The sequence below is a fragment of the Glandiceps talaboti genome, chromosome 8, assembly GCF_964340395.1.
Source record: "Glandiceps talaboti chromosome 8, keGlaTala1.1, whole genome shotgun sequence".
NCBI classification, from domain to species: Eukaryota; Metazoa; Hemichordata; class Enteropneusta; family Spengelidae; genus Glandiceps; species Glandiceps talaboti.
Window position 1 is genome coordinate 21,085,010 of NC_135556.1, and position 72,089 is coordinate 21,157,098.

General features: G+C 36.9%; 6 protein-coding genes across 6 annotated transcripts in view; 5 read left to right on the forward strand and 1 right to left on the reverse strand.

Moving 5' to 3' along the window:
• LOC144439050 (uncharacterized) overlaps window positions 1-293 on the reverse strand; it is a 6,707-nt gene extending 6,414 nt beyond the window's left edge. Inside the window, exon 1 of the mRNA XM_078128299.1 lies at window positions 1-293. This exon is cut by the window's left edge and continues 121 nt beyond it. Coding sequence (XP_077984425.1) covers window positions 1-135 — 135 coding nt within the window. The 5' untranslated portion in view covers window positions 136-293.
• A 19,153-nt stretch (window positions 294-19,446) lies between these two features.
• Window positions 19,447-27,546, forward strand: LOC144439356 (polyunsaturated fatty acid 5-lipoxygenase-like). The gene is made up of 10 exons (XM_078128640.1): window positions 19,447-19,959; window positions 20,601-20,645; window positions 21,485-21,610; window positions 21,940-22,037; window positions 22,981-23,113; window positions 23,554-23,607; window positions 24,159-24,257; window positions 25,297-25,511; window positions 26,767-27,026; window positions 27,542-27,546. Exons 1-10 carry the CDS (start codon window positions 19,447-19,449, stop codon window positions 27,544-27,546), a joined length of 1,548 nt encoding a protein of 515 aa, XP_077984766.1.
• Window positions 27,547-34,301: 6,755 nt separating this feature from the next.
• On the forward strand, window positions 34,302-39,228 carry LOC144439357 (polyunsaturated fatty acid 5-lipoxygenase-like). The gene is made up of 7 exons (XM_078128641.1): window positions 34,302-34,814; window positions 35,193-35,237; window positions 36,146-36,271; window positions 36,723-36,820; window positions 37,201-37,333; window positions 38,166-38,264; window positions 39,010-39,228. The coding sequence occupies exons 1-7, from the start codon at window positions 34,302-34,304 to the stop codon at window positions 39,226-39,228; spliced, it is 1,233 nt and encodes a 410-aa protein (XP_077984767.1).
• A 1,132-nt stretch (window positions 39,229-40,360) lies between these two features.
• On the forward strand, window positions 40,361-43,142 carry LOC144439510 (allene oxide synthase-lipoxygenase protein-like). The gene is made up of 5 exons (XM_078128806.1): window positions 40,361-40,587; window positions 41,281-41,369; window positions 41,795-41,968; window positions 42,133-42,296; window positions 42,821-43,142. The coding sequence occupies exons 1-5, from the start codon at window positions 40,383-40,385 to the stop codon at window positions 42,933-42,935; spliced, it is 747 nt and encodes a 248-aa protein (XP_077984932.1). The 5' UTR covers window positions 40,361-40,382; the 3' UTR covers window positions 42,936-43,142.
• Window positions 43,143-46,536: 3,394 nt separating this feature from the next.
• Window positions 46,537-56,520, forward strand: LOC144439358 (polyunsaturated fatty acid 5-lipoxygenase-like). Its single transcript, XM_078128642.1, has 12 exons — window positions 46,537-46,777; window positions 48,038-48,574; window positions 49,242-49,286; window positions 49,727-49,852; window positions 50,659-50,756; window positions 50,894-51,026; window positions 51,847-52,061; window positions 52,969-53,228; window positions 53,931-54,019; window positions 54,595-54,768; window positions 55,546-55,709; window positions 56,264-56,520. The coding sequence occupies exons 2-12, from the start codon at window positions 48,074-48,076 to the stop codon at window positions 56,376-56,378; spliced, it is 1,920 nt and encodes a 639-aa protein (XP_077984768.1). The 5' UTR covers window positions 46,537-46,777; window positions 48,038-48,073; the 3' UTR covers window positions 56,379-56,520.
• A 9,918-nt stretch (window positions 56,521-66,438) lies between these two features.
• LOC144439458 (protein-arginine deiminase type-1-like) overlaps window positions 66,439-72,089 on the forward strand; it is a 7,822-nt gene continuing 2,171 nt past the window's right edge. Inside the window, exons 1-9 of the mRNA XM_078128745.1 lie at window positions 66,439-66,495; window positions 67,149-67,469; window positions 67,887-68,069; window positions 68,609-68,878; window positions 69,472-69,714; window positions 70,275-70,496; window positions 70,878-70,979; window positions 71,224-71,360; window positions 71,838-72,000. Of these exons, the coding sequence (XP_077984871.1) occupies window positions 66,439-66,495; window positions 67,149-67,469; window positions 67,887-68,069; window positions 68,609-68,878; window positions 69,472-69,714; window positions 70,275-70,496; window positions 70,878-70,979; window positions 71,224-71,360; window positions 71,838-72,000 (1,698 nt within the window). The remainder of the gene's footprint in view (window positions 66,496-67,148; window positions 67,470-67,886; window positions 68,070-68,608; window positions 68,879-69,471; window positions 69,715-70,274; window positions 70,497-70,877; window positions 70,980-71,223; window positions 71,361-71,837; window positions 72,001-72,089) is intronic.

Here is a 72,089-nt window from a genome sequence, read left to right on the forward strand (position 1 = left end):
CACAGGGATATTGGCAGGAGTACTCTTGCGATTGATGGTTGTACTTTCAGATTTGGTAATGGTTGTATTTTCAAGCCTGGTGGTAGTTGCACTTTCGGGACTGGTTGTACTTTCAGGAGTAGTGACGGTTGTCATTTTTGGCCTAATGGTGGAAAAATTTTCAGAACTGCTGGTACTTTTGGGACTGGTAATTATACTTTCGTGAGTGGTAGTGAATGTGCTTTCAGGAGTGGTAGTGGTTGTACTTTCGGGAGTGGTACTGGTTGTACTTTCAGGAATGATAGTGACTGTACTTTCAGCAGAGGTAGTGGTTGTACTTTGAGGAGTAGTCGTAGTTTTACTTTCAGGACTGGTAGTGGTTGTACTTTCAGGACTAGTAGTGGTTGATCTTTCAAGACTGGTAGTGGTTGTACTTTCAGAACTGCTAGTGGTTGTACTTTCAGGACTGCTAGTGGTTGTACTTTCATGACTTGTAGTGGTTGTACTTTCAGAAGTTGTAGTGGTTGTACTTTCAGGAGTAGTAGTGGTTGTACCTTCAGGGGTGGTAATGGTTGTGCTTTCAGGACTGCTAGTGGTTGTACTTTCAGGACTGGTAATGGTTGTACTTTCAGGACTGGTACTGGTTGTACTTTCAGGACTAGTAGTGGTTGATCTTTCAAGACTGGTAGTGGTTGTTCTTTCAGGGGTGGTAGTGGTTGTTCTTTCAGGGGTGGTAGTGGTTGTTCTTTCAGGGGTGGTAGTGGTTGTACTTTCAGGACTGGTAGTGGTTGTTCTTTCCGGGCTAGTACTGGTTGTACTTTCAGGGGTGGTAATGGTTGTACTTTCAGGACTGCTAGTGGTTGTACTTTCAGGACTGGTAGTGGTTGTTCTTTCAGGGCTAGTACTGGTTGTACTTTCAGGAGTGGTAGTGGTTGTACTTTCAGGAGTGGTAGTGGTTGTACTTTCAGGAGTGGTAGTGGTTGTACTTTCAGGAGTGGTAGTGGTTATACTTTCAGGAGTGGTAGTGGTTGTACTTTCAGGAGTGGTAGTGGTTGTACTTTCAGGAGTGGTAGTGGTTGTACTTTCAGGAGTGGTAGTGGTTGTACTTTCAGGACGAGTAGTGGTTGTACTTTCAGGAGTGGTAGTGGTTATACTTTCAGGACTGGTACTGGTTGTACTTTCAGGAGTGGTAGTGGTTATACTTTCAGGAGTGGTAGTGGTTGTACTTTCAGGAGTGGTAGTGGTTGTACTTTCAGGACGAGTAGTGGTTGTACTTTCAGGACTGGTAGTGGTTGTACTTTCAGGAGTGGTAGTGGTTGTACTTTCAGGAGTGGTAGTGGTTGTACTTTCAGGACTGGAACTGGTTGTACTTTCAGGACTGGTAGTGGTTGTACTTTCAGGAGTGGTAATGGTTGTACTTTCAGGAGTAGTAGGGATTGTACTTTCAGGACTGGTACTGGTTGTACCTTCAGGAGTGGTAATGGTTGTACTTTCAGGACTGGTAGTGGTTGTACTTTCAGGAGTGGTAGTGGTTGTACTTTCTGGACGAGTAGTGGTTGTACTTTCAGGAGTGGTAGTGGTTGTACTTTCAGGACTGGTAGTGGTTGTACTTTCAGGACTGGTACTGGTTGTACTTTCAGGAGTGGTAGTGGTTGTACTTTCAGGACTGGTACTGGTTGTACTTTCAGAAGTTGTAGTGGTTGTACTTTCAGGACTGGTAATGGTTGTACTTTCAGGACTGGTAGTGGTTGTACTTTCAGGAGTGGTAGTGGTTGTACTTTCGGGAGTGGTAGTGGTTGTACTTTCAGGACTGGAACTGGTTGTACTTTCAGGACTGGTAGTGGTTGTACTTTCAGGAGTGGTAATGGTTGTACTTTCAGGAGTAGTAGGGATTGTACTTTCAGGACTGGTACTGGTTGTACCTTCAGGAGTGGTAATGGTTGTACTTTCAGGACTGGTAGTGGTTGTACTTTCAGGAGTGGTAGTGGTTGTACTTTCAGGACGAGTAGTGGTTGTACTTTCAGGAGTGGTAGTGGTTGTACTTTCAGGACTGGTACTGGTTGTACTTTCAGAAGTTGTAGTGGTTGTACTTTCAGGACTGGTACTGGTTGTACTTTCAGAAGTTGTAGTGGTTGTACTTTCAGGACTGGTAATGGTTGTACTTTCAGGACTGGTAGTGGTTGTACTTTCAGGACTGGTACTGGTTGTACTTTCAGAAGTTGTAGAGATTGTTCTTTCAGGACTGGTAGTGGTTGTACTTTCAGAAGTTGTAGTGGTTGTACTTTCAGGAGTAGTAGTGGTTGTACCTTCAGGGGTGGTATTGGTTGTACTTTCAGGACTGGCAGTGGTTGTACTTTCAGGAGTGGTAGTGGTTGTACTTTCAGTAGTGGTAGTGATTCTCCGTTCAGGACTGGTACTGGTTGTACTTCCAAGACCGGTAGTGGTTGTACTTTCAGGAGTGGTAGTGGTTGTACTTTCAGGAGTGGTAGTGGCTGGTATTTCAGGACCGGTAGTGGTCATACTTTCAGGACTGGTAGTGGTTGTACTTTCAGAAGTGGTAGAGGTTGTACTTTCAGGACTTGTAGTGATTATCCTTTCAGGACTGGTACTGGTTGTACTTTCAAGACCGGTGGTGGTTGTAATTTCAGGAGTGGTATTGGTTGTACTTTCAGGAGTGGTAGTGGTTGTCCTTTCAGGAATGGTAGTGGTTGTACTTTCAGGACCGGTAGTGGTTGTACTTGCTGGACTGGTAATGGTTGTACTTTCAGGAGTGCTAGTGGTTCTACTTTCAGGACTTGTAGTGATTATCCTTTCAGGACTGGTACTGGTTGTACTTTCAAGACTGGTAGTGGTTGTACTTTCAAGACTGGTAGTGGTTGTACTTTCAGGAGTGGTAGAGGTTGTCCTTTCAGGAATGGTATTGGTTGTACTTTCAGGACTGGTACTGGTTGTACTTTCAGGAGTGGTAGTGGTTGTATGTTCAGGACCAATACGGGTTGTTATTTCAGGACTGGTAGTGGTTACACTTTCAGGACTGGTACTGGTTGTACTTTCAGGGCTGGCAGTGGTTGTACTTTCAGGAGTGGTAGAGATTGTTCTTTCAGGACTGGTAATGGTTGTACTTTCAGGACTGGTAGTGGTTGTACTTTCAGGAGTGGTAGTGGTTGTACTTTCAGGACTGGTAGTGGTTGTTCTTTCAAGACGGGTAGTGATTGTACTTTCAGGACTGGTAGTGGTTGTACTTTCAGGACTGGTGGTAGTTGTGGTTGCAGGTGTGGTAGGCGTTTTACTTTCAGGAATGATAATTGTTGTACTCTCTTTGGTGACAGTCAGTAGTAGCTTTATATCTGGTGACAAAATATACATGAATTAGTAAAATTACCACTGTTTACATTCATTATATTTTGACAAATTTAAAATTATTATAGATGTTAGTGTTCTTATAACAATTTTGTAATCTCAGACGAAATGAATACCAAAGCGTTTGTATTTCTAAAATACTGCTCATTAAACGTCCTCCAGTGTACTATCGAGACGACATTCCATTTTAATCTGTGCTCAAACACATACAAAGTTCCGGAGGAAGGTCATTAACATTTTATTGACCTTCCCCCAGCTATTGAACGTGTTGTTGTTGTTGTTGTTGTTGTTGTTGTTGTTGTTGTTGTTGCTGTTGTTGTTGTTGTTGTTGTTGTTGTTGTTGTTGTTCTTGTTGTTGTTACATAGTTATATGAGTGTTAGATAACTAAATAACATACTCTGAATTGAAATACGCATTCAGTTGATTTACTATATCTCCATCCATACACAAAAATAGTATTTCTGCAAATCAAAGTTTTACTGCACCATGGTGAACAGCCGGAATCTACTTACCAGTAATCGGAACAGGTCCAGAGTCGTCCACAATGATATCTCCTTTAATCTGACTTTCAGTTATGGCTGTCCATCCCAACAAATCGCCACACCAACTATCGTAGTCGAGTTTGACTTGTTCAATTTCATCGTCATCTAAAACTGATGACCACATGTTAAGGTGCATAATATCACCATAAAAGTGTTGAGGTTCCATGAACATAGCAAAACCTTCAAAAGTACGTCCGATTGACATTTGTACACCATAATTTCCTCTCAGCATCGTGCCTTTCTTTATATTTACAACATCGTTAAACAGATTGCCGTCGTCATACATTCTTACATTTCCATTCAAACTTTCCCAGGTCACACAAATGTGATGCCATGCCAAATCTTTGAGAGCCTGTCTTAACGTTGATACAGTGGCACTATGGATGGTGACAGCTATCATTACATTTCCGTTTTGTATTCCTAAAGCGATGACAATTTCATTCATGTCAAAAGCAGTGGCGATGTGAAATACAATTCCTAATGTTGAAGTGTCATGGTCCAGAAGTCTTGTCCAAAAACAAATTGTGAATTCGGTAATATCAGGAGGAAACCTTTCGTTGATCGTCACACCACCTGTGCTATTAAAACCCAAATATTTTGACTTCAAGTAGCCGGATGGACACTCCTGTAACAATTCAGATGAATAAGTGTTGGTACTCATGGTTTTCATTTCCAGTTGGCTGACACTGGTTGTCTTTAGACGACTGGTGATAGTTGTACTTGGTACACGGCTAGTGGTAGTTTTAACTGGTTGGCCGATAATAGCTGTTCTGATAGGACTGGTGATGGTTGTACTTGGTACACGTCTAATGGTAGTCCTCCCCGGTTGGCTGATAACAGGAGTTATCAAATGACTGGTGATAGATGTACTCGGTAGACTTGTTGCCATTCTACTCTCGGTGTCAGTGACAGCTGACGAAATAAGAAACATACGTATAGATAACCTCTTACTAGCATTTCAGTAGAATGAAGGCCTTCCCCAATATGTAAGTCCACTGTTGTGTCAATACTTATTGCCATTCATAAATCTATTAACATTGTAAAGAAACTATCCACATAACTATAATGTCTTGAAAGCATTTAGATTGAAGCCAAACTGTAATGCGGTTATATTATCACTTTAAACGTTTGATCAATCGCGGTGAGTATTTATTGAAAACATGTACCATGATTGATATGGTGATGGTGGTTTACGTGCACAGTCAGAACCTGTGTGTGGGCTCCATAGCCCTCTACAGGAATGTATCGATTCAGAAGTTTACTTTGCAGAGATACATTTAGACGTTAAAATGATATCTTGTGAACTGGATTCAAATAAACCTAACGTTGCATGATACTTATTATATTACTGGAAGTTAGCACTCTGAAACATATACTCCTACTTTGGCAGTTTATCAACTGCGGGTAAAGTGTCACGAGACTTTATGTGTTGCCATGGAATCATAAGTAGAGTACACTGACCAGGCCATTTGTAGAAATATTTGAGGAAAGAAACAATCATGAACTTTTGGTTGGTCCTGCCAATCATTGCACGTCTATATGTAAAATAGTATCGAGATGAACCTATCACATTCTTTGCTTCGAGATCAACATATTTTGATTGAGTATGAATATAACTATACTTAGTATATACCTTACATATGTACTTACATTTATTAGAAATTATTGAATAATTCTCCTCCTTTTCAGGACGAGTGGTTATTGGACTGGTCGTGGTTGTACTTTCAAGACGGGTAGTACTTGTACTTCCTGGTCTAGTGTTGGTTTTTCTTCCAGAAGTTGCACTGGTTGTTCCTTCAATACTGGTGCTGATTGTACTGGTGGTGGTTTTACTTTTGTGACTGGATGTGACTGTACTCACAGGACTGTTGGAAAATGTACTTTCAGGACCAGTGATGATTTTGATTTCAGGATTGATGGAGGTTGTACTTTCAGAACTAGAGGTGATTTTGCTTTCAAAACTGTTGATGGTTGTACTTTCAGGACTAGTGAAAGTTGTACTTTCAGTATTGATGGTAGTTGTAATTTCAGCAGTGGTGGTCGTCGTACTTTCAGGATTAGTGTTTGTTCTTTCAGGACTAGTGGTGGTTGTTATAACTTCAGGACTAGTGGTTGTTGTACTTTCAGGACTAGTGGTGGTTGTACTTTCAGGACTAGTGGTGGTTGTACTTCCAGGACTAGTGGTGGTTGTAATTTCAGGACTAGTGGTGGTTGTACTTTCAGGACTAGTGGTGGTTGTACTTTCAGGACTAGTGGTGGTTGTAATTTCAGGACTAGTGGTGGTTGTACTTTCAGGACTAGTGGTGGTTGTACTTTCAGGACTAGTGGTGGTTGTAATTTCAGGACTAGTGGTGGTTGTACTTTCAGAACTAGTGGTGGTTGTACTTTCAGGACTAGTGGTTGTTGTACTTTCTGGACTGGTTGTTGTGGTTACTGGTCTGTTAGGTGTTACACTGTCAGGAATAATTACGGTTTTACTTTCTGGACTGATAATTGCTGTACTCTCCCTGATGATAGTTGTCAGTAACTTTATATCTAATGAGAATGGGTGATGAAATATACGAGAATTTACATTAGCGAGCATCAATCTGCCAGCTTTTATGTTTCATAAAGTCAAGCGATGAATTGCAGCGTTCGGATTGCAATTGTATTAACATAGAGGAAAAGAAAGCCAAATCGTGTTTATGTTTGGATAATTGCATGGTGCATTTAATATCCTCCGGTGTAACGACAAGCACATTTCATGATCGCTAAGAGAACATATACAAAGTTAGAAATGTCTTATAGTTTAGAGCGACGGAAAAAAACATGTAAATAACCCCTTATTTCAATAGAATGAAAACCCTCCCCTCTAAAACTGCATTTTTATACTTACATGGTTCTTCTCATTCTTGTAAAATGTCTCAAACTGTAGAAGGTGTTTATGTGCCTTTTATGTACAGATATTCTAGGAAATGCCTACACATTGTAATGCCTGGTTTTTATACATAACCATTACGACTAAATTCAAACTGACACGCACTTGTCTTTATAACTATGAAACGTTTAGGTAACTCTCGGTGAGTATTTATCGAAAACATGTACACGTGGCATGATCGGCGTGGGAAGGTGATTTACGTACATCCCGAAACTTGTGTATTTGTTAGGGTTTCATAGCCTTGATTTTGTAAAATATCGCCGATTTCGAAATTTACATTGCAAACAAATAGGTCACAATAATATAAGTGGAAATGCATATTAAATATTGAAACAACATTCACGTTTGTCTGAAGCGTGCTGTGTGTTAAGTCACTACACATGTATGTGTTACTATGGATTCCATCCACAGAATACACTAAGTACGCGAACGTATATATATTTGAGGAAAAGAACGGTCATAAAATTTTGGTTTGTCCTAAGACGCCAACATGTAAGATTATACCAACATACCCCTATCACATTATTTATAATGTTACGAGGTTAAAGGTTTTAGATTGAGTATGAATATGACACTACTTAGTATAGTGAGGCCTTATTTGTTTACGTATCAACTGGTGAATAATATACTCCTCAACGTCTCTAACCTGACTCCCTGTAGACGTCGACGTTCATGGCTTGTTGAAATTACGCTTTCAGAGTTGGTTATGGTTACACTCTCATAGCTTGTCATGGTTGTTGTTTTAGGATTGTTTGTGATCATACATGTACTAACACAAGTTGTGGTGACTTTACTTTCAGAATTGATAATGGTTGTATTTTCAGAGCTGATGGTTATTACAAGTGTTACGGATGAGAGAATACAACTTTTTAATATTCGCTAAGTTCTGATGTTTTGCAAGGTCACCGTGAACCCTCTGCTGTCATGAATTAATACTTGGAACAAATGTTTGCATATCGCGAATAGTATTCTCTAAGATGACAACACTGAAAGTTAATATAAGATCAACAGTGTCAAATAATGACTAATTACAGACAGTTGGAAGAACAATGACGTGTTCACATTGTTTGGCTAGTTTTCATATTTGTCAATATCATTTGCATTGAATTAAGACGACGGCAATACTTCCGTTTTAGTCATTTATTGTGCTGATTATTTTATTAACCAATCATTTCAGTATTGTATATTTTGTGTTTATAAGAATTTAATGAAATAAAATTATGAATTCAGTCTTTTGGAAGAGACGGTCCGAGGTCAGGAGCTTCGATCTGCTCCGTGGCCACCTCCAAATGATCCAGATTAACCATGAACATTGTGTGTAGTCTGAGCTAATTCCCTAAAAGTCCAAGTCGATCCCGTGTACAGAGTGGAGAGCGAGGGAGAGAGTAACATTGAAGGAGGGTTACCTTAACAATATAGGCCCCCATCAATTTATAATCTGGTTATGACCTATCTCTCGTGCGTAGTACTTGTTATATATAAGTTGAATTGGTTAGTTATTCAAACACTAAAGTTTAAGTAACTTTAACCACCTCCAACACAGTACTTATAACTTAGTTAAATGCGTAAAACGGGGTAAAGTGCAATACCATTAATTTGTTTAAAATTACATCAATCTGCATCATAATATTTACCTGTGGCAAATTTAACTGAAAGAATGTTCCACAGAACTCTCATTCATTTGACGTTTTGCCTATCGTGTAATATTAACTTGAAAGATGCAAGTACAAAGTTGTAATTCGGAACAACTATTGTTTAGCATTCCATCGATTGTGAAGTCAATACATGTCGTATCTTCAGACTACTGATTTATTCAGTAGATACCATTTTAGTAATAGCCTGCCATTCAAAATCTAACACTGACATATTTTCACCAAACAAACTCTGCCATAAGTATGATTTAGTTGTCTACTCACCTCGAGTTGGAATGATTGAATAGTCCTCAACAATATCTCCTTGAATCTGACTTTCAGTTATGGTTGTCCATCCCAACAAATCGCCACACCAACTATCGTAGTCGAGTTTGACTCGTTCAAGTTCATCGTCATCTAAAACTGATGACCACATGTTAAGGTGCATAATATCACCATAAAAGTGTTGAGGTTCCATGAACATAGCAAAACCTTCAAAAGTACGTCCGATTGACATTTGTACACCATAGTTTCCTCTCAGCATCGTGCCTTTCTTTATATCTACAATATCGTTAAACATATTACCGTCGTCATACATTCTTATATTTCCATTCAAACTTTCCCAGGTCACACAAATGTGATGCCATGCCAAATCTTTGAGAGCCTGTCTTAGCGTTGATACAGTGACACTATGGATGGTGACAGCTATCATTGCATTTCCGTTTTGTATTCCTAAAGCGATGACAATTTCCTTCATGTCAAAAACAGTGGCTATGTGAAATACAATTCCTAATGCTGAGGTGTCATGGTCCAGAAGTCTTGTCCAAAAACAAATTGTGAATTCGGGATTATCAGGTGGAAACCTTTTGTTGATCGTCACACCACCTGTGCCATTAAATCCCAAATATTTTGACTCCAAATGTCCAGATTGGCATTCGTGAAGTGTATCTGAAATGTAAGGTAAAGGTTTACTGTTGATTATTCGTGTTTATCCCTCGGTGTCAGTCTCTGTCATCGTTAAGGTTTGATCTTTAAGCTTCGTGCTTTGTTAGTGTTACAGCCTTATGTGTTACACAAACAATCTAGTCTTATTGCAATTCGTGCAGTATTTTTGATTGGATGAGTACAATTGAAATATATTGCAGTCATGATCTTTACACCATTGGCGTTATTGTCTATATTTACTCAGTTCGACACTAATGAGCTGCTATAAAGATACGCCATGATCAATTTAGCTGTTTGATGTATTAAAGACGCGTTCAGTGCCTAAGTATATGTACAATCATGTACATGTGCATGTAAATTTTGTTGGCGAAGTTCATTCTTTTTATCTTCATCCTTTTACTTGGTTTATGATTATGTATACACATCCATCTCATTACTTCAAGCAAAATATGATAATATAAACCCAACGTGTATTAATTTGTTTAGACCTCTAATGGATTAGCAATTTGTTAAACGTTTAATTTTTATCTGGCACTGTGTTACATACTATGCTATCGTCATGTAGATGTATGTGTGTTAGACGATTCACGACTTACAAAACCGTGCCCAAACAAATGAAGGTGTTATCAAGAAAAAGATGTTTTGGATTCACTTGCCTTGACTGGAAATCCACGGAAAGCATATAGCCACGATTACTACAGTAAGTATCTCCATGGTAACAGGGTGTACCATCCTGTACACATCAACGCTGTTTATATAACCGTTGAAAGATACGTGAAAAAGCTTACGAAGTGTCTCGGCTGCATCAAAATTTCAAACCCCAAATAACAGTTTTACTTTTTAAGAATGCAAGTCAGGGAGTGGTGGCGAAAATATTTCCCTGTATTTTACGTACGCACACGTACACAACATATTTATTTCGCCCATTATCGTAAACAGGTTCATTTGATCCGCGAGTTTAGTGAGGAAAGATACTGTGTGTATGTGTTGGCATGTTATGTATTGGGTAACGCATTGCTCCAATAATGATGCGTGTAAAGAGTCAAACAGAACGATGTCCAGACAGTAATATGTAATGATAGAACACACTGGTACACTCATCAACATATAAATCACATGTTTACGAGCGAGACATTAGAAGTAATTGGATATGAGATCCTTATCAATACTGATCAGTCATCCCCACCGTGAGTGACACAATAGCTGCAAAAACACAGTCAGGTACTATATGTAAGACATACACCGAGCAACTGAAGTTTTGATGTAGTCACACACGCTTATTCAACATCCACATATTAAAATAAGCATAACAAAGAAATGCAAAGACATTCACAAGAAGCCACAGCTCAACTTCCCATAGAAAAAGTAAATTTATTACGAACCAAAACTTTAATGTTCACTTCAAAATCAAAACCTTTCTGCAACCAACATAGAAACTTTAAGTTGCAAACGAAAGAAAAAGTTAATGTTTGTCACAAAATCAAAGCTTTGTGGACTAAAAAAGTGTAGAAACCACAACTTTATAAGAAACCAAAACGTACATGTATCCCTCAAAAATCAAATATAGAAACCACAACTTTATAAGGAACCAAAACTTACACATATGCCTCAAAATCAAAACTTAACCAGTGCAAACAATATTATATAGAAAAAGTAAGATTATAACGAACCAAAACTTTGCTTACCTGAAAATCAATGCTTGCAGGCAACAACAAATTTTGAGACCAAACGAAACCGAAAATTCACTCAATTACGCTTACAAGTAGAGTTATAGTTTTAGATTCCAGACACAACAACTAATTGACTGAAAGCATGTTTATTTGTAGCAAACTATTGAAGGTTTTGAAAACCAATGGGGGAATTATGAACGTTCACATGTACAAGCACTGTACATGATTTTACCGTCCTGAGGCATGTAGCGACCCCATAACACAAGTCAATCAAATTGAGGACAGACACTTTATAATTGTAACAAACAATTTCAGTAGTAAGGCATTATTTTACATGGACCACCACACATTTTAGGCAAACTGGCGGTAATAGAAATAAAATACACAAGATTTAACACAAACGGAAACAAAAATGAGGAGGTAGAGCTAGCGGTGGTACAGTTGGCAGTAATCTAGTTCCTATACGGTATCGTTACGATCTACACCTATAGTCAAAGTCGTTCCTAGGGAAGTACTGAGATGCATGACATGCAATTTCAAATTCACCCATAGCCACCCACTAACACAACGTCTTTGTTAATTAATCACAAAATTCTAACCAATAACACAGTCTCTCATAAAGTTAGTGTTTATTGGGGCAGTTATGTAATGTCCAAATATGGTATATTTGTCAGCTCAGGATGCACTGTTTACGTTGCCATAACAGTTGGGGTTCACTGATTGGATGGACAAAGTGTTGTGCTGATTGAGGGACTTTGACGAGATGTGGTTTAGTTAGAGACAACGTTGGCATCCAGACTAAGTTGGCAGACGTGGATGTACAGTGTGGTCATGATGCAATGGGGTATTTCCATGATAAGGGTTCAGTAGTGTTCCTTGATGTTGTGAAAGCTATGTATGTCTTAGTACCAGACTGTGTGTGTGTATGTGTGTGTGTGTGTGTGTGTGTGTGTGTGTGTGTGTGTGTGTGTGTGTTGCTATTGTGTTACTCAGTGGTGATGACTGGTCAACATTGATAAGGATCTCATGTCCAATTACTTCTAATGTTGTATAAGGGGAAGGTATTACGATATCTATACAGTACCAATATTGGTGTATGGCCACAGTAGCACAACGCAATGCAACACAACACAACACAGCGCAGTTCAACACTACGCAACGCAACACAACACAACACAACACAACACAACACAACACAACACAACACAACACAACACCAATATCCAAATTCGATGATTCACTCATGGTTCAAAGTGTGAACATTCATACAGCGTGTACCACATAAAAGGGAACAATGAATTGGTCTAAACGTCGACAAATGTCTATAATAATTGCTATACAGTTTTATCACGTCTTAGTCATATTTTATCACGTGCCATCAGGGCAGCATCTCACGGATCATTTACGTTTCAAATGACACTAAATTGTCAATACGACCACAAAATACTAATTTACGGCCCTTAAAACCAATCATAAACCATGTTCTCGTTTATTCCCAGTCACAGTGAACTTAAAAGTCATTGAATTACAATTCTGTACACATTGCTAAGAATAACGAAGTGCCACTAGTACATGTGTATCAGCTTCAAATGTATTGCTTAGTACCAATCAAGAATATAATCACGTTGTAGCAAAATATACATTCTAAATGGAAAATTGCACTGTAGTGACTGTACATTTTATGACATAATAGATGATTATTGTTCGGGACTGGACACAAATTACAGGTGGAGGGCGGTGGTTTTTCGGAGAGGGCCACACCTTTCCATGCACGTGGGGAGGGTCACTATTTGTGTGTGTAGTGAATGTTTTCCGATGGCAGAGGAGGATTGTATCCGTAACGTTTGTGCATTTACTTGGAGGGTAAACGTAAATCTTTTACACGTACTGAACTTTTGAAAAATCTCGGGGCCCCTCCCTCTGTAATTTGTGTTCAGTCCCTTAACGTTAACATCACAACTTAATGGTAGATAATAGAAATCCATAGCATCTGTCCTTGAGATGTCAGTGAGTTTTGAATATAGCTTTTGAACCAGAACTTTTACGATTGAGGATAGTAAATCAATAGTCTGTGGGAAATGCATATCATCAAAGTGTGCCGTAAAAGACTTGGGGGTTGAATACTTACTATATTTAACCAGTGTGTAGACGAGTATAAAAATATCGTGTTACCAAATGTCACTAAATTAATAACGTAATAAAAATGCAGTTTTGTGAAGTGAATGGTATTGATAAGTTTTCTCTTCTTTTTCTGCAAATTTGACGAAGTTGTACATTGTGCGGCATGCGACGAGTAAATTGTCACCTCATACAAGTAATAAGTCTGCAGCTAGACTTGCGTCGAACTAGTTGTCCCGTCCACAGTGTGGTTAATATCGTGTATTTGTGTAAAGTGAAGATGTTTGCGCCATATTTATTCAGTGTCTCAGTATATTATCGCGAGATAGTGTGAGAATTTTTTTTTTTTAAAAACAAAAAAACGTTAGCCCTTGATCTGAATTGCGGAGCAACTACTTCCATTGGCTGAAATTGAATAAACCTCCAGGGTAATGGGCGTCTTCTACTACCCCAGCCTCGTAGCCAAACTATAAGTATTAAAATGTCGATCGCCAAAACGTCATTCAGTCGAATCTATAAAATAAACTATGCATTACATTAAAAAATTAGAATACTTTTCGCCGAAAATGACACAATTAGATATACCACACTGTCCTTATGACAAAACATAGTACCTGTATTAGTAATGGAAAAATATACAGTATATTTAGAACTATCACAAGGGCTGTGAACCAAAGAGGTTACTTTTTCTTAGGAGGGGAGTACAAATCACTTGAGTCGAGCTGCTCCTGTATTTTTGAGAAGCCTGTCTCATTGACGTTTCTGTCTTAACATCGAAACATAAATAAGATACTTTACCATTAAAAACCCTTGATTTGGTCAACAAACTTCAAAATAAGTCAAAGTTATCAAGAACTGGTTCTCTGACATTAGCAACAGATATGAGTTGCATGTAAGTATTTCACTTCCATTGTAATTTATATCGTTTATGCGTTACAAAGACGGCGACCAATACACTCATACCTACGCACATCATGCACAAACATACATGCTCCTCTCAAAGTGTATACTGAAATCCCACGATTCTAAATTGGTATTTAAAGGGACACAAGCCGTGTTTAAACGTGTTTACGCAGTGTTTTTACTGCCCATTTAAAAGGTACTCACATAATTGCACCTACTTAACCACCACTTGCAATTGTCTGAACTCAAACCTGGTACATGTACTAAGATATATCTCATAAACAATCCGGTGACGTAATTTATCATACGTATCAAAAAATGTTCAAGAAATTCCTGCTATGCAATGAACTGTTCTAACAATGCCAGCAGACAATCGTAATGTTACAGAAGACATGCATCAACATTAACATTTTACTGGAATGTGATTTTATTTTAAGTATTTTCACTTGAGCAAAAATTTGATAAACTCAGCATCTGCAACTTTAAATTTATAGTTTCATGGGGTTTGCGAGCCATTTCAATCATTCGCTATTAAGTACTATGACCACTGGCCTGCTTATGTATAGACATTTACAATTGTCATATCAGACGCTAAAAAGGTTAAAGTTATCCAGATGTCTAGATATCTATATGAATAAATACATAAATTATAAGGAATACATGATAAATAGCTCTGGAGCGTAAAGTAAACATAACTAAATACATAAATAACTCGAAATGCTAAATAAAGAAGACACGTGGTGAGATTTGTCAGTGTGTACATGTCATTAAAGTGTGGGTGTCGATAATAAAATGTTGGAATGTATTTCTGTCGTGTCTGTGTACAGGAGACAACAAAGTAAAAATATGTATTCATTCTCAAGTATAGTTTCAATGTTTACAAAAATGTTCTATCTTTGTTTTGTATTACATCTCCTGTCACTTTCTTTGTGAAAGTTGTGATCAGAAATTTTAAATTTAAAAAAGTAAAGTTTTTGTAGATGTGGTATGTCAACATTTGATAAATAGCTCTCCATGCCGAAGGAGGTTTGTAAATGAAGAGTAATTTATCAGTTTCAGACTGTCATTTGTATTAGTTGCCAATTTTTGAGCGTCAATATCCTCTTACGTCGTTGTGAAGGTATGTAATAAATGCTGCTGTCCCACGCCCTGTATCTCACTAAAACCATATGTATCGTATGTACATGTAAAAGATATTTGACTGAGGTGGTTCAACTCGGAAGATTGTCTTCAGATTTGCTATTAGTTGGTATAGGTTTCACTAAAAGGCATAATGTATCTATTGTGGTCTGAGCCCCCTTTGGTCTGATATGTGCAATCAGTACTTGACAATGCGTCTAAAAATGTTTACTTTCGATACATAGCACTATCTTTCCTAGTCTATCTGCTAGACCTCGGATGTTCTTCCGATACAATACGACACACAACCGAACATCGCTATCGAGGATGGAACATCGGACAAGCCCTCACGAACGTCTAGCAGCAAGACTATATCTTTCCCCACATACAACCTAGTAGAAGTTCTGTTGCCTGCGTACTTGTATGGAAAATCTTTCATGTACTACCCGATGTACTATCTTTTGCTTCATTGAATCCCTTATATTCTATATGAAGTCTGATGCGTTCAAGAGTTCTCTATACACGCAAGGAAATCTATTTTTCGTAAACACCTTAATACTTGCAGAAATGGCTGATGTTCAGCTATTAACTCCACATTACGTTGCGTCAGTGATTGTGTTTTTAGTGTCAACGTACACCGTACACGCTCTCGAATACAATACACTCAATGATACACAACCCACTTGTAGCCTCAAATCTGTCCCATATACATACCGATGAGGTGACCTCGAACACGTTCAAGCTTTACTGTAATCATTGTAATTAATCTAAATAAATAGTACATATTAAAGACAGGTGGCCGCATTGCTTTGATATCAAGTCGACACCAGGGTATTCAATATCTCAGGGTAGGTAATCATAACTATATCGTTACAACAGAACTGGCAACTGCATAACTTCTCAACTCTCTGCGGAGCGTAAATGTACAATCCATTGCAGCCTATGATAGCATTTAAGCATTCACAGTTTTGTATTTTACTTTGTACTACGTTAACTAGGTGCAAATGTAGGTCAAAGGTCAATTAGATATATTTTCATAGCATGAGAGTTGTGCTGCTGACTCTCTGATGTTACATCGTACACGTAGTATAAATGATTTGGGACAGAATAATTTGGAAGAAAACGAATTAAGTCTGCACACACAGCTCGTACTTTTGATGGTATGGTATGGTATGTATAATTCGTGGTCACTGACAGAAAGATACAATAAGATCCACAAGTAACCCAAAATCTTCATCATTTTAGCCCTATGTTAATTTTATTCAATTTCAGTCCTACACTATTATGTCAAGACAATACGATATTAAATAACAGTTACTGACAGTGACACACTCAGACACATGGCGGCGCTCTCCCACGTTGAAATGCATCATAACGCCGTCACTTTATACAGGAGACGCTGATCAAATGATTATCACCAGGAGAAATCATGCATATATATGTCAGTTTAGTATATACTTTCAATGTATTTTTTAATAGCAGTGAACCCGGCGATTCGTTTTTGATCAAAGTATTCGTTACTAGTCCCTTTTTACGGTGATATACTGGTGTAGTTTTTTTAATCCATGTATCATTTGATTTCAGGGCCGGTATAAACTGTGATGAAGTCAAACTTGTTTTGAACATTTCTGAAACGGTTTTCCATGTGCAGGTATCTTCATGATAATGGGGTATACGCATAATACCTATGGACATGTACAACCATGCAATAATCTATCGAGATTACACCTGTTGATGATCTCCGTTTGTAATGCATATAATGCTAACCAGGCCATTTATAGTCACGTCCATTTTGCGTGGAGTTTTTGTTTGTTTGTTTGTTTGTTTATTTATAACTTACAATCATTTAAACGTGTTCACATACCCAATAAATTAGTACTTCTCAGATACAGTGATTGGTCGCCTAGCATGGACGCTGGGAATTCACATTTCGCTGCATTCATAGTTGGAATTATGTTCTCACATTGTTGCTATCACCGTAATGAACTTGGATCAGAGTGATTGTAGAGTGAGAGCAGAGATCCTGTATCTATTTTATTTCATTTCATATTTACACTGATTTGAGTGGCCATGGTATACTGACATGTGAAGCAATATAGTACATATACATACATTTACACTTTATGTATATGCAGTCGAAGTGTATTGAGCTATATATACTGACCATTCGTGACTCGTCATGGCAATGTAAAACAATAACAAGGAGAGGATACCGAAATAAGAGACAATAAATCATCACTTGTTGAAAAATTGAAAGCCGGGCCTTTAAGCCACATATGCATTTTAGACATTGTATACTGCTGATTGGTTAACTTGTTGCCATGGTACAGTCAAACAATAACACCTTTGGATACATTGAATGTCAGCGACAGAACGTACTCGTGTTAATGTTATGGTCAGTCATAAAGCTGTAAGCACTGGTAAGAATTCTTGTTGTTCCTTCATGATAGTGTAATCTTAACTTCATTTCTCAAAGGCTGATAACATGACTTCATGTCACTTAAATGAGGAAGTGGCAATATTTTCAATATTATTCATGTTACCGTTACTGATAATTCCAATACACCGAGGTCAAAAAAAACTGACTAGGCTCCCAAATAAAAACCCCGTTAGAAAATGACATTGGTGGTTTAATTGTTTTGAATTTCAATTCTGTAGCATTTGTACGTGTAGCTAAACGACGGGTATGCGGAATTGTTCTATTTGAGGTGAAAAGGTGACGAAACTAGTATAACGTAAGCTTAGAGATTGTCGTGTGAGTGTGTTCGTCACGTAAATGTGTAGTAAGTTATGTAAATCTCGTTATATAATTGCTTTTCTCTCATTAGAACAATTGTGCAGGTAACCTGGACTATCAATGGTTTGAAAAACAACTTAAAAAACGTTTCGATGAATTTAAGATTACACTATCATGAAGGAACAACAAGAATTCTTTCCAGTGTTTACAGCTTTATGGCTGATAACATGACTTCATGTCACTTAAATGAGGAAGTGGCAATATTTTCAATATTATTCATGTTACCGTTACTGATAATTCCAATACACCGAGGTCAAAAAAAACTGACTAGGCTCCCAAATAAAAACCCCGTTAGAAAATGACATTGGTGGTTTAATTGTTTTGAATTTCAATTCTGTAGCATTTGTACGTGTAGCTAAACGACGGGTATGCGGAATTGTTCTATTTGAGGTGAAAAGGTGACGAAACTAGTATAACGTAAGCTTAGAGATTGTCGTGTGAGTGTGTTCGTCACGTAAATGTGTAGTAAGTTATGTAAATCTCGTTATATAATTGCTTTTCTCTCATTAGAACAATTGTGTAGGTAACCTGGACTATCAATGGTTTGAAAAACAACTTAAAAAACGTTTCGATGTTATCAATTTTGTTGAAACTTGGGCTGCAAGTGAGCATAAATTTGTTGATGTGATTCCAGGTTACACTGCATATATATGTTGTAGACAACGAACTACGCAGAAAGGTCGTTTCAGTGGAGGTATTCTCGTACTTGTTAGATCTGATTTCAAAGGTGGCATTACATAAACTAAATGTGATCTCCAAGATTCTGTTGTTTTTTTCCATCTCAGTAAATGATTCGGGGGGGGGGGGGGTGAGAAAGAGATTCTACTTTGCGTAACACACATGTTGCACCAGAAGGTGCCACGTATTAGAAGTGTTAATTACAACAATGGAATTGAAAATCTAGAAGATAGACTAGACTTATTGAAATTCAAGCTATATATTATAATGCAAATCTGGTAATTTATGCAAATCTGGTGATTGCTGGGGATTTCAATGCAAGCATAGACAATAAAGAGGTCCCTCTCTATTGTCTATGATGCAAACCATAGACCCTCCATAGAGTCTATGTGAAAACTGACTTTATTTCAGACGATGATGTGAAGTTTTTTTAAGGTGTCACCGATTTGTACCTTTCATGGGGAAGGTTCATATTGGTGATGAAAAGTATGTGTGTGTCTGTATGTATGTATGCATGTCTATCTGTCCAAGAGAACGAAGTGGTTACCATCTGAATGTCCAGTTCTGACTCTGATTTCAGAAATGTCAGGCTAATTCACTTGCCATAAAGGTCATCATGATGCTATTACAAGTAGTCATTGTTATAAATTATAAATTAAAGTATTTTGGGGTATGTACATTTGGTTTTTGTTGAAAGAAAAAACTAAATTCAGTAATGAAAACGTTTATAATATTATATTTTTAAATTTGTTCATCAACAGAATGAAGTAAATAAAAGACAACACTATGGGTTCCGGTGCTAGTACTCACAGTCACGACCAGAACAAGGGTCACAGCAAAGGTTTGTGTGAACTCAACATTTCCATACGAACTGGTGAACTGCAAGGTTCCGGTACCGATTCGCCTGTGCATTTCATTTTTTTCAACGAACATGGAGACAAAAGTGACGTCATAACCCCAGATAAACCATTGCAAAATGACTTTGAAAGAGGTGACATTGACAACTTTTCCATACAAACACCCGAAAATTTTGGTCTGGTTACTAAAATTGAAGTTTGGTGTGACGCCTGGCTTGGTGATAAATGGTATGTGGATTATGTCAAGGTGGCTGGTAATAATGGAATGGATGCGTCTGCATTTCCAATACAGCGATGGGTTGATTCAAAACACTTAGTTGTCTATCAGAATGACAGCTGCCTTCCTCAGTTCGCTGTCAACACAGAAGAAAGGCGGAGCGAGCTCGACAGGAAGAAAGTGGTATACCAATTTGCTACGCCTATTGAAGATCTCCCCTCGACAGTGAGTATGCAATCTGATTTCTTTCGTCTTCCAGATTATTTTTGATTTTGTCTCTAACTGAAATCTGTCTCCCACCTTGTTTGAAAAATCCTCAAATCATCAGTTGATAACCATAATGGCTGAAAAGTGAGAATACAAATGTTTGAAACATGTTCGGTTGATATGTGTAAAACATTACTAGTAGTAGTAGTAGTAGTAGTAGTAGTAGTAGTAGTAGTAGTAGTAGTAGTAGTAGTAGTAGTAGTAGTAGTAGCAGTAGTATCATTCTTATCATTATTTACAGGAAAATCTTTTTACTGAATTTTGTTTTTTTTTCTACATGTTATGTCAAATTTTGGAAAAATAATTCACATGTTATGATGATTTTGGTTACCATGGCAAGTGATGTTCATAAAATGACCCCCTTTTTCGAACTCAGCAAAACAAACTACCCTAGCTATGGTGCTCCATAAGCAAATAATCTATAACCATTATAATTATTAGTAAGTAAGTAAGTAATTTTTATTATGGTTACACTAGGTCATAAAATACCTCCCAGCCCATCGGGCTTATAAGTCACCTTGAACAAGAGATTCATATGACGTTCCACATTTACTGACATTTCATTTCCCGCCTCTTTTTTATCTTTTTCTTCTATTCAGGTTATCAAGCTGCCGATATCAGAAAAGTTCACAGTTCCATACCAAGTACGTAACTTTATTCTTTCTTTTTTTATTTGAATTGATGTCACTATGTAGCATTCACTGGTTATTACTTACATGCATACATTGTATAATTATGAATAACTGACTTCCTGTAGGGTTGTTCACATTGGTGTATCATTGATATTTCTAATTACTGGAACAAAAGCGGGACTGGTTTAGTCCTAACTGCGTTTCAGTTGATGCCAGTTAATCCAGAAAAGTAAATTTTACTGCCTCTGCATTGTACAACTTTTCTATTAAACAAAAGTTTTAAAACAATTAAATAAAATAAAAATATGAGAAATAAAATTGTTCAAATCAGCCATGAACCGATTTCTGTACAATGGGATAGGGAATTCTAGGTATGGTGTCCAATTATGATCTATACTAGTGACTGTTTATCTGAATGTGACGAAAACTTAGGAATCATGAATATGTATTTCTCATCTAATATACTCCTATGACTGATGGCTAGCAAAATTGATCACTCAAGCATCGTTCGAGACCTTACACCTGTGAAAGAGAAGTCAGACGTCAAAATATGTAGTGTGAGGAAATACGAATGAGTTTATTGCGAAAACTGGAGTCAGTCCAGCCACAATCACGAGCCAGTTTGGAAACATGGACCTGATAATGTCTAAAACGGGATTTGAGTTTGTTTTAAGCTGATTAGTCTACGGTAAAACTTCGTTACTGACCTTTTGAGGTTCCTTGTCATTAGCACACCTCCTTTGGCCCCAGTTTACACATTCTCAAGTCCATGTTAATTGTTTTATCAACACTAATATACGTAGTGTGTAAACGAAGCATGTTTGGATAACAAAAGAATTCTTATTTTCCAGAGTGATATATCGAAGGTTGGGATGAAAAGTAAACTGTCCATGATGTTCAATTCTCTGAAATCACACGAATGGAAGGACTTAGATGACGTCAAGAGTATTTACGGCGGAAACTTGAAGATTCCAATAGTAAGCAACACTTTCCTTAATTTCGTGCAGTCCTATGCACTGAAAAGTTACACATCAAGAATGACTCTAGATCTATCACAAACTGTCTGAATGAACAAATTCCAATATTTAACATGATATCTTACTGTTGTTTGGCCTTGGTTGATATCAGGAAAATCGTATATTGACCTACATTTTATACTAAACTGAGGCATACAAAAAGACAGACAAACAGACTGACTTACTGACATACAAAAAGAAAGACTACCAGAAAGCATACAATAGTTGTATCCTAGTTCACCTCAATTTGACTACATTTCATGGACTTATCATAATTCATATTCTTTTAGAATCCAGATTTATGGAAAGAAGAATGGTATTTTGGAGCGCAAAGACTCATGGGATGTAACCCTATGCAAATCCAGCTATGTTGTGAAATCCCTGACAAGTAAGTGCCAAAGATACATAGAATCGTTTACAATGTCTCTACTACAAAATATCGCGATTTTCAGTAAAGGTAAAATTGGTACTAGTTGATATTTGTAATCTGATGCCGTCATATTTATAACCGCTCCATTGCCATTAGCAGTCTTTAATCCACCAGTAGAATCTGTGTTTTAATAGGCCTTTCCAAAATTTGCCATGGTGGCGCTCTACTTGTCCGTGTGCACCTTGGGTGTATACATGATATACTTTACATGCAGGGTTAATCATAGTGCACTGCTAATAGGAAAAACATCCCTGCTTTATACTTCTACAAAATAACAATGACATAGCCCTGAAGAAACGGTACTATGAGCTGATGATACCCCAATTTTAGCGAGGGCGTTGTACTCGAAAATTTCCTGTTTGCAGTCTGGAATGTATGAAAGCCCATTCATTAGTGCCATCTACAAAAGCAAAAAAGATATAAAAAAATATCTCGTGCGCTCCAAAAACTATATAGCGTTATCTCGAGAAACGATCACGAGATACTTTTTTGTTATCTTGAGACAGTATCTCGCGATCTTGAGAAACTATATCGTTATCTCGAGAAACTATCTCGGGATCTCGAGATAATTTTTTTGCTTTCAGAATACGAAACGTTATCTCCTTATCTCGGGAAAATATCTCGTTATCACGATAAAATTTACACTTTACATACATACATACATACATACATACATACATACATACATACATACATGCAAACATACATACATACATACATACATACATACATACATACATACATACATACGTACGTACGTACATACATACATACATACATACATAACGAGAGATATTATCTCGAGGGCTCGACTTATCTGTCAGTAACACCTTACGGGAATAATTCAGTTTACATCTGTTTATAGTTCATACTATTTATTGTCATATGACTGTACTTTCAGCCTTGCTGTTGAAGACAGTAAATTACAACCTTTGATGGAAAATCTATCACTCAAAGAAGCTATATCACAAAAGCGGTTATTTATTGTGGACTATAAAGTGATGGAAGACCTACCAACACCCAGTCCGGAAAGGGTAAGATAGAAAACACTTATTTTCTTGGTGTCGATAGATTGCTTCATGTCTGTGGTTTAAACCGTTATACACTTTCAGCGGTTCACCAGTCTGAGAGATTTTTAACCCTTTCTTTGTCATTGTTTAATCTTTGCCGTTTTACCAACTCTGAGTTAGGGTGCTTCTAGTCCTAATATCTCGAAATACAGGCACAGAAAATAAGTAGTTTTCAAAGTCTTCAAAATCACATATGCGACTCCTTTTTATCATGAGATGTTATATATTTATTGGTTATTAAGGCATTATTAGACGTCTATTGCCCCGAGGGCTGTTGTGTAGCAACTAGTTCTCCAGGCAGAAAGGAAAGGGAAATAATTACTACATATCAGTACGGGGATTATTTTCTCCTAGTGCCCGAATAAGGTAAGGTAATATGTGTTTTATAACACATTATATCTCAGGCACGTATTCTTTCAAGAGTAAGTAAGAACCACTCCCTGAAATTACAGCATCCAGTGAGTCCCCATGTTGACCACCGCTGCCACCAGTGTCTCACTCGAGCCCCATGCGTGCTATTTGTCTGCAGTGAGAACTTACAGCCGACTTCCAGTGTGTTACTCCGGCCGGTCAAACTCCACGTAATCATTACTGTAGGAAACAACGGAAAACAACCTAACACTATATACATGGCTTAGGATAACATCCGACCGCCATAGAGCCCCCCACCAAAAAGTCTTAGGTCAAGAATCATAGCAAATCACTGACAGACCTACGACTTCTGCCCTAGGGAATATATATATATATATATTTAAATATTGCTCATTATACATAAATTGAGGACACTATAGGTCAAAAGCCTATGTCATGTCTATGTCACGTGACACAGTCTAATCCAATCACCGAAGGCTGTATGAAGATTGTATGAATATATGTAATGAATATGTATATCTTCCCCGAATAAAAGTACAGTATAGTAAACATGAAGTACCTATGTGTCATGTACAGTCACCTCTTGTTCTGACATTTTAGTATATATTACATTCACCAATGTTGTCATATTATTCAGGTCGTCTGTGCGCCCATCGCTTTGTTTTTTCGGACCAAAGACAACACACTTCTTCCAGTAGCTATTCAGCTGTTTCAGAAAAAGGCCGAAGATAACCCGGTAAGAACATAAATCGGTTGGTTGGTTGGATGGATGGTTGGGTGGGTGGGTGGATTTGGGTGGGTGGGTGGGTGGATTTGGGTGGGTGGGTGGGTGGATGGATGGATGGGTCGATCAATCAACCAGTCATTCGTTGAATCATATAATCACTCACAAACTCACTAATAATTAAACAATAATGTACGCCCTCCCAGCCCATAATGGACGAAAGAAAACTTTGAACGACATAATGGTCGAGGCGACAGCCGAGCCCTTTATGGAGTGCAAAGTTTGCTTGAGTCCATTATGGACTGGAAGGGTGTGCATTATTGTTATTATTTTATAGTTTTGCCAATTCCAGTGAATTTGTAGACCGAGAAACGCAAAACAACGTATAATATACACAGCGCTGAACATCGTCTGCCATGTTCGGCCCGGAAGCTGGATACTAATCATAGCGACACACGTACGTACACTTCAATGAACTGCTGTGAACACAAATTTGTTTCATGAATGCGTTGTATTTTTAATAGTGGAAATGACAATCATAAGTAACATACATTTCGAAAAAATACCTAGTCGTACATGAAGAAACAGAACAAATAAGCTTGTATTGTTATGCTCGTTCCGGGGCCGCGATGCCCAATAACGGAGTACATTATCAGTAATAATGTACAGCGATGACGTCACAAAATTCACTGGAATTGGTAATGCTATAATATAATTGGTTGATAATATATCAATAGCGGGCACCCAAGACATGTTGACTGAGACAGACGTTTGTGTTTTGGACATGATACTCTTAAGCTTGTCACGGACAAATGTTTCTATATATTTTTCATTTCAGCAATTTCGTCCCCATGCCCTAAAGTATATTAAAATCCCTTCTTCTGAAATGTGATCAACGCTTCGCACCTGACAATGATGAGGAAAATGTTCGATACCTTGCGATAGACGATTAACAGTGTTGTATTGCAATGAAAATAACTATGTTAGCAAGATTGCATCCGATATAAAATCATCCAAACTAAATAAAAACTTATACTTTGATTGTAACCAGGTGTTTATGCCAAGTGACTCAGCATATACATGGTTGGTTGCCAAGCTGTTTTTCAACAATGCTGAATCACAATTCCACGAATCTGTATCTCATCTCCTGTACACTCACCTGACGATGGAGAGTTTTGCACTATGTGCTCACCGACAGCTCTCACCATCCCATCCTATATTTAGACTCATGGCGGCTCATTTTGAATTCCTACTCCACATCAACAGGTGAGTTATAATACTGACTTTATATAAACATTACACGAACAAATACCCCTAACGCTTTCAAAGGTACCATGTACAGCGAATCTCAACAGGAAACAAATTCTACATTCCCAAAGTTAGTCTCAGTTTACATCCCAATTAGAGCAGTGTTTACTAGATAAATTGTTTTGATAAACCCTCGTTTGCCCCCTGTATATAAAATGTATATATATTCAACAGGCGTAATTATTTTTATTAAGAGACTGCACTTCATGCATGTTTTGTTTGTGTTCGGTTGTTGTTGTTGTTGTTGTTGTTGTTGTTGTTGTTGTTGTTGTTGGGGTGGGGTTTTTATTGTTTCTTTTTATAATGTATTAAATTACTGTATGTTTTTCTTGAGTCACAAACCCGACTAGTTTGAAGATAGAAATCATCAAAGAGCTAACCCCCCCCCCCTATAATACAGTATTTATAGAACATATCAACAGATATGGAAGTCATAATCATTACTAGTAGTCTTAATGAGTATCGTCAAAAAAGGCATACAGTCACTTTTATCTGTCACATCTCTCTATTTGATTGACATATCCTTTGAGCGCACCGTTGATCTTCGTAATTGTAAACTTTTTAGTCGATATATCTGCAAGTATGGCAACAATAACAATTTGATTTGGCGGAATATGTAACTAAAAGTGTGTCTCACACGATTCAATCTGTAGGCCTGTTGCAAAATAAGTTCTTACAAACTGTACAATATATGATATGGGATACAAATATTACATGGAACGGACATTTAGAAATTATAAGTGAAAAACTATTCACTGCGTAAAGAATCGAATTCACAAAGTATTCAATAGTTTTCTATAATTAATAGATTACAAATTCGAGTCCCAGTGTGCCCTCGAACCCCTATGGAATAACTTAAAGGATAAATGATATGAAGGGTAAATCACTTCACATCAAAACGCTATTTTGTGCATCTACATTTTGGAACCTCAAGGACAAACATGGCTGACCCTGATGACTCTTTTCCATATCACACATAATGTAACACTGCTGAACACTAATGTATCCTTCTGTCAAGCATATTAGTACATTGTAAAAAAAAACGAGACCACTAGTTATATCTGAAATGATATAAACAAATTCTAACAATAACAACAGCAATATCGTTCATGTGGTTGATATGCATAGCAACAACGTTTCCACCGTAGCTACGATTTTAAGCATATTTCATCTCAAGTTGAACATTTCTCTATTTCATTTTCTATTATCCCAGTACTGGTTTGCAAATCCTCATGGATCCCGGGGGTTGGTTCGATGAATTCGCGACCATGGGAAGAGTAGGATCCATCGAACTAAAGCGTCGTATGTGGAAAGATTGGAGATTAGATGTACAGGGCACATTTCCTAACGAGCTGAAGCAACGTGGAGTGGATGACCCGGATGTGTTACCAAACTACTACTACCGCGATGACGCTTTGCTGATCTACGACGCTATACGTTCTTACGTATCTAACATTGTCAATGCACATTATGGTAAGAGAAAGATTGATCGAGATTTTATCCTACCTAAAACTCTACCCCCCCCCCCACTAATATACATACATATTCACGCACAAGTATCCATGAAATATGTGGGATACAAAATAGACAGAAGCATTGAGTAACAGTATAAAGGCAGGAACTACACTACCCAATCGTAAGGAAAACACGAAGGAAGAGTGTTTTATTTAGACTCACATAAAAATATGCGCTGCCATAATATAAGTGCTACAGAACCTCAAAAACACCTCAACATTCTACACGACTCGGAAAGATGCCATTCAGTTTTCAATCGAAAGCCAATGTTCGCATGGAGAAAGTTTGGGACTAGAATGTACCATAATCCACAACAAACATGACATATTACACGATACTTTAAAAACAAAACACGAAATGTACAGAGTCAAATTCTCGTTTTTTAAATATCCCACAATAACCGAAGATGCGTAGCGTACAGCCATTAAGATCCGTTATCAAGCTTAAGTATATAAGTAAGGTACTCTTCTTAGAATAATTAATCCTAAATCGAGACAGTTTTCATGTTTTTATCACAAAAATAAGTTTACAGCAACCATATTTGTATATATTCGACTGTTATTAGTTACAATTCTTTCAGCCACTACATTTTTAACTTGTTTTCTCCATTTTAATTTCCAAAACGTTTCAGACAATCCTGAGAAACTGAAGGGTGACTATGAGTTGCAGGCATGGGGTGAAGAACTGACTACTCCTCAACCACTTGGATTTGGTATTCAGGTAGTTTTGATCAAATTCCTGTAACACTAGAACGAATAAAAGATAAAATATACATATACATATATAGAGTTGTCTGATGATCGCACTATGCGTGAAACTCCGAGTTACAACCAAGAAAGAGGTCCAGAACTATCAAAACTATTTATATATATATATATATATATATATATATATATATATATATATATATAATTGACTGGGTGTGGATATAACCACACAAAAGTGCTCAATACGGTTAGTAGTGCGAATTATATACGAATTATATATATGTATGTGCCTCATAGTCTCTCTCTCTCCCCCTCCCTCTCCCCCCCCCCCCTCTCTCTCTCTCTCTCTCTCTCTCTCTCTCTCTCTCTCTCTCTCTCTCTCTCTCTCTCTCTCTCTCTCTCTCTCTCTCTCTCTCTCTCTCTCTCTCCAATTAATGTGTTGTTTTTTCTACAAAACCAGGGTATGCCGGGAAATGGTCAATTCTCAACGACTGATGAATTGATACAAGTAATAACATGTGTAATATTTAGTAGTAGTGTAACACACGCAGCTGTTAATTTCAACCAATATGATCAATATGCCAACCCTCTGAAGTACCCACTATATTTACGAGGACACCCACCGAAGGACAAGGTAAGTGTCGATATCAGATTAAATTCATTATTCCTTTTTTAAATGATATCGGTATGAATGCGGTCATTTTTTTATACAATTCTTTCTAATTATAAAGTAATTTGTTTATGAGATATTGATCGATCAGTAGTGTCTGTTTCTACATTAATCCTCTCAAACTATTTCTGTACCAATTACAGAAACCTTTAACTGAAAAGGATGTAATACAATATTTACCGGATAAAACAACACAGCTGAAAATATTGGTCATGACAAAAACACTGAGCGAATTTGGAACGGAGAAATTGGGTCACTTCAGTAAACTGTATCAAAGTGACAGTATCAGCCAATCAGCAATAAAAGGGTAAGTTAATTATAATGTTAACTATTCGTAGGATCCGATCCTTCATGAAGCAATCACTATCCTACCAGGTCCCAGTTATACAGAGCCAGAATCGTGGTTCAAGTTTTGCCTAAGTGCGTACTTTATATAATTAGCCATTGAGAAACAAATGGCAGTGCCAAGGCACGGACCGGCATTTAACAGATTCAAAGGGGGCCACGCCAACATTCAACTCCAAGTTATATGACCATTTTGGACCATTCAATAAGACATATCAGGGAGAGCTTTTAAAGATTTGTATACAGGTCATTTAATTGCACGAAGAAATCTAAAGAAACGTTATATCCGTTTATGTCCACGATTGTTATAATAATTGTCCCCGATTCTCTAAACCATGATGTATATCATTACCGAAGTATGAAATTTAATATAGCATATCTCCTCACAGGTTTCAAGAAGATCTGAAGAAAATCGGACAAACAATTGATGAACGAAATAAGAATAGAATTGTGTCCTATCACTACCTCCATCCATCTGTCGTTCCAAATGCAATCTCCATATAGAAATGACGTCATCATATTTTGGCTAATGTACATAACAGACGACAACGACCACTCGGTCATATGAAGGTTACAAATGGACAATATTTGTACAAGAATATATTTGAACTATATTTTATTGTTTTTGAAATCTTTACATTCTTGCCATTTGAACCACATTTAATCTCTCTCTCTCAATCTTGCCACTAGTTAAGGGAATATACTATACATATACTATTTTCTGTAAGATTATTCTTTTTATCATACGAGATTTAGATTTGAAAAAAATGCATAACAAAATATGAAATTACTATAAGCATATATTGAGATTTCTTTTTTCTATGGAAAGGGTGTACAGTAAAAATAAATAAATACACGAATAACTCGAAATGCTAAATAAAGACACGGCGAGATTTGTCAGTGTGTACATGTTGATCTTCATGTGGCTTATAAATTTGTCATTAAAGTGTAGGTGCAAATGCAGGTCAAAGGTAAATTAGATATATTTTCATAGCATGAGGATTGTGTTGCTGACTCTCAGAAGTTACATCGTACACGTTGTATAAATGATTTGGGACAGAATAATTTGGAAGAAAGTGAACTACGTCTGCTCTCGTACGTTTAATGGGATGGTGTGGGTAATTTATGATACAGAAAGGTACAATAAGATCCAGAAGAAACCCAAAATCTTTATCATTTTAGCCCTATGCTAATTTTATTCAATTTCAGTCCTACGTTATTATGTCAAGACAAATACGATATTAAATAACAGTTACTGGCAGTGATGGTAATTCACATTCAGACGCATGTGGCGCTCTCCCACGTACAAATGCGTAACACCGTCACGTTATACAGGAGACGCTGATCACGTGATTATCACCGGGAGAAATCGTGCATATCTATGTTAGTTTAGTAACAGTATGCACTTTCACTGAACTTGTGTTTTGTTACTAACAATAAACCGATACGTTTTTGATCAAAGTATTTGTTCTAGTCCTTTTTTTACTGTGATATACCGGTGTAGTTGTTTTTTTAACTTATTTGATTTCAGGGCCGGTAAATGTGATGAAGTCATATTTGTTTTGAACATTTCTGAAACAGTATTCAATGTACAGGTATCTTTATATGATAATGGGGTATACGCATAATACCCATGGACATGTACATGTACTAATCTATCAAGAATGCAGCTGTTGATGATGAGTATAATGCTAAGCGGTATTTAACCATTTTCGTCACATCACATAAACGTTATTTTGCGTATTTTTTTTTTATTTTTTTTTTGTAACTTACAATCATTTAAACGTGTTCACATACCCAATAAATTAGTACTTCTACATACAGTGATTGGTCGCCTAGCATGGACGCTGGGAATTCACATTTCGCTGAATTCGTGGTTGGCTTTTTGTTCTCACACTGTTGCTATCACCGTAATGAACTTGGATCAGAGTGATTGTAGAGTGAGAGCAGAGATCCTGTATCTATTTTATTTCATTTTATTTTTACACTGATTTGAGTGGCCATGGGTATACTGACATGTGAAACAATATAGTACATAGACATACATGTACACTTTATGTATATGCAGTCAAAGTGTATTGAGTTATACATTTTGCATATACTGACCATGCGTGACTCTGTCGTCATGGCAATGTAAAACAATAACAAGGAGAGGATAGGATAACGAAATACGAGACAATAAATCATCACACTTGTTGAAAAATTCATTTAAACCACAGATGCATTTTTGATATTGTATACGACTGATCGGATAACTTGTTGCCATGGCACAGCCAAACAAATAACACCTTTGGATATATATTGAATGCCAGCAACAGAATGTACTCATATTATGGAGAGTTATAAAGCTGTAAACACTGGTAAGAATTTCTGTTGTTCCATCGTAATGATAGTGTAATCTTAACTTCATTTCTCAAAGGATGATAACATGACTCCAAGTATTTCATGAAAAAGTGGCAATATTTTCAATATTATTCATGTTACCGTTACTGATAATTCCAATACACCGAGTTAAAAAAAAAACTGGCTAGGCTCCCAAATAAAGACCCTTTAGCATTTGACATCGATGGATTAATTCTGTTTTAAATTCCAATCCTGTAGCACTTTTACGTGTATCTAAACGACAGGTATGCGGAATTGTTCTATTTGAGGTGAAAAGGTGATGAAATATAACATAAGCTTAGAGATTATCGTGTGAGTGTGTTCGTCACCTAAATATGTAATTATAATAACTCATGTAAATCTCGCTACATAATTACATTTCTCTCATTAGAAGATATTCCATTATGCCTAAATACATGTAGTCTGTTGTATACTCATAGGATCCCGACATTACACACTATGACTCAAAAAATTATGTTTATGCAGTGGACTAAAATTTGAAACCGTTGCTCAGCGAGTGTTTATTGTATACGCCATGACGTAGATAGGTGTTTATGTATTCCAAACTATTGGTCGACTTATTCTACACCAATAACGTATCATGCATAACATAATGACTCAGTTACCGGGTTGCCATGGTAGCATGAACTGACATCGTGTGGAGGACAGGTTGCATGTAAACGTAACACAAAACAACAATTCGCATGATACCGTGTGTGGTGTATTCGTTGTCGCACAATCGTTGCCATAGTATTTCTTAACCGATGTGAAAAAGGTAGGCATGATGATATATCTACAACGTTCTTTCTTTAGTTCTTTCCATAAGACTGTACGTGTACGTTTGTTTATCTTTGACTGCAATTTCGTTCGTTCTGAGTGTCAAGGTTAGTAATCGTGTATACATGCTAGTAATATAGATAAAGTGCATCGGAATCATAGCTAGGTATAATCTGATGAAGCATTTGAACAAATTTATAAACTGTTGTCAGGATTTCTTGCCGTCAATTCTCAAGCTAGATTGTCACTTAATTAACACATACTGTTTTGCCAACATAAACTCACGTACGTTGCTATGACAGCGTCATCCTGACCCATATCGATGTGAATAGCTAAATGGCGAGTACATTCATGTCCGTTCAATTCCATTGTCATGTTCATAATTTATTTATTCGTAACTGTTAATATAACGTACATGTTTACGATAATTATGGAAGACCTATAATCTTACTATGGGTGGTTCTTTTTTTTATCCACGGTCTACCGCTTGAAATTTATAATCGATATAAAAAACATGGTTAATTTATGTGACTCCTTTTGTATTAATTTGGGCTGCACGGTTGCACCAAACGGAGGCGTGCATCGGAGAGCTTTATAATATTCACTCAATGAAAAAATCTTCCCCGTAGTATGTCGATATTATATACTAAAACTAAAAACTGTCACAGTGTAATATATGCATAACTGAGAAGTAGGCAGTGACATGAACAAGGTGAGATACAGGTATATAATATATACAGTATATATATATATATATATATATATATATATATATATATATATATATATATATATATATATATATATATATATATAATTTGACAATGACCTTATTTGAACATAGACGGCGAAAACAGCTATTTTCATTATGTGTATTAATACTAACATTACTCCACCAATTCGCGAATAATCGATGATAAATTGACAAGTATTATCTTGTTTAGGGATGGGAGGGGGGCAATGGGAGTAGAGGCGCTCAGTCGTTGATGCTTATATATATAGAGTTAATTTGCTTCTCTCTCTCTCTCTCTCTCTCTCTCTCTCTCTCTCTCTCTCTCTCTCTCTCTCTCTCTCTCTCTCTCTCTCTCTCTCTCTCTCTCTCTCTCTCTCTACGTTGCGTGTTTTCCAAGACGTTTCAATTTGATATCAATATGTCATATAAAGTGCTTGGCGACCCATTCACGGCCTTCGCATGAAAAGTGAGAGTGTGCGGCTGACCTTGTGGCCTCTAAATGTGAGAAGGTTTAGTTCAATTTATAAATGCCGAAGGCCGCCAGCTTGCAGTCTCAGTTGTATAAATTCTCCCGAACATGACACCTATATGCACATTAAAAGTTTAACATCATACCGAAGAATCCTTTCAGAGTAATGACGTTACCTGTTTTTGTTCGAACCTAATACCACCACCTTATTATACAAGCGATAGCTTAATATATAGTCTCCCACTTCTGTGTTCAATGAATCGAATCAGTGACGATGGTCTCATTGAACAACACACGTCTGTAAGCGGCAGAGCGGATATTTTGGCTGATGATATTTGTGATTTTTATACAGACTTGAATTCTCCGAATTTGACTGGTTGTTTTTATGATCTTTATTATCATTCTTTTCATTTTATCTTGAATAGATAATATTTAATGTATGTGATATAGATATATGTGAATTCTGCTTGTTTTCCACATTTCTTTTTTACATAGCTTAAAACTGAAAGAAAAATTGACGATGGTAAATCAGTACGTTTCAAAGATATTACCTATCCTGCACTGCATGTATACCGCATCGGGTGCGGAATGTGCCTTACCCGATGAGCCGAGATTATGTGCACTCCCCTCGTAGAAAGCAGAAACTGCCAACACGTTTGAAGCAAATCACATTCACCGATTTGTTATCACATTATCGTTTCTCGTTTGAGATTGATTCTCTCTCCTTGACAGCCTTCGGGCTTACTTAAAATAGAAATAGTACATATATCATTAAAGATCACCGCTGGTGAATTCACCATGATATTCATCTCACCAGTTCGCTCAGCTATGTCAATCTTGGAATCAGGCATAAACATTATTTCGCCATCACCATCCTTAACGTCCATGAGAACGAAGTGGTCGCCATCTGAATGTCCAGTTCTTACTCCGATTTCAGAAATGACATGCTAATGCACTTGCTGTAAACAGGGGACATTACGATGCTATCATAAGTATAAATATATTGTTATAAATATAAATTTAAAGTAATTTTGGGTATGTACATTTGGTTTTGTGTTGAAAGAAAAACTAAATTCAGTAATGAAATGTTAATAATATTATTTTTTTTAATTTGTTCATCAACAGAATGAAGTAAATAAAAGACAACACTATGGGTTCCGGTGCCAGCACTCAAAGTAATGGCCATAGCAAGGGTCACAGCAAAGGCTCGCGTGTACGCAACGTTTCTATACGAACTGGTCAACTGCAAGGTTCCGGTACCGATTCACCTGTGCATTTCATTTTTTTCAATGAACATGGAGACAAAAGTGACGTCATAACCCCAGATAAACCATTTCAAAATGACTTTGAAAGAGGTGACATTGACAATCATTCCGTACAAACACCCGAAAATTTTGGTCTGGTTGCTAAACTTGAAGTTTGGTGTGACGCCTGGCTTGGTGATAAGTGGTATGTGGATTATGTCAAGGTGGCTGGTAATAATGGAATAGACATGTCTGCGTTTCCAATACAGCGATGGGTTGATTCAAAACACTTAGTTGTCTATCAGAACGACAGTTGCCTTCCCCAGTTCGCTGCCAACGCAGAAGAAAGGCGGAGCGAGCTCGACAGGAAGAAAGTGGTATACCAATTTGCCACGCCTATTGAAGGTCTCCCCTCGACAGTGAGTATGCAATCTGATTTCTTTCGTCTTTCAGATTATTTTTGATTTTGTCTCAAACTGAGATCTGTCTCCCACCTTGTTTGACAAATTCTCAAATCATCAGTTTTGCGAGATACATATATGTACATGCAACATTTGCCAATACCTCCAATGTTCAATGAAAATTCATTCAATTTCTTTCTAGCCTGATGATAAAAGGTTAAATATTAAACTCCCAAACTGTGTTTGTAAGAGATGTAACCACACATCTGCTTAATCCCATTTGAAGTGGTAGATCATTGTCAAATTCAAAGAGACAATTTTTTGAAATCTTTCATATGACGTTTCACCTTTTGACATTTCATTTCCCGCCTCTTTTTTATCTTTTCTTCTATTCAGGTTATCAAGCTGCCGATATCAGAAAAGTTCACAGTTCCATACCAAGTACGTAACTTTATTCTCGTGGGTTTTTTTTCAAATTTGATATCACTGTGTAGCATTCACTGGTCATTAACCGCTCACGACTTACAATACATACATTGTATAATTATGAATTACTGACCACTGTAGCTGTGTTCTTAATATTGGTGTATCATTGATATTATTCTAATTACCGGAACAAAAGCGGGACTGGTTTCGTCCTAACTGCGTTTCAGTTGATGTCAGTGAGTTCTGAAAAGTATATTCCACTGCCTCTGCATCACACAACTTTTCTATTAAAAAAATTTTAAAATTTAAAATAATAAAAATATGGGAAATAAAATTGTTCAAATCAACCATGGACCGACTTCTGTACAATGGGATAGGGAATTCTGGGTATGGTGTCCAATTATGATCTATACTAGTGACTGTTTATCTGAATGTGACGAAAACTTAGGAATCATGAATATGTATTTCTCATCTAATATACTCCTATGACTGATGGCTAGCAAAATTGATCACTCAAGCATCGTTCGAGACCTTAGACCCGTAAGAGAGGTCAGATGTCAAAATAGTATGAGGAAATACGAATGAGTTTTTTGCAAAAACTGGAGTCAGTCCAACCAAAATATCACCAGTTTGGAAACATGGACTTGAGAATGTCTAAAATGGGATTTGGTTTTGTTAAAGTTGAGTAGTCCTTTAGTCTACGGTAAAACTTCGTTACTGACCTTTTGATCTCACACAGCGGTTCCTTATGATTAGCACACCTCCTGTGTGAGGGCGAAATGTTGGTCTAAAAAAAAAACTTTTTTCATTTTAAAGTCCTAGTTTACACATTCTCAAGTCCATGTTAATTTTTTTATCAGCATTAATATACGTAATGTTTAAACGAAGCATGTTTGGATAACAAATGAATTCTTATTTTCCAGACTGATGTATTGAAGGTTGGGATAAAAAGTGAACTGTCCAAGATGTTCAATTCTCTGAAATCACACGAATGGAAGGACTTAGATGACGTCAAGAGTATTTACGGCGGAAACTTGAAGATTCCAATAGTAAGCAACGCTTTCCTTAATTTCGTGCAGTCCTGTGCACTGAAAAGATACATATCAATAGTGACTCTGTCACAAACTGTCTGAATGAACAAATTCCAATACTTAACATAATATCTTACAGTGGTTTGGCCTTGATTATACATCCGGGAGATTTGGTTGGTATCAGTAAAAGAATATGTTGACCTACGTTACATGTATATACAAAAGACATACATACATACATACATACATACATACATACATACATACATACATACATACATACACACGTACGTACGTACGTACATACATACATACATACATACATACATACATACATACATACATACATACATACATACATAAAAACACAAAAAAGAAAGACAAAAAATACAACACAATAGTTATATCCTAGTTCACCTCAATTTGACAGTACATTTCATGGACTGTATCATAATTCATATACTTTTAGAATCCAGACTTATGGAAACAAGAATGGTATTTTGGAGCGCAAAGACTCATGGGATGTAACCCTATGCAAATCCAGCTATGTTGTGAAATCCCTGACAAGTAAGTGCCAAAGATAATACAAAGACTGAATCGTTTACAATGTCTCCATACTTAGTTTACTACAAAATATCGTGATTTTGATTAAAGTCAAAAATGGTACTACTTGATATTTGTAATCTGATGCCTTCATATTTACAACCGCTCCATCGCCATTTAGTAGTCTTTAAATACACCTGGTCCATTAGCATCCTTGTATAATGCGTTTTAATTCTCTACGTGGATTACAAATATAAATGCTCTAAATTTGATTGGCAGTCGTTCAATATTAGTTACTGGACCTTGCATAAATAACGAAGATGTCAGTAACACCTTACGGGAATAATTCACTTTACATCTGTTTATAGTTCATACTATTTATTGTCATATGACTGTACTTTCAGTCTTGCTGTTGAACACAGTAAATTACAACCTTTGATGGAAAATTTATCACTGAAAGAAGCTATATCACAAAAGCGGTTGTTTATTGTGAACCATAAAGTGATGGAAGACCTACCAACACCCAGTCCGGAAAGGGTAAGAAATTACTTATTTTCTTGGTGTCTGTGGATTGCTTCGTGTCTGTTGTTTAAATCTTGTTATACAAATAAAAAATTAATTCTGCGGTCCACCAGTCTTAGAGATTTCTTCCAATATAAAGTGACTTTCCGATAATTTTAACTCTTTCGTTGTCATTGTTTAAATTTTATCAACTCTGAGTTAGAGTGCCTCTAGTCCTAAATATCTCGACATACAGGCACAGAAAATAAGTAGTTTTTAAAATCTAGAACATGTGTAGTAAATAAAGTTGAGAAAATTCAGTTTCACGAAATTCAATGCGACTCCTTTTTACGATGATATGTTATACATTGATTGCCTAGCTATTAGGGTATTATTAAACGTCTATTGCCCCGAGGTCTGTTATGTAGCAACTATTTCTCAAGGCAGAAAGGAGAGGGAAATAATTACTACATATCAGCACGAGTAGTATTTTTTAGTGCCCGAATAAGGTCAGGTAATATGTGTCTTATAACGCATTATATCTAAGGCACGTATTCTTTCCAGATCAAAGCAAATCACCAACAGGACTTCTATCTGCCCTAAGGAAAATACAATTTAAAAAAATATATATTCCCCTCTATAATATTATGTAAATTGAGGACACTATAGGTCACATGTCTGTCACATGACACACAGTTTAATCCAATCACTGAAGGTTGTATGAAGGTTATATGTAATAAATATGTATATCTTCCCCGAATAAAAGTACAGTATAGTAAACATGAAGTACCTATGTGTCATGTATAGTCACCTCTTGTTCTGACATTTTAGTATATATTACATTCACCAATGTTGTCATATTATTCAGGTCGTCTGTGCGCCCATCGCTTTGTTTTTTCGGACCAAAGACAAAACACTTCTTCCAGTAGCTATTCAGCTGTTTCAGAAAAAGGCCGAAGATAACCCGGTAAGAAGATAACTATTTTACCCTTAGACTATTGGTTATATAAACACGTTCTTGTCATTCATATACTGAAAATGAATGAATAACTGGGTAGGTGGGTGGGTCAACCAATCAACCAATAAATCAATTAATCACTAAAATCAATTTATCGATTGCTTGTTCAGTCAGTTTATCAATCATTTATCCTACCAATAATCGGCATTGTGTGATTTATTTAAACCAAACAATTGTGCCAACCATTCTATCGTCAATAAATCTGTCAGTCTGTAGTAAAACAGATATTGGCACAAATCATGCAGTATTAGATAATGTATACTCCAAGCTGTCAAAACATACACCCATGGAAACAGCTGACATGTATTTCATTGTGGCCTGAATTCAAAGTCCTGAATACTTTCTATTAAATAATAATTGGTTGATAATATATCAATAGCGGGCACCCACGACATGTTGACATGGACAGACTTTTGTGTGCGGACATGATACTCTTGTCAGAGACCAACGTTTCTATATATTCTTTTATTTCGGCAATTTCGTCCCCATACTCTAAAGTATATTAAAATCCCTTCTTCTGAAATTCCCCTGGCGATCAACGCTTCACACCTGACAATGATGAGGAAAATGTTCGATACTTTGCGATAGACGATTAACAGTGTTGTATTGCAATGAAAATAACTATGTTAGCAAGATTGCATCCGAGATAAAATCATCCAAACTAAATAAAACCTTATACTTTGATTGTAACCAGGTGTTTATGCCAAGTGACTCAGCATATACATGGTTGGTTGCCAAGCTGTTTTTCAACAATGCTGACTCACAACTCCACGAATCTGTATCTCATCTCCTGTACACTCATCTGACGATGGAGAGTTTTGCACTATGTGCTCACCGACAGCTCTCACCATCCCATCCTATATTTAGACTCATGGCGGCTCATTTTGAGTTCCTCCTCTCCATCAACAGGTGAGTTATAATACTGACTATATAAACATTAGACGAAAAACAATATCCCTTTAAACTTTCAAAGGTATCATATATGCATATATTTACAGATAAGACAATATGACATCAGATCAGATCAGACCAGATGAGATCAGATGAAATAAGATGAGATGAGAGGAGAGGAGATAAGTTTTATCAATCCCAATAGGGAACATTTTACAGTATTTGTGAAGAAATGCGCTCTTTTAATATCATGATTATAAATGCCAAAACAATTGTTAAACCATTCAACAAATAGAAATAACCAAAGCGCCACTCCTCCTTCAATATATTACTGCCGTATTTATAGAACACATCAACAGATATGGAAGTCACTACTAGTAGTTTTAATTTGTTTCGTCGAAAAAGGCATAGTCACTTTTATATGTCACATCTCTCTATTTGATTGGCACATCCTTTGAGCGTACATTGATCTTCGTAATTGTAAACTTTTTAGTCGATATATCTGCTACTATACAAAACTGCGTTTTTACGACAAGAATTATTTAGCAATTTGACACAGTGCGTAACTGAAAAGCTTGTCTCACACGATTCAATCTGTAGGCCTGTAGCAAAATAAGTTCTTACAAATGGTACAATATACGATATTGGATACAAATATTACAAGGAACGGACACTTAGAAATAAGTGAAAAACTATTCACTCCGTAAAGAATCGAATTCACAAAGTACTCAATAGTTTCTATTGAATAAAATAGATTACAAATTCGAGTCCCATTGTGCCCTCGAACCCCTATGGATAAATGATATGAAGGGTAAATCAGTTCACATCAAAACCCTATTTTGTGCATCTACATTTTGGAACCTCAAGGACAAACATGGCTGACCCTGACTCTTTTCCATATCACACACCTAATGTAGCAATACTGAACATTAATGTATCCTTCTGTCAAGCATATTAGTACATTGCAAAAGAACGAGACCACTAGTTATATCTGAAATGATATAAACGAATTCTCACAATAACAACAGCAATATCGTTCATATGGTTGAATATGCATATATAGTTATTACAATTTTCTCATCATGGTTACAATTCCAATGTCTCTATTTCTATCATCTCAGTGATGGTTTGCCAATCCTTATGAATCCCGGGGGTTGGTTCGATGAAATTTCGACCATGGGAAGAGTAGGATCCATCGAACTAATGCGTCGTAAGTGGAAAGATTGGAGATTAGATGTACAGGGCACCTTTCCTAATGAGTTGAAACAACGTGGAGTGGATGACCCGGATGTGTTACCAAACTACTACTACCGCGATGACGCTTTACTGATCTACGACGCTATACATTCTTACGTATCTAACATTGTCAATGCACATTATGGTAAGAGAAAGACTGATCGAGATTTTATCCCAATTAAAAATCTCCAACCCCCACTAATATACATACATATTGACGCACACAAGTATCCATGAAATATGTGGGATACAGAATAGACAGAAGCATTGAGTAACAACAGTATAAAGGCAGGAACTACACTACCCAATCGTAAGGAAAAACATGAAGGAAGAGTGTTTTATTTAGACTCACATAAAAATATGCACTGCCATAAGTGCCACAGAACTTCAAAAACACCTCAACATTCTACACAAATCGGAAATATGCCATTCAGTGTTCCATCGACAGATAATGATCGCATGGAGAAAGTTTGGGACATAGAATCTACCATAATCCACAACAAACATGACATATTACACACGATACTTTTAAAAAAAAAACACTAAACTTTAGATTTATAGAGTCAAATTCTAGTTTTCAAACATCCCACAATGTGTGCGCTCAACAAATGCTTAGGGTACAGCCACTAGGATCAGTTATCAAGTATATAAGAAAGATACTCATCTTAAAATAATCAATCCTAAATCGAGACAGTTTTCATGTTTTTATCACAACAAGTTTACAGCAACCATATTTGTATGTATTCGATGCGTGTATATGGTAGACAGAAGGGCTGTTCACGCTTGCTGGTTTTTCACTTGTTTTCTCCATTTTAATTTCGAAAGCGTTACGTTTCAGACAATCCTGAGAAACTGAAGGGTGACTATGAGTTGCAGGCATGGGGTGAAGAACTGACTACTCCTCAACCACTTGGATTTGGTATTCAGGTAATTTTTATTATTCTTCATATTAAACGCTTGTAAAAACAAAAATAAATATTAAACGATTATACATGTCCATCTGCACACACAAACATATATATACACCACTCTATCTATATAAGTTTGGTTTATCTATATATCACTAAAGGGCCTCAGAGTCTGTCTGTCCCCCCCTCTCTCTCTCTCTCTCTCTCTCTCTCTCCCTCCCTCCCTCTCTGTTTCTCTCCGTCTGTCTATCTTTGTCTCTCTGTATATATCCATGTCTCTCTGTCTCTCTGGCTCTGTATGTCTGTCTGTCTCCCCCCTCTCTCTCTCTCTCTCTCTCTCTCTCTCTCTCTCTCTCTCTGTCTCTCTGTCTCTCTCTCTCTCTCTCTGTCTCTCTCTCTCTCTCTCTCTCCAATTAATGGGGTTTTTTTCTTCTTCAAAACCAGGGTATGCCGGGAAATGGTCAATTCTCAACGACTGATGAATTGATACAAGTAATAACATGTGTAATATTTAGTAGTAGTGTAACACACGCAGCTGTTAATTTCAACCAATATGATCAATATGCCAACCCTCTGAAGTACCCAATATATTTACGAGGAAACCCACCCAAGAACAAGGTAAGTGTCGATATCAGATTAAATTCATTATTCCTTTTTAAATGATATCGGTATGAATGTGGTCATTTTTATACAATTCTTTCTACTTGTTTATGAGATATTGATCGATCAGTGGTGTCTGTCTCTACAGTAATCCTCTCAAACTATTTCTGTACCAATTACAGAAACCTTTAACTGAAAAAGATGTAATAAAATATTTACCGGATAAAACAACACAGCTGAAAATATTGGTCATGGCAAAAACACTGAGCGAATTTGGAACGGAGAAATTGGGTCACTTCAGTAAACTGTATCAAAGTGACAGTATCAGCCAATCAGCAATAAAAGGGTAAGTTAATTACATTGTTGTATAATGTTAACTATTCGTATGATACGATCCTTCATGAAGCAATCACTATCCTACCAGGTCCCAGTTATACAGAGACAGAATCGTGGTTCAAGTCTTGCCTACGTGCGTACTTTAGCCATTGAGAAACAAATGGCTAAAGTACCAGCATTTAACAGATTCAAAGGAGGCCACTCCAACATTCAGCCATCATGACTCCAAGTTATATGACCATTTTGGACCATTCAATAAGACATATCAGGGAGATTGGTATACAGGTAATTTAATTGCACGAAGAAATCTAAAGAAACTTTTTATCCGTTTATGTGCTTTATTCTCTGTTGGTGACAGTTCGTCCTCTGTCAATCAAATTGCCCAGTGCCTCCCACTAGAAAACTAATGTCCTGATACAAACAAATCCTAGATACGATCGACGATTGTTATAATAATTGTCCCCGATTCTCGCTAAACCATGCTGCATATCATTACCGAAGTATGAAATTTAACTATAGCATTTCTCCTCACAGGTTTCAAGAAGATCTGAAGAAAATCGGACAAACAATTGATGAACGAAATAAGAATAGAATTGTGTCCTATCACTACCTCCATCCATCTGTCGTTCCAAATGCAATCTCCATATAGAAATGACGTCATCATATTTTGGCTAATGTACATAACAGACGACAACGACCACTCGGTCATATGAAGGTTACAAATGGACAATATTTTTACAAGAATATATTTGAACTATTTTTATTGTTTTTGAAATCTTTACACTCTTGCCATTCAATCCACGTTTAATCCTCGACATGTACTTTCACAGGAAGTATAAATAGAACAAATGTCATCTTATCATACATTTTATAGTCGGTCGGCGTCATGACACTTAAATATTTGTGCATGTACTATTATTCTTTTTATCACACAAGATTTAGATTTGAAAAAAAATGCATTACAAACTTTGAAAAGTACTAAGCATATATTGCGATTTCTTTTTTCTATGGAAAGGGTTATCGTAACGCCAAATAAATAATGCAGGTGTGTGAGACAGACAGACAGACAGACAGACAGACAGACAGACAGACAGACAGACAGACAGACAGAAAGACAGGCAGGCAGGCATACATACATACATACATACATACATACATACATACATACATACATACATACATACATACATACATACATACATACATACATACAGAGAGAGATCATACATATTGAATGTACGTAATCGTAACAAAAACATACATTTTATTTTGCCTGGTGTAAGCATCGAGAAAACTATAAAAAAAAATAACTACCTCAACATAGTCCATGTTAGTGTGATTATACTAACGACGCATCAAGCAATACATAGAACAGATTCACCCGTAATTGTACATTAAAAGTAGACTATGTCGTTTTGTTTTAGTGTTACAATGTAGTCCGAATATTCTGAAATGTGATAATAAAACTGCTGTCAGACTGGCGTCAAGTGGAACTTAATTACTGACCGAGACGAGGGTTAAAACGACTGAAAGATCTTAAATAGTCTTGATGATGTATTTAATATAATGAGGTTTATAGTGAATTTTTTTAGTCTGTACATATTGCAATTGATAATAGAACTGTGTATAACCAACAAGTGATACTGAAGCTGAACATTTCTGATTAGAAATACACAAGCTGGGTTTATAAACTTTTTGACTCTTATCATAATGTTAATGACATCAAATCGTTTACAGCTAATTTCAAAATACCGTACAACTTCTCTGTTTGTCACAACCAAGCTAATAAGAAACTACATATTCCACAGCAAGATTGAATGAACACAGCTTCTTTTGTCTAAATAAAATGAATTGATGAGCCACCATGCAGACATCAAACGCAGACGTCAAATCATTGGCGCCTGCATGTCTGCCTCTTATACAGTACATTTAAATGATTTATTTCATTTAGACAAAATGTAGCAATACAATTGACATCTTGCTATCATAGTGTAGTATGTACAGTTTCGTATTGAGAACTGTGTGGTTGGTTGTATCACACAGAGAAGCTGAACGGTATTTTGAAATCCACTGTATATGTACTATGTCTGGAGACCAGGTTTCAATTCTGCCCTAAAAACTAGCGATACCAGTGCGACAACAATGACCCTCAGAAAGTATGTAAACCCTGGCGACCTTATTCACCTTTAACATTTTTGAATAAAATACAAGATAAGTTGGTGTAAGGTGTCAGTCCACTGTTGTCTATTAATATAACTGTTTCAAATTTTCTATGCAAGGATACGTTTATGTTATAAAATACAACTAAAACAGAAAGGGTTGTTGTTGCTGTTGGGGGGTGTTATTTTTACATATGTAGACGATTGGGTAATATCCTAAGAATATAGTACGTAGTCTGTGTGTTTTATATCATTAACAACTTATACATGCTTTCCGACCTACCGACCCTATAATCAACTTCCATTTTATTGTGTTCAATGTAAATTCTATTTTACAAATATCTAACAACGTTAAAATTAAAGTAATAAAATATTGATGGAACTCAGCACCTGTTCGTCGTGGATGTATTACACAGCATGTCAATACAAATACAATGTGTCAATTTACACGTGTGCACTACCACTGTCTGCATAAATTTGCTTTATGCATAGATTATAAAGGCTTTACAAATTTCTTGCAAAACAAAATGGCGTGATTGACTATAAACTGTGTTTTCGTAGTAACGTTCATTTTTTTTGTAAAATTCTGCGGTGGATAATTATATTTGTATAGCATGTTAGATAAAGTACTCCATATACTTTATTTTTTATTCGACTCAGTGAACAATCACTTTATCTTGACTTGAATAATCTGGCTATTAATACACTTTCTAAATCGTCTCGGTTGATAATCACTTTATCTCAGTGTGAATATTCTGGTAAGTGATATACTTTCATCTAATTCGACTCGGTTAACAGTCACTTAATGTCAACGTGGATATTCTGTCTATGTAGGTAACCATGACAACTGTGGTAATGGATACACTTAAATAACCAAAGGAAGATATCGACGTGAATGTAAAAAAACACTGAAGATGGTGAGCGTGTGTGGTTCTGTGTTATAAAGTTGTTATAGGCTATGTTCATCCAATGTTGGGTGAAGCCCTCCTCCAGCAATTTCCATCCTCGCCTGTCTCTTGCCATTCTATTCCATATGCCGTATTCATGTATGGGGTTATTTCATCTCTGTACGATGTGTGTTATATGGTTTCCGTCAACTACCCAAGGGCAGATACATGTAAAACACAATACGCAACTAACTATCGATGTAGTAGAGATTTCGTCTTCACCAATAATATGCTTGGTACTGAAAAGGAATCTTAAATAATAACATATTTTAATGTCAACCTGGCGTACAAGAGAGAAAATAAATTATAAATGCCTTTGCACAAAAGGTGTATAGTCGTTCAACATATACTACGTTGTATTATTGATTACCGATCACCATATCATAATTCCAACTTGGAGTCACCTTTTGTAAATAAATTGTATATACGCCACAAGGTTATAATGTACTAATATAATATTCAAATACGGTAACAATACACTGTTATTAATTTAACGGGTTGCCATGGCATCATTTACTGACCTAGTTTAAGGCCAAATTGAATGGATCTACAATTATAGCGAAGTGAATGATAAAGAACGTTTATTTCGATGCACACGGGTTACCATAGTAGCAATGCTATTATCAGGAGAGTTAATACTAAAGAAATTGGTAGTCACGTGATTTCTTTAACCGAAAGGATTGGTTCATGTCATTGTAAATTTATTCATATGCAGAATGACAATAACACACAACGAGTGGAAACATCCCGATAGCTATTAAATCAAGCTTGCTAAATATTTAACCTATTGAAAGTGAGTTTAATATATTTTTCATTACTATGACCTAATTTCGCGTCAATCGAAAGAGATAAAACTATAAACTTTCTTCGACCATTCTCAGTAAACTGATTGTTTTCCTTGCACATAATTGCCTACTATTCTACGAAATATCGTATAGTGAACAAAATTGAAATATTCACACAGCCAAAAGCATTCCTCTACTTTAAACATTTATGAATAACACACGCTGCATACTAATTATATCGAATATATGTGTATCTGGTTGTCATGCCAACGTGTACTAAACATCGTTAAGGTCAATTGGTAGGGAAGTAAATCATTGAAGCGTTGGATACAGAGATGCGTTGTCATATAGAGTATACACAGTATTGATGTCAAATATACAAATGTAACTATTAGCGATCGACTGTTTACGACCTTGGATATAATCACTGAATCTATCACACCAGTAGACGTTTGAAGCTAACGGTCAGGTTTAAGTGTTAAATTTTGCGCGAACATTACTATTGATGTCGGTTGGTTTTCTAACGGGATACTGTACATTGGATTGTCACAATAACTATGTATGGTATTAGTGCATTCTTTCGTCAGCTGTTGCTCAAAGGTAGGTACAATTTACATGGTACTGCCATTTCGAATTCTCTGTAATATATAGATTATGAATTTGTATCGTGAATATATAGTATATTCTTGACATATTTCATCCGTATTTCGACAAAACAGGTCATATTTTGAGAATGCAGGATGCCCTCGGGTTGAGAGATTTGTATATTTGGTAAAATATACAGGTGTACCGCACCTTTAAATGTGAACTTTACAATTTTATATTCTGCTCTATATCGCTGCGTTGCCAGAGCGTTAGTAATTATAAGAATTAATCCCGGATATCAATGCATAACTCAGTGATCTCCAAGTGACAGATTGCAATCTCTTATTGAAGGGTCAAGCAATATGTTAAACGACGTTAGTAAATGAAACGTATACAATTACTTTGTATTTGTTGCACACTTTAACGGAGTCGTCTAGATGACGACGTTTTTTTTATTCGTGGATGTTTTCGCCAGCTGAGCTATTCCCATGGCAACGTATACGTTGATTTCTTTAGCTTGTGTTTTGACGTCAATGCCTTTACAAGTCTCATATGGTTGGGGAAAATGGTACAAAATGCAACATTTACAAGTGTGTACATAAAGATCGATTTTATGTAGCCTAATTCCACTTCAGAATATAAATAGCTACCTTAAATGTAAACCTGAGACACGGTTGGATTTTCAATGTATATGTAAGTCTGTATCGGTATGTACATGGACTTTGCAGAATAACTAACTGCTGACTTATGTTCTATTAAATCTTTTCAGTGATAAAAACGGTGTTTGTCTAAACATCAAATCATTACAAATGCCATGACGAAATAAATTACAAGTGTTTGACATAAATTCTACTAGTACTTGTGAAAGAGTCACTTTCAAACCGTCGTATGTATGTATGTATGTATGTATGTATGTATGTATGTATGTATATGTGTGTGTATGTACGTATGTATGTATGTATGTACAATGCATGTATGTATGTGTGTCTGTCTGTCTGGCTGGCTGGCTGTATGTATGTATGTATGTATGTATGTATGTCTGTATGTATGTATGTATGTATGTATGTATGTATGTGTGTGTATGTATTAATTAATGTATGTATGTATGTATGTATGTATGTGTGTGTGTGTGTGTGTGTGTGTGTGTGTGTGTGTGTGTGTGTGTCCATGTATTGTGTTTCGGTTTGTAGAATATTTTAGTAAGTACAGTTGGTACAATGCTCTAATCATGTCGCTATAAATACATACATATTCGAATGTTTCGTTTACCAACAGGATAAAATGAATTACAAATAAAACAGGTCTGTAACAATGGGTTCCGGTGGTAGTACTCAGAACAGTGGTCAACGTAAAAGTTCCAGTGGCCGATGTATTACGATACGGACTGGACATCTACAAGGCTCCGGTACTGATTCATCAGTTCATTTCATTGTCTTCAACGAAAATGGTGACCAAAGCAGCACCATAACCCCAGACAAGCCATTTCGAAATGATTTCGAAAGAGGCGATATTGATAACTATCCGTTGAGTACACCTGCAAAATTTGGTCCCGTCGTTAAAATTGAAGTTTGGTGTGACGCCTGGCTTGGTGATAAATGGTATGTGGATTACGTCAAAGTAGGGGGAGATAACGGGAAGGATAGTTGTACATTCCCACTTCAACGATGGATTGACTCAAAACACGTGGTTGTGTATCATAACGATAGCTGCCTTCCTCAGTTCGCTCCCAACCAACAAGAAAGGAGGATAGAACTCGATCAGCAAAAAGTCCTCTATCAGTTTGCTACGCCTTTTGATGGTCTTCCGTCGACGGTAAGATTACATTCCACGTTTTAATCTGTCCACGAATTCTTCTTCAGACTATTTACGAATTCCTTTCATGACTAAACATTGACAATAAACTCATAAAAAGTGTCTGCCCGCCCAAGTTTCGTTATATTCTAATTACAACAAAAGAAACTAGAATGTACAGAATCGAAAGTAAGAATGGATACAGTTGTTGCATGTGTCTGTCTTTTGCAGACGGTGTGATTTTATGATTGTTGTGTGTCAGTCTGTTTGGTAGTGTGAGCAACAACAACACGAAAGACACCACGCCCCTGTAACAATTTTGACAGACAAAACAAAAACATGCGTGACATCATTATTGTACACTGCTAGTGTAAGAGACCGTCACAAGCAATAATTGTATCCTTTCTGACTGTCGGTTCTGTACAGCTTAGTTTCTTCTGCTGTAAGTTCTACTCATGTCAATCATGCACAGACGCTATGATGACGTCACGAATCACCCTTTTCCAATATATTGACATTGCAGGCTTTTGTTCAACAGGAATTTTTTGTAGCTTTTCATTAATTTGGTAACATATTGGACAAGGAATACCACAAAATGGAATGTATGGGATCTCTTTGAAAGTATCATTCATTAGCCAAGCTATTCCTGGAATATTTCATAATTCCTCTCCCATGCTTTGTCTTAAAGGTTATCAAGCTACCAAAATCTGAACAATTCACCGTTCCTTATGAAGTATGTATTTAAACTATATTTTTATATATCTTATTTTAAAAGGGAGCAACCCTTCCTTAACAATGGATTTTAAAAAAGAATACATTTTCAACCATGACAACAACAGCTATACTTTGAGAAAAACAACATCCACACAGACTGAAGTGGTGACAAAGAAGAAAGGGTTGTGAAAAGTGAAATAGTATGTTATTGTCACGGTAGAGTCAAACAATTATATTTACATCAGCGTGAAACCATTGTTGAAAAGAAAACAAACTTGGCAATGTTATACATAGTCTGCATGAGTATTTCCTTCTACATTTATTAAGCCATGCACACACGAAAGAAGAGAATTTTGCCTCGCGTAAATTGTATTGAAATACGTTTCAGATTTCAAGCAAATTGTTGAAAGTCAAGTCAGTCTGTACCACCTTTTAAGAATAACTCGTTATTCTTTCCAGACTGATTTATTGAAAGTTGCACTTAAGAGTGAACTGTCCAAGGTTTTCAATTCTCTGACATCACACGAATGGAAGGACTTAGACGACGTCAAGAGTATTTATGGCGGAAACTTGAAGATGCCAATAGTACGTAATATCATTTTCCTAGTCTCCTAATTTTGAACTTACACCTTAAACCACGAAACCTGAAACAAATTTCTGGCACGACAAAACTCTTATTAATACTGCTACATTTTATCATCTGGCTCAAGAAACATCTTACCAAAAGTGCTACATTTTATCGTCTAGCTCAACAGATATGTTACTAACATTGCTACATTGTATCGTCTTGTTCGACAAATCTCTGTTAGTATGACTTTTGTCTAGCCAGACGATAAAATGTAGCACTTTTGGTAAGATTTTTGAGTCAGACAATAACATGTAGCACTGTTGGTAACGTTTTTGTCTAGTCAGATAAAATGTAGTACTGTTGGCAAGAATTTTGTTGAGCCAGACGAATTTAATTTTGTTTCAGGTTTCGTGATTTTAATTGTAAGATCTGTATCGTCCAGATTGCAGTTGAGATTCTCATTTTACTCCATACTTTCCATACTGTGTTTAGAGAGCAAACATTTAGGCATAATTTTTTTATAATTAATATTGTTTGTTACTTATTGGAAGGTTTATTTTCATAACCAATCGACTTTATAACATTGAAATATTGAAATGATGACATGTCTGGTCTAACTGGAAATAAGGATTGGTAAATTATCAATTGAACATTTGTGGCGAATCATTATCACGTGTTTACTAACAATATAACCCTAGCAAGATATGCAAATTAGTTACAACTATGGTTCAGTATTTCAAATGTCACATCATTAAAACATGTCTTTCCAAACCTATATGTAGTACATAAAAGTGTTTAAATTATCATCTCTTCCTTATTTCAGAATCCAGACTTGTGGAACCACGAGTGGTACTTCGGAGCGCAAAGACTTATGGGCTGTAACCCTATGCAAATTAGTCTATGCACTGAGATTCCTGATAAGTAAGTGTCATGAGTAAAGCATTCGTGTTGAGATTGTCTATATCACAGAAAACTACCTAATGAAATGGAGGATTTTAAATTGTCAAATGGTATTTTGGACGATGTTAGTAATAGCATATTATGCATTCTATTTTCAGCCTTGCAGTCGAAGAGAGCAAATTAAAACCATTGATGGAAAATCTTTCTTTGGCTGATGCTATTTCACAGAAACGTTTGTTTATCGTGAACCATAAGGTGTTGGAAGATCTACCCACAGTTGACTCTAAAACAGTAAGAACACGGTCACAATTTTCAATTATCTGTTATTCGTTATCCTTCAAGCTGCAGCTGTGCCTGCGAGTTGACGTCATTGTAATGTTTCATAACCTCCACCTGTGTAATATTATTTCTATTGGTTTTACCATTTCTCATTATATTTCCTCTACATAGAGATCCATTCACTGAATCTATTCATGGAAAGTCTCTTTTCTCCGATTCAAGTAACTAATGTTGGCTTCTATTCTTAAGTTTTGATTATAAGAAGGATACGAAATGTTTTCCTCTATCTCAATGATAGCCAATCTAAAACTTTCCTTTCCTTACTTAGGTTGTATGTGCACCAATCGCTTTGTTTTTTCGGACCAAAGACAACACACTCCTTTCAGTTGCTATTCAACTATTTCAACAAAAGAGCCAGGAGAACCCGGTAATTCGCAACACTTTTGTTGGAAATAATGCTAGCATATTTAGTTATTTGCTACATTTTTGCATCACTAGAAGCCAATAAATTGAATATCAATCGATCGATCGGTCGGTCGATACTTTAATCAAGATATCACATAATATTCACTTATTCATTCTTTATGTCTGCTTTCTATCTTTCTCACTTATTAATACATTCCTAAAATCAATCAATCAATCAATCAATCAATCAATCAATCGATCATTTCAACTAAATAACAATAAATCACTCATCAAACCAATGAAATCAATATTATTTATATATACATTGCAATATTGGTGATTATTTTGTATTTCATACCATGGCTGTCTTAATAGGTTTGCTGAAGGACTTCATACAACATATTGTTTTCATTTCATCTTCTTGTAGGTTTTCCTACCGAGTGATCCCAAATACACATGGTTGATCGCCAAACTATTTTTCAACAATGCAGATGCACAAATTCAGGAAGCTGTCTCCCATCTATTCTTTACCCACATCCTCATGGAGAGTTTTGCTCTATGTGCTCACCGACAACTCTCACCATCACATCCTATGTTTCGACTTATGGCTGCTCACTTCGAATTTCTGTTAGCCATCAACAGGTGTGTTCGAGATTTTGTAAACTATTTATATCTGAGCTTGCTGTGGGAACTGTAGTCAGTACAACTTCAATGCCTAACCAATTGGGAAGAGATCATTAAGTCCCTCAGGCTAAGTTTAAAACTTTATTTACCAACGTTTCGACCCCACGTGGTCTAGGTCTCTTTGTTTACACAGAGTTAATACAGTGTGTTGCAATAACTGAGACAAACTAACAAACAGAAATGGAGTTGACGTAATACTTCAGACTTCGATACATTGACAAGACAAGAACTTGCACCCAATGGTAATGAATTTAAAACCTTTTTATTTCTACGTTTCTACCATGCACAAAGAAGCTTCGTCAGGAATCTGAAAATAAATAAAACAACGGTAGATAATAAGTGAAATGTAAAAGAATTAGGGAAAATATTTTAGGTGGGAGGGGGGGGGGGGTAAGATGGCAAACGCATCTATAGTGAAATTGTAACTTCCCGACATTTCCAATTGTCCAGACTGATATTTGCTTATTCAACAAAGTGGGTCTTTATAGTTTGCCAGGTAAACTTTTTTGTAGATAAATATGATAAATACAATAATTATATTCATAATAGTAAAATGATATACAAGCTACGCATATTTGATTTTTTTCTGATTTCTATATATTGTTATCACACTGCTTGAAATGAAGCAAGCTTTTGGTTGAATTGCGTTTAAAATGAATTTCACTTTTTACTTTTAGAGTAACGATCTCATCAATCAGTAAACGAACCTAACATAAAATAATTTAAGAGCGTATGGTTTTACTTTATTCATCTGCATGGCAAATTATTCAAAAGTGGTACAGCTAACTGACTGTCATTTGGTGTTTCCCTAGTTTTTCTTTCATAATATTCATTTCTACTCATTTCTGAACGACTACCACTACAGTTTAGGTCTACCCGTACTAACAGACCCCGGTGGCTGGTTGGATGAAGTAACAAACGTGGGAAGAGTAGGCGCCCTTGAATTAATGCGTCGAAAATGGAAAGATTGGAGATTAGATGTACAAGGCACCTTTCCAAACGAGTTGAAGCAACTTGGTGTCAACGACCCAAATGTATTACCAAACTACTACTACCGTGATGACGCTTTGCTGATCTACGACGCTATACATTCTTACGTATCGAAAATTGTCAATGCACATTACGGTAAATATTGAGACGTTTATCTATTTCTGCCTTTTCCTTGGTATTACCCTTCATAGTTTGTGTTGTAGGACTGATACAGTAGTCGTCGGAGTGTACGAGGAGATTCCTAATAAATATGCTACAACATGTTTCATGTTAGAGTTCACCCTGGCTCTGTTGGACAACCACACAGAAACCAACACGAAGCTGAACATGTTATATTAAGATAACAAGATTGAATGAATACTATACAGGTTCTTGCGATATTTTGTCTAAATGAAATGAACTAACATGCCACCAGGTAGACATCAAAACATTTGCGCCCGTTTGTCTGGGTCTAGTTGCAGCAAGTTTAAATAGTTTATTTCATTTAGATAAGATTGACAAGATATTACGATCATGCTATCTTAAAGTGTAGACTGTTTAGATTCTTATTGGTTTCTTCTGCGTATTTGTACATACACACAGAGCCTGTGAACACTAACATGAAACGGGTGGTAGGTTAGGCGGTTGAGTCAAGCTACAGTCATACCGGTGATGTTCCTGTGATTTCTCCATTTCTTACAGTTCCTTGTATTATAAACAGAGCGGAAAGAAACGATCACATTTTTGTGATTTCGTAATCTCTATTTCACTTGTCCATTTTTAATCCAAGAAGCAAATGAATCTCGGAAGTCTTACTTTTCTGATTAGGTTTCTTTTTCATTTACCCAAATTTTTCAGACAATCCTGAGAAACTGAAGGGTGACTATGAGTTGCAGGCATGGGGTGAAGAACTGGCTGCTCCTCAACCACTTGGATTTGGTATTCAGGTATTAATCGCATGTCAGTAACTATAGGAGAGTCAAGGTTCACAACATTATTGTAAAGGCATACATATATGGATGCGTTAATAAAAGGAAGCCGATATTGGTTGTCAGGGGCAACATGGTATAATGTGCAAGATGATAACACACATGCAATTCAGAGGTTTTATTGAATATCGATTTTTCTCTTATAGAAGATACAGTAACTTCTTTATAGATGTTTGAAACGATATACAACAAAAGACTGAAAAGAAAGTATTCAGTGTTCACGCTATTCATATTCCTATCGGAATTTCACCTTTCATGCACTAACGTTACCAGATAATAATTAGTAGTCCAGGCTTTCAACATAATGACTCGCACTCGAAGTAAAACACGCTTTTACTCTCACTTGAACATTGCGGACTATTTACCTGATAATGAGATGCATAGCACAATAATCGAATTACAAATTAATCAGTCATCCTAATACGTACAGCCCTATTATTAGACTTGTTTGTTCTCATACATAAAGTGTTGGCAGAGAGAAAGCGGGGATTCAAAATAGATTTATCCGGAGAACTTATTTTTGTTACTTACAGGGTATGCCTGAAGGTGGAAATTTCACCTGTAATGATGACGTCATTCAAGTAATCACGTGTGTTATATTTACATGTAGTGTAAGTCATGCTGCAGTCAATAACAACCAATATGATCAATACGCATCTCCACTAAAGTACCCACTTTACCTACGGGGACGACCACCTAGGAATAAGGTAAGTTATCAGCTTATTTGAAAGACTTAGTAGAGTACTTGTGGGCGAGGGCTTGCATGGATAGACTCGTAATCTTCTTGTTGATGGTTTTACTCTTTCTGATTGACTAAAGTCATTTAGCATGAATTGACAACAACTCAGCTGTATGAATGGGAACCTATTAGGACAATGGTTATGTCTATGCATCTATTATCAGACTTTCACTCATGTTACTATGACGTCACATTATTCTGACATGCATTATATACCGTTGGTAGTGTTCATGGACAGTTTGAAAAAGGTGTGATAGTCAAAACGAAATTATGCTGAAGACTATTTTCTTGGAATTGGAAGTTAGAAGAGAGAGAGAGAGAGAGAGAGAGAGAGAGAGAGAGAGAGAGAGAGAGAGAGACAGACAGACAGACAGACAGACAGACAGACAGACAGACAGACAGACAGACAGACAGACAGACAGACAGACAGACAGACAGAGTGAGTGAGTGAGTGAGTGAGTGAGTGAGTGAGTGAGTGAGTGAGTGAGTGAGTGAGTGAGTGAGTGAGTGAGTGAGTGAGTGAGTGAGTGAGTGAGTGAGTGAGTGAGTGAGTGAGTGAGTGAGTGAGTGAGTGAGTGAGTGAGTGAGTGAGTGAGTGAGTGAGTGAGTGAGTGAGTGAGTGAGTGAGTGAGTGAGTGAGTGAGTGAGTGAGTGAGTGAATAGATAGTATGTATAATATGTAAAAAAAAAATTAAAAAATTGCATAGTGCCTTTATCATCTTATTCGAATTATTATTCTATTCAGCAACCATTGACTGAGAAAGACGTTTTAAAACACTTACCGGAAAAATCCACCCAGCTGAAAATCATGGTTAAGGGAAAAATACTAAGTGAAATTGGAACTGAGAAATTAGGTTATTTCGATAAAATGTACCAAAGTGATAGCATCAGCCAATCAGCGATAAAGGAGTAAGTCACTTTCCAGTTTATTTAGATAATAAAGTCACGTGACTAGCGACGAGAACGTATATATTTTAATACTAAAGATCCGACTAAACCTTAAAATTTCTCAAATCAATTCCCAGGAATTCAACGACGTCATTTGTCCCTTTTACTCCCACCTTTTGAATCTATCCATGCTATTTACCTCTCCCTCACCATCGTCGACAGTAAAAGTCTGTGTGTCTCAACAAGGCAAGTGTACATCGTATCCATGAATGCTGAGAGTGTTTATTCCATGATGGCAACGTTACAGTCTAGCTTTTCGCTGAATATAGCTAGTCACACCACACACGGTGGCAGTTATGCTTGCTAGATTCAAATGAAGTTACATCTTTATAGTGATTGAAATATGTTTCATCAACTTGGGCTGGTTCTCATCATTTACAACCACGCATGTTGGTGTCTCCTCAGCAGACTACAAATACATTGAGGGTTGGGGGTCGTAAACTCTTAAAACGCAAGACATTCGGATATGATGTCAGTCTCGTTCTTTAAAATAAATTATATAATTGATCTTATAGATTCAGAGAAGACTTGGACAAAATTGGACTAACGATTGATGAAGAAAACAAGAAACGAATAGTGTCGTACAACTACCTGCACCCATCTGTTCTACCCAATTCAATTGCTATATAGAAAGTCAATAGCTGCAATTATTGAACTACGGTTTGAATTCATCAAGTGTACAGGGGAATCCACCGAAGATCGTTTTCAGCGTTGTTGATCCGCGTTAATATTTTATTTCAAGAGTGTTAAAGAATTGTTGTTAATAATGAAGAAACATTTTCCATAATTTATTAAGCTTATTGACTCTATATCATGGTAAACAGCAAATTACCTAACATGTTTACAGTAATGGCTTTAATTACGAACCTGGAGAAATGTGATGTTAGTCACAGCTGTTGCTGTTAGGCCAAAATACCAATACTAAATGTAATAGTGTTGAGTTTCGATTTTACATTCTGGTAGTAGAAATAATTGATAATGGGTACCAAACCAGTTTACATTTACGAATAATTTCGGAACTAAGGTGCTTTTTTTGGCGGAAACTTTGACATCGTTTCTATTTTGTAAAACTGCAAAACGAAAGCCGACCACTTTGATGTGAGTGGGGTGATTGAAGTCTAAATCAGCCAGATATATAATTTCGTAGTTTGCAGCAAGCTACAGATTGAGAAGACACACCGTGCAATTATAGTGTCTGACTATATGACGTAAGTATGACGTCTTGGACGAATGTTAGCGCTACTAATCCAATGATGTAATTATTGCATTTTAAAAAATCATGGCTTATGTATGTGTAAATATGATTACCGTCAAATCATATATTGGGCTAAAAAATCAGCATTATCCTTTTAACCAATGTCAAGATCTAGTAAATTTGGGTGAGATCACAGAATACCAATTGTGACAGGGGAGTGTTTTATACTCAGGAACCAGTACACTTATCTACATTGAAATCACTGCACTCTTGACATCACGTGGCAATGAATATACATTGTTTTCCATTAATTGTTAATATACGAATACAATATGTTTATGCAAATTCTATTCTTAAATTACACGTAATCGTTAATATTCTCTCTTTTCAATACTGTGGTTAATCTTTAAATGTTAGAACTTATATAACGTTTTGTAGTGAATGCACATTTACATGCCTGCAATTACTCTTTTTTTTACCTTCTATGATATGTACATATACGTCGTTTTAATGCCAATTTCAAAAAGAAATTCCTTTACAGACAAAACGATGCCGTCCATATTGTATGTTAATGTATTCACAAGATCAAATATACTTACTCAAGTAAGAATCTAAGTTTAAAATCATTGCTTCAAACTTATGCTGTTGTTTTACTTATGATTTTTTTTCGGGACGGAACTTACTCACAACGTCAAAACAAATTTGGTTCAAATCGATAAGCCTTAGGGTAAAAGGTCGGTGAGAACTCAGTAATTCTACATAACACTGAGTCTTTAAAATTTTGGGTCTGTCTTGGTCTGTTCAAAATAAAAATGAGAATTTGAAAAAGCAAGTGTATGTGTACATGTTGGTGATACTTTCATTAATCGTACGTTAGCATTCTGAATGGCTTAGACTTTGAACAAGGCTGTATTAAATTTCCCGAATTTCAGCAATAAAAGATCATAATTTTCGCTAACATATGCGATTAGTGTTAGAGCGCCACCACCAGTGGCGATGTGATTTTTCTTGTCTTGTCGTAGAGGATGTTAATTTGTTTTGCTATTTCGCCAGATTGAAGAAACTCAGGGTCGGTCGGGTCATGAGAATAATAGAATTTAGTACGGCCGCCCTAAAGTGATTAAAGAGTTCATCGCATTATTTGGTCCCAAAAACACAAATTCTGTCAAATATGCTTTATTGCTAAAGTTCACTTTCTTTATGTTTAAAGACCCGCCAAAGTTAAACACACACTTTTGATTTACATTATGTACATAATAAATTTATCTAGAAGAAAATTTGTGGCCTTGTACATTCATCAGTTGTCGTGTCCGCTTTCGGGGTAGGACGCCCCTTACGACGGCGTTGGCTATAGTATAAACGTTTGTTTTGCCCTGTTTGGACGGACCCGGAGGGTGGATGTGTATAAATAATTCTATTTGGCATCATGGAAAGAGCGAACGTCCTAAAATATTTGAAAATTGAACATTACCCTGAGTAAATTAATGTTGTTATTGGAAAGATACTTTTATCAAATGAAACTAAAGAATTACCAAGAGATCTGTTACGCTGTTGACGAAGAGCAGGAACTTTATTGAACTTGTGTAACTTTTGACCTACAGAGTTTAAGACTAATCAAACAATTCAGGTGTTACAAAGTGGAAAAAAGTAGCCTCTGTGTTAAACTGTGGAAGTACATGTATGTGTTTCAGAAGAATTGAGAAAGACAGTCCATTTGTCTTCTTTTAAAAATCGATGTAATAATGCAATGGGCCAGGATCATTTCATGATAGACCGGAGAGGGGGTGGGACTACAGAAACTACGTGTACATTGTGAACAAGGATTTCTTACCTATATTTGTTTACTAGATGTAGAGTTTAACACCAACCAACATTGGAATGCACAATCGTCATATCAATATGGATGTAACGAACATAACACATATAATTACTTCCTCGTACAAACCCTCATATAATGAGTAATTGAATGCAGTTCTTCAAGTCCCTATGCAAATAATGGTGTCGTAAGATTTCGGAAAACCTAGGAAAACGAATATTCTTCTGAATAGAATAAAATACTTCGAAACCGAAACAAAAAATGGACATATTGAATTGCATTAAATTAAATTTATCACATGACTGTGCAAGCTGTTTATCCTCCCACTCCTGCATACGTTTGGCTAATATCAAGAGATCAAAGAGTTCCGTCGAATATTTGACATAGGTTAATGTATTTTCAACATTTGTCTTCATGTCCAACGGTTCAACGACCCGGCATGAGTGGTATGTGGCGTGATATACTTGAGACCATTATATATAGGGGTCAGAGTACATACCAAAGCCTTATAGGGGTTTCGGTTGCAAAAATTTTAATATTCATGCTTATCAATTGTGTCAATTTTGCAGTAAAAAAGCATCCAAACATATTTGATAAAGGTAGAAAATTATAATTTATAATCCTGAATTCCGAACATGACAGATGTACAACAAAAATGGGTCATTTAATTTGTTCAGCATGTCTGTTGATGTCAAACATTAACGAATCGAATATAGCGGACCTGCCTTTTTTACCACGCACATATTTTCGACATTAGCAGGTAGCATACAAACGTGGAACTTCCTATTTCGTCAAACTCGATCGGTTATTCTCCATGCCCATGTGGAATTAACAGTTGTGTGACACACAGGAGACAGTGTGTGTGATAGATCACAGAGCTCCCATTTGTGTGATTAGTGGTCAATACAGGTAGGAATTCGAGTTTCGTGTGTGTCGTGATAAGTTAATCTGCTGCTATATTCAAAGTGTATATTTTACATGGAGACAAATCAATACACGTTCTGTGCCAACTGAAGCATTTGACGACTGGTATCAAATGTTGTGACAATACTTCCCTTCGTTCGTGTTAACTTTGCCCTTCGTTAGACTCTAGTTGGCACTTGTTCCACCATATGGTAATGACGTATTCTCACGTGGCAAAGAATGGGGGAATTGAACTAACTGCAGGTAGTCATAGAAATCGGGCATATTTGACTTCCGGGTACTGTCGTACAGGTTTGGCTAAATAACTGCAGCTGTACTGGAACATGGTAATTTTATAGCATCAACGTATACGTATTTATCTGTATGATGTGATAGTAACACTTTTTGACCACTTGACAGATGACCTGTACGAAGATTGTCAGATGAAAAGGGGAGATTTTTCTGGTTTCATATTTTTCAGAATTTACGAGTTTGTTACTAGCTATTAATCAAATATGTGTTTCCTATCGTAAGACAATAAGGGACGTTTTCGTAATTTTTTTCCAGGAAGATACAAAAATGCCTAAAAAACCTCCATTTTGGAATCACAAGAAGAAAATATATGACGGAAGTGATGCTTCTCTTACGTCAGTTCCGGAAGAACTCCTGACGAAGTATAAAGATGCGAAAGTCGTCGATTTGTCGGAGAACAAGATTTCTTCTTTGCCGTCGCAAATAAAAGAGTTAACTAGTATAGAAGAGTTAAACTTACGAGACAACAAGTTCTTCATTTTCCCGGAAGTTGTGTGCCAGCTGAAAACTCTGAGAGTTTTAAACTTCGACTCAAACGCACCGACGTCTATCCCATACAGCATAACTCAACTAGCTCAGTTGCAAGAACTGAGGCTGTTGAACAGTACCATCGCATCATTTCCACGAATGGTATGCTACCTGAAGACATTGAAGAAACTCAGTTTTGGGTTCAAAGACATACCACCACGTACAACGTCACTACCAGATGACATCCTCATTAAGATGCCACTCGAGGAACTGTCACTTTACAACTGTAATTTCAATATGTTTCCCAAAGTGATATTCAAAATTAAAACCTTAAGAGTTCTTACGCTAGTCTGGTGCCAGATAGCAGATCAACTCGTCGATCTAGGCGAACTCAAAGAACTTCGCCAGTTATCGCTGTCATGTAATCAGCTGACATCGCTTCCTGAGAGTACAAGTAACCTTGGTAACCTCGAGGTCCTTTATGTCAACAAAAACAAACTGACGTCGATGCCTGCAAGTATAAAGAAACTAACCAAATTGAAGACGATTGATCTGGATGATAATTTGATGTGTGGCGGGAAAGACCTGTCTTGTGAGAGCAGTACCACCAAAGTTAAAAAGATTCTCACCAAAGTGTTGGCCATTAAACATGAGGTGCGCCAAAAAGATGCTGATATCGAATTATCGAGGAGTTCGTCGTTCCGGCAAAGTGGGAAACGAGTAGTGACACAAGTAAAGACCCCTACAACGCCGTTATTTAGTCAACAAGCATCTACAGCAACTGGACAAAGACCACCGTCGGCATCACTTATGTTTCAGAAAACCATGGAGCAGAAAAATAAAGAACCACAACAAAAACCAGTACAGCTGCGGCAACCACAACCACAACAACAACAGAAACAAACGCAATACCAAACAAAATTGCAGCAAATACAACAACAACAACAACAACAACAACAACAACAACAACAACAAAGTCGGGCAAAACAACAGCAGCAGCAACAACAACGAAAACCAGAACCCGTCGTAAGGCAGGCAACACTACAACCAACAAGACCAAAAAGTACGCTCAGTACCTACCCTATGAATAACAAACCAAGAGGTCAAGCTATCATAATTAATAATCGCAGATTTAATGGTAGTCCACTAAATACGAGAGAAGGAACTGACACCGATAAACGTAAGTACGAAGACCATACTCGAAACTTGAAATACAGTAAAATAGGTTGCCCATTACGTTCAATGCGTATACATTCTGAAGCGTTGTTGAAGACACAGTCCGAAGGGGCATGTAGAATAAATTAAAAGGTAAATAAAGAACATAGTTAGTTTTGTATGCCAGATGGTTCATAGTCATTAAGTCCGTGGGGATGTAAGGTTCAAGCTCTATTAATCCATAGACTTTCTAATTGTTTAGTAGTGTTCGTATCAAAACCTCGAATAAGGCATAGTATTGTAGCTGTAAGAGCGTTGTCTTGTAGAGAATGTCCCGGTGTCCTGAAATGTGGTACTTCTCCTGATATTGGAACGATGGCCATTAAGGCGTTTGTGGAATGGTTGTGTAGTTTTCCCTATATACTGTATGTTGCATGCCCGGCAGGTGAGGGCGTAAATTACATTACTGGATTTGCAGTTTACGTCATCTTTGATGGGGAATGTTTTACCAGTGGCTGTGGCTTTGAAGGTTTTGGTATTTTGTAAAGTAAAGCAGCAATTACATCTTGCGGTTTTACAGGGTTTGCAGCCCCATGTTTTATGTTTTCTGGTTAAATTTGGCGTGTTTAAGTTTGTTCTGATGTAAAATTGCACCTACTGTAGCTGGTTTATATATATATATATAACTCGGTGAGTATCAATCTGCTAAGACAGTGCTCTATACCGCAGTGGCAGAGCGTAATAGTTTTGGTAGTACTGGAACTCTTTCTTGGGTGTAACTCGGAGTTTCACGCATATTGCGATCATCAGACACTGACCAAAACTATATATATATATATATATATATATATATATATATATAGTTTTGGTAGTACTGGAACTCTTTCTTGGGTGTAACTCGGAGTTTCACGCATATTGCGATCATCAGACACTCTCAGAGAGTGTCTGATGATCGCAATATGCGTGAAACTCCGAGTTACACCCAAGAAAGAGTTCCAGTACTACCAAAACTATTACGCTCTGCCACTGCGGTATAGAGCACTGTCTTATAGCAGATTGATACTCACCGAGTTATATATATATATATATATATATATATATATATATATATATATATATGATGGATATATATATACAGATGGATAGATATATATATATATATATATATATATATATATATATATATATATATATATATATATATATACATATATATCCATCTGTCTGTCTATATACCTAATAGTATATCAATGTCTACCTATCTTTATCCGTCTATATGCATGATTGGTCGATTCTATAATATATATCAACATGGAAAATCTAAATGTTTAAATCGTCCAATTACTGTAACATTTCCACTTCTTGTTTCTACAGAAAATCTGTTAGAGTTGTTCAAGAAGTTACATTTCAGTGTTCATGTCTACAACGACCTAACCAGCAGTGAAATGGATTGTGTTGTGAGGACCTTCAGCATTGAAGACCACAACCAATTTGATTGCTTTGCGTTGTGTGTGCTGTCTCATGGCTCTCAAGGTAAAGTCTACGGTACCGATGGAAAGAGTCTAGAAATCCGAGATTTGACGAGACACTTCACTGCTGATAACTGTACAACATTGGCCGGCAAACCAAAGTTGTTCTTCATTCAGGCCTGCCAAGGCCAGGCAGCAATGGGAGGTGTTCGCACTTCATCTTCAAGTATCCAATCAGATGCGGTGTTCGGTGCCAACCTAATTCCAAATGAAGCAGACTTCTTGATTGGTTACTCCACGGTGCCCGGTTATGTATCATATAGACACACTGGCATGGGAAGTTACTATATGCGAGTACTGGTACAGCAGTTAGAGCAGCACGCAGACCATCACGATTTGGTGTCAATCCTCGCCATTGTGAGATCGGAAGTTAGTTCGGCGGTGTCTACTGTGGACAAGGGACATGACCATACACAAGTTCCCACAGTTGTCAGTACGCTTGGCAAACAAGTTTTCCTGAAACGTTAGCAGCTCAAGCATCATGAACCAGACAATAGAATTTTATTTCAACAAAGTTATATGACATAAACTTTGCACACGATATTAATGAACCGATAATTTACCTGATTGATAACAATAGCCCATTCTGTAATTTTCTTTATCGGTTATTTTACACACTGTGGACTTTCTGATTTTAGTTGATAGTTTATTCCTCCAGCGTTTGTATATATAGTAAGTGTTTATTTCTCGATGACTTAACAGACAGACAGACAGACAGACAGACAGACAGACAGACAGACAGACAGACAGACAGACAGACAGACAGACAGACAGACATCGTCAGATATCATGATCCCCAGATAACTTTGGTAAATTGATAACACTTTCACAAACATTGGCCGATGACTCTGTAAGCTACAATCGAATTCAATCGAGCAGCGTGGAAAGAAGAGACACAACCATGATTTTCAAGATAAACTCAATTGATAAGACCCCTGTATATAAATAACAACACTCTTTGAAAAGTTGAATTCAAACAATCAACGCCATGTGTGTTATTTGATTACAGAAGGTCGTAAAATACAACGATGCCTTAGCTAGACTGAAGTTGATGTTATTATATTTAGAACACTAGACTATTAGAACACAGACCCAAGAAAAAGTACAATGTATTTTAAATTCAAAAATGTTCTTTTAATCAGAATAACGGCGACTAGTGAGGAACAAGTAAAATATTATTGTATATAATTCATGAACAATGAAACAACGATGTCAAAACAAAACAGTTGAAAAAATGTCAAAACCGTACCACTTTTTTCACAACAAACAAATCATGTACGTGTCGTGTCGACCACGGTTCTTCACATTTTTGTATATTGCGTACTCTTCTCTGTCTACATATTTCACAATTTTAATGTGATGTCGCTTCGCCAATTCTCTCCCTTCCACCCACCCACCCCCACCCAACCCCCACCCCAAACCCCGCTCAAAAGAAAAAACTATTTCAAAAATAAATTACCTGAAATCCTGTGACGTAGCCATCGATAGCAGTCTGCTGGTTTAGCTAAGACAGGGGGGCGATGACCTATGACACCGCAAATAGTTTAAATACGACTGACAAAAACAGAGGAGTTACTACCGGACTTATAGTTATCTTCTAGTGTAGAGCGTATGTTTGTAGTAGCAGGATTCGTGTGATATTTTAGTTAGGAAAACAATAATCTAAGTAATAATACGTGCCCCTGTTATGTCTGTAAACGTTTGTCCGAAGATCCCTCAAAGTTGGGCATGACTACAGGGCTGATTCTACGACCACTTAGAACAGATTTTTGAATCAGGCCTTGTCCAAAATAATTAAAAAGTGAAATTTCAAAATACACCCCCACCGAGAACCAATTTGTTCAGGTGACCCCTCCACTTGACCTCACAATATTGTAAACGATCCCTCACCTCTATAAAAAGCATAGCCGAGTAAGGAAGTACATCTTAAAACATATAGCGCGATACGCTGTTTAACGAGTTTTTTATTAAACCTGAGTGTACTAAGACTAAAATCCACTGTAAGGTACCCAGGACCGTAATGGCAGCAGTATGGGGTGATGACAATGTACATGTATATTACGTATATAGTGGCGTACGAATGTATTGAATGTACGGATCAAACGTGACATACGCACAGCAATTAAATAGACGAAAACTATTATTAGCACTTTGTCATCTATGCATGAACAGATCAGCTTTGTTGGGGCTTTCTCTTCGCCAAATATACATCAATTTCGTCTATTGTATTCCAAGTTATTGTATTCATGACCTTTTGGTCTGATGCACAATGATTCAATACAAGCGTTATTTCGGCAGACATAGTCAACACCCTGGTTGCCGTGTTTGTTGACGAGAGCTTGAATAAAAGTTAATTGTTTTGGAATGGACACACCAACCACCACGGGTATTGAAGTGGACAACAAACAGATTTAGGGCTGTGGACAACAAGACCAACACTGGCTTTCGAGTTTACACTTGTATGCTTCACAAAGAAGGTAAGGTATACCTAACGTGTGTTGTGGAGGGACAATACAGTCCTGAGGGAGCCTTCAACACTATAAGAGTGACTCATTTTTCAACTTTTCTCCTGACGTATAACCAGTACACATTGTCACGATTTAGGACATTTACAGACAAAAGTTAAAACATATTCGTGTTCCGCGTAAAGCCACGGATCAGACACAGATCTTTATGTGCCATTTTCATAAAGCAAATACTTGATTTACCGTCGTTTTTTTCTCGGTTGACTACCTTGGTTGTATGCCAGTTATACATAACGGTAAGTGGCAGGCGTATGCTCAGATAACATGACATTTAAATGACCCCATTTCAGGTCGACCACCTTCAAATGTGCTTGCAAATTGCAATTACAGGCTCGAGGGAGCAATGTATGAAAAGTTGTGCTGTCGACAATTATGTTGTCGTTTTTCTTCCCAAGATTTCCTACTTCAGTATAATTGTGTGTTTATCGAAGACGTGTATGTTAAACTTGTATTGTAACACGAGTTTGTGTACAGATTTACTAGTACATGTAATTAACAATATTGTATAATATGCACGTTCACTTAATAGTATCTTTCCTTGTATAGAGTCTAATTTGAAGTCTAAGTGAGAAAAAGTTAAATGATACAAACCAAAAAATGACAACCCCAATTCACACAGATAAGAAAAATTACTTCGGATATGAAAGTTGTGTATGATGCCGTATTTGCATTGTACATAGGAAAAAATTTTCCCTCTATAAATGACATCCCTGAAATCAGTTATTTATTTTTGCAATTTTCCCCTCAACTATCTAGAAACTATTTTGACTTGTGAAAACTGGCAAATATGGGATCTGGAGTGTCTCTACCAGGTGGGAGGGACAACGCCTTGTCAGACTTTAAGGTAAACAGACTTACGATTTACAACGTTTCTCGCACTCACATCGTAAATGAACTTGATAGTAGCAGACGATATACAACCCATTTCATGTTACCGTTCACCAGCTCTGTTTGATACAACAAAGCAGAAATCTTAAAGAAACTGCAAGATAGCAAGATCGTAATTTCTTGCTACATTTTTGCCTATTATGAAATAAACCATCGAAACGTTCTGCCAATGTTTTGACGCCTGTATTTGATGTCTGCATCACGACACTTTAGTTCATTCCATTTAGAGAAAATGTTGTAAGAAACTGCATTCACTCAGTCTTGCTATCTTAAATTGTAGCATGCGCAGTTTTCATTACGTGACTGTTCAATCAGAACAGGTGAACGGTAATTTCAAACGTGTTGTACCTTCTTGTACATACACCCCTGTTACGTCTAGCTATACAATCATTCCATATATACATCAGACCATTGCAAAGTATATGCCCCTTATTCTGTTTCTGCATCTTAATTTACCAAAAGTCAGGATTCATATTGAATTATTTTTTTAATGGATGCAATGGTAATTATTGAAATACAGATAAGCCTACACATTTTTGGATCAGGTACGACACACTATGTAGAAGAATGACTACTCCTTTTTTGTCTTACACCTGATGACGTAATCAGCCATGTCAAGGTAGATACCCATACAGGAGATCAAAAGTGGTTCAAGATACACCACGTGTTTTACAACTGGTGACAGAAAAAGAAACGTTTGACGTAGCCGTAGTGGGGACAACTCTTCAAATTTCGTTGGATGAGATCGCACCAAAAGGAGCACGTTCGTTCATTGTACAGACAACTCATCCATACCATATTGACGTACGATATACCGATAAAACATCAGAGAAGAGTGTCGTCGACGTTGCGTTTCAGACGTTTTATACATTTCAAGATGGAGGTCGACTGCTGCTTGACGTGTTAAGGCCTGCCAACAGAAATTTACAGGTATACATGTTGAACAATTTTGTCCTTGTATGGTCAGTAAAATTATTAATACAAGTTATTTTCCTCGATTTCTGAAGAACAAACCTACCATTTATCTTTGTCGGTGCCTGACGCTGAAACTAAAGTCTATGTTTTATCTGACGACGGCGGAATTTTACACACCTATGGCATGCACACTACAACGAAACAAAATAGATGAACCGACCCATTACTTAGACGATCTTGCGATGAGAACTTTAAAAATATGTAAAATACAGGGCATCAGTATCACACAAACGGAAACACACCCAACTTATACTTATATTTGCTATCGAACTGTGATCACCATGATATACTCGAGCAACTGCCTCCTGTCAATCTATGGACCCGATCATATCATCTGATCTCAAATACATTGTTTTTTTCTATCATTTTTAGATTGTTATTGATTTTGACTTCATGGACCACGAGCCTACCCCTTTTATTGAGGCCAAGACAAATGATAATCCAAAAAATCGCTATCACTTCGTACCATCTATATTGAATCTTCAAATTGTCTATCTCTCCCTTGACGCTGACACTGATCGTGATGGTTACATCGAGCACAACAGTCCGTTTAAGGTAGAATTTCTTAATATTAAACATTAAATTAAATTAAACAAATTTATAATGTTCGGTAATACCTCGCTGTCGCTATGTTTAACTGCTAAATCTACGTAATTGTCTGAAGGAATTGAAATCTAGATACATGCATCCCGTAATTGTATCAGTTGGTGGCGTTTTAATTTAAACGTTAATTTAAGTGCGCAGACGAAATTTCAAATTGCACCAACCGACTTATGGAAAAGGAATGAAGGGAGAAAGTCGGACTAGTGCTGTATTATTCCACGACTTCTCATCTGTGATTTTGGATTACATATACAACCTATTGAACTTGTACACTAGAATTAAGGAAAGATTGGGCAGTATTTGGTAATACCTTTGTTTCTTGACACAACTAAAACAATACTTGAACTCATTGTAACTATAGCAACACTTTATCGCTTTCGAATATACCAATGAAGTGAAAATTTGAAAATATGGCAAAGTCAATCGCATAGGTGATCATTGCTTAAAAGATATAACATGTATTGACTATTACATATACTTTTTTATCCTAGGATTTCTGGCAATGGGGAACGGATGGATACGGACCAATTCTTGCCATGCGTGGTACAAACTCTAGAAACATGACATCAAATGAGAAACACGGTCAGTCCGATCATAGGGAAGGAGAAGAAAATTATGTCATTGATCTTCAATCTGCCAGTCTTGACAAGACAAATTTCAGTGTATTGAAAGTCAGAGCAATCGGATGTGATGACTTACCACCTGGTTACACGCTGTATCTTTCACTTAAAAGACAAGATAAACAAGAGAACAACGAAGAAGTAAGAAAGAGATGCGTTTAATGAATGATATATTGTTATTACACATTAATCATGGCAGCCATAATTTTTGTTTTCATAATTGTCTATATAGATAATGGGTAATTGAGTCTGTCCATCTGTCTGTCTCTGTCTCTGTCTGTCTGTCTGTCTGTCTGTCTGTCTGTCTGCCTGTCTCCGTCTCGCTTTCCATTTCTCTCTCCCTGCCTCTGTCTCTGCCTCTGTCTCTCTGTTTCTGTCTGTATGTCTCTCTCTCTCTCTCTCTCTCTCTCTCTCTCTCTCTCTCTCTCTCTCTCTCTCTCTCTCTCTCGCTGTGTGTCTCTCTCTATATGCTGCTAAGGGTAATTGAGTCTGTTCATATGTCTGTCTCTGTCTCTGTCTCTGTCTGTCTCTCTCCGTCTCGCTTTCCATTTCTCTCTCCCTGTCTCTGCCTCTGTCCCTGTCTCCCTGTCTCTCTGTCTCTGTCTCTCTCTCTGTCTCTCTCTCTCTCTCTCTCTCTCTCTCTCTATCAATACATAATTACAGTTTTTGGTACATATTGGCATGACACTTTAATAGTGACACATCCTTTTTTATTATGATTTAAACAATCTTAGGATGAGACAGCCCCACCATGTATAGCTGCCTATGTGAAGAGCGGTCCAGGACAGCGCCACACACGTCAGATTATGGCACCAAATGTTACTGCTATGCAGGCTGAAATTCCTTGGCCGAAGAAGACTACAGACTCGGTCGATGACGGAGTTGCAGAGACTGAGATTTTCATGCAAGAAATACAATCTTTCGATGGAACGTCAAAACCTAGACAATTTGTACCAGTCACGTTATCTTTTTGCCGGGTATAGTTAAAACTCAATTAGTACATACATTGTTTTGAAAGTGGTTTTGTTATGTACAATAACTTATTCATTATGTCGTACACAGTGAACAGAATTGTATCACCTGTGGGTAAACGTATTTTGGTAGCTGTATACACGATAAAAATAAAACAAATTGACCTTTGGGTCCGCACTTAAAAACCAGCGCCCTCAACGACGATCACGCTTTCATCGTGTTTCTGTACTGTTTACAGTTAATAATCGACCACTAGTTAACATATACGGTGTTAAATTACTGGTATTTTTGTTGCAGTGTATATATTGTGGTTGTGTGATTGCAAAATGATACTCCAGTTATACCTAGTATAGTTTGAACATGGTGACGGATTCAAAACCCATACAGCTTTCGCTCAAGATTTAAAGTTGCAACAACGTTACGTACATAATATATTGACCACTAATTAACAGATACAATGTCTCTTTATAGATAAGTAATTGAGCAATTGTCAGTGTGATAGATTTGTGTATAGTGTTCTGCACACTTATAACCATCACATTTTGTTCATGGGCATATTTTGCAGGGTAAGGAGATAATATTTGAAGACTCGTTGGAATTGCGTATTTGTCCTTGGATCATACCTTCACCGTTAGCTGAGCCACATGCAATGTTCTTTGTTGATAATCTTGATGATACAACAGAGTTCAGTGATGACCTAAGTCATGCCGCTTCATCGGGAGGATTGAATGTCATACCCGTACATCCTTATGAAGTGGCTTCACATCCTGATGGTGAAGCACTCGCGGTACGTATAATCTGGGCCCAATATATATGTTACTACACATCGATTTCATGCAGCCTTCAGTAATTGGTTTAGATCGTATCACGTGACTCATAGTGAACTCAATTTGCATAGAGCGGCCACTAGTCGCACTCGTAATCGTATAGCCTAGGCGTCCTAGCAGTGATTTGCTTTGACTATGGAAACAATGTGAGAATGTGATGTGTTATGAAACACTTATATTGCCTGTGTTGTCTCTCTTAAACGTATACATTCCATCAATTCACATTGATATATAAGTTGTTCTCTTTACATGTGTTATAGAAGAGTTGCACAGTGCACGTCATATTACATGGAGTATCTAAACATATAAACACAATTTAAATGTTTTTTATCAAATTACAGAAATGGATGATGTCAGGATTTACGCAGACATCTGACAATGTCAATACATTATTTGCTGTGTCTCAACCTCAAGAAGAAAATAAAGAACATACATTTATCCCGGTTAGTGACGGTTTTTTTGTTGTTGTTGTTGTGTGTGTGTGTGTGTGTGTGTGTGTGTGTGTGTGTGTGTGTGTGTGTGCGTGCGTGTGTGTTTGGAGAATGATGTCCTTTGCATGTGCGCGCGTAATTTCTTTTCTTTTCTCATTCACCTGTCTTGCTCCCGAAAGTATGTTTTTTTCAAATACATTTATGTCACTTTCGAAATCCTATTCTGGACTATTCTAAATTTCATGTTTTGTTATAGGGATCGCAATATGAGTATTTCACATTAGGAAGAAAGGGTAATTTTGACAAGATGATGGCAACACCACCAATATATCCTGATTTTCCGCTGGGGGCTTTGCTAGTTGCATCTTTGACACCTGAAGGAGAGCAACCTGGGTAAGGATTTTAGATAAAGCTGAATACCACAGTCAGGTATCCGTAAATGTTTGGGGAAAGAGAATAAGTTATTCTAATATTTTTTCCGTGAATATATCACTCAGTCTCTCTTTCTCGTCACAGTCGCTCTCAACTGAGGTCTGTCTGTCTGTCTGTCTGTCTGTCTGTCTGTCTGTCTGTCTGTCTGTCTGTGTATGTATGTCTGTCTGTCTTGCGGCTATCTGTCTCCGTCTGTGTATGCGTGTCATTTTGTCTATCTTTATCCCCAGTCTGTCTGTCTGTCTCTCTGTCTCTCTGTCTCTCTGTCTCTCTGTCTGTCTGTCTCTCTGTCTGTCTATCTGTGTTTGGTTGTCGGTCAGTCTCTCTGTCTCTGTTTTATCTCTATTTTATCTGTTTTGTTTTTTAACTTGAATATTTAAATACATAGAGGAAAAGATACAGTTAACGTGCTGATTTAGTAGTTTCATTTTATTTCAGAAGTTGGAAACAAGGAAAAACTGAAGTCGGTTACATACCGAAGGCATTGGGGGAATTTCTTGATTCCCAAAAGGTTCAACCAATGGTAGAAATATTTACTGATTGGTTAGAAACTGGTGACGTCACAAGTATGGTAAACTTTGTACCATGCAGAAGTCAAGCGGTAAGAGAGAGAGGGGGACAGACGTAGACAGACACGGACAGACAGACAGACAGACAGACAGACAGACAGACAGACAGACAGACAGACAG

Excerpts from the sequence above, each read along its gene's own strand:
- LOC144439356 (XM_078128640.1), top strand. The coding sequence starts at position 19,447 with ATGGGTTCCGGTGCTAGTACTCACAGTCACGACCAGAACAAGGGTCAC. Across the intron at positions 21,611-21,939 it reads GAAACTTGAAGATTCCAATA|AATCCAGATTTATGGAAAGA; the intron begins GTAAGCAACACT and ends ATATTCTTTTAG. Across the intron at positions 23,114-23,553 it reads CAACACCCAGTCCGGAAAGG|GCACGTATTCTTTCAAGAGT; the intron begins GTAAGATAGAAA and ends ATTATATCTCAG.
- LOC144439357 (XM_078128641.1), top strand. The coding sequence starts at position 34,302 with ATGGGTTCCGGTGCCAGCACTCAAAGTAATGGCCATAGCAAGGGTCAC. Across the intron at positions 35,238-36,145 it reads AGTTCACAGTTCCATACCAA|ACTGATGTATTGAAGGTTGG; the intron begins GTACGTAACTTT and ends CTTATTTTCCAG. Across the intron at positions 36,821-37,200 it reads TGTTGTGAAATCCCTGACAA|TCTTGCTGTTGAACACAGTA; the intron begins GTAAGTGCCAAA and ends CTGTACTTTCAG.
- LOC144439510 (XM_078128806.1), top strand. The coding sequence starts at position 40,383 with ATGGGAAGAGTAGGATCCATCGAACTAATGCGTCGTAAGTGGAAAGAT. Across the intron at positions 40,588-41,280 it reads CATTGTCAATGCACATTATG|ACAATCCTGAGAAACTGAAG; the intron begins GTAAGAGAAAGA and ends GTTACGTTTCAG. Across the intron at positions 41,370-41,794 it reads CACTTGGATTTGGTATTCAG|GGTATGCCGGGAAATGGTCA; the intron begins GTAATTTTTATT and ends CTTCAAAACCAG.
- LOC144439358 (XM_078128642.1), top strand. The coding sequence starts at position 48,074 with ATGGGTTCCGGTGGTAGTACTCAGAACAGTGGTCAACGTAAAAGTTCC. Across the intron at positions 54,020-54,594 it reads CACTTGGATTTGGTATTCAG|GGTATGCCTGAAGGTGGAAA; the intron begins GTATTAATCGCA and ends TGTTACTTACAG. Across the intron at positions 55,710-56,263 it reads AGCCAATCAGCGATAAAGGA|ATTCAGAGAAGACTTGGACA; the intron begins GTAAGTCACTTT and ends TTGATCTTATAG.